Source organism: Solanum dulcamara, chromosome 9, assembly GCF_947179165.1.
Source record: "Solanum dulcamara chromosome 9, daSolDulc1.2, whole genome shotgun sequence".
NCBI lineage: Eukaryota > Viridiplantae > Streptophyta > Magnoliopsida > Solanales > Solanaceae > Solanum > Solanum dulcamara.
This window is the reverse complement of record NC_077245.1, coordinates 2,003,024-2,075,112: the sequence shown is the minus strand read 5'-3', so window position 1 is coordinate 2,075,112 and position 72,089 is coordinate 2,003,024. Positions and strand designations below refer to the sequence as shown.

Here is a 72,089-nt window from a genome sequence, read left to right as displayed (position 1 = left end):
ATTATAAAAGGCAGAAAGTCAAAGTGTAATACTTGTATAACCTTCAACTACTCTCCTAGCAATTTTTGAAGAGTAGAGAAGTGATAAACTTCTCTCTAGGTCAAATTACCTAAATGAATTACGTAGAACACTTAATTCTTGAAAGTAAAACGAAATATACCTCTGAGGTTGATGTGGATTCAGCAACCAATCCATACTTCTCAGTTTCAGCAGTTATTAGAGTGCCTTCCTCATTTAAAACAGGTAAACCTCGGCCTAAAGACACAGAGAGAAAAGATTACAGCCAACAAGTGAAAAAGATTGACCTACGATAGACCGAAAGAAAGAAAACACAGAGAGACCAAAATGTTAATCTACTAGTGCATAGTTACAGACCATGAAAAGATGCATGACTGCAAAGATACAAAAGCAACCTTGAAGACCAAAACCAAATTTTGTAACTTCGTGAAGCATAATTACTCTTTCTGCCATGATCACATCTTCTAAATCAAAGAAAACTGCATTTTGCAATTAAGCTCCTTCTCTCCTCTATTGGTGTCGAAGTACAACTATTCTTTTTCTTCAAACAATCTATTATTTTGTATTTTGGGGTGACAAACATAAATAAACATTTAGCACATGATACTCAGAATGTCCTGAGCATGAGTATATGCAAAAAGTTTCACCTGCAGAAGTTTGATAGGTTCCAAAGGGTGCTTGTTGAGCAGAAGTTGAAACGGATGACAAATTACTACGTCTCAGACCTTCAGCAGCAAGAATACATAATTGAATTAGAAGGAAGACCCCTAGTATTTGATATCTGCACGACAAGAACATTTTGAGCAGCCAATAAAGTCCAACGGGGATCTTTATGAAGACAAGGAGCCAATAAATGACTATTTTAGAAATGACTATGTGCCAGACATAGAATCATCCACTACTGTGACGTTTGATACAGAAAATGTTTTAAATGGTACATGAAAATATCTGACTGCCCACATCCCAAGGCACATAAAGTGGCGGACATGTCCAATGCCCAACATTTTGGCAAAGCTAAAGAGTCTTTCCTTTTGAAGATCAGTACTCCCAATATTTCCTTTAAAATATCAGAGAAATAGCATAAAAAAATATTTTAAAAAAACAGAAGCAGCTGGCAGAAAACTAATAAGCACTTTAAAAAAATATTGCCCCAAGGTATACAAGGAGGAATGTCATCTTGGTCAAATAAAAAGACCATTTTTGTGCAACTTTTTCCTTCACAAGGAAACAAACACAAAAAAGATTATATAGCCAGCAATGTACCAAATTTAGTCAGAGGGACAAGAAGTCATTTTTCAAAGACCAGATGTCTGATGCAAAGAGTTACAGACCATACAACTATTTCTGCAACAGAAGCTTGAAGCAATTTACCTAGGTCGTTGGTTCATGGGTTTTCCAATGAACACATAGTGAATGCCCGCAGCACGTTTTGATATATGATAATAAAGTCCTGACGCAGAGAGAATTTACTGACTTTAGCATGTGTTTCAGAAACTAAGCACTTCATTGGTTTATTGAGTGGCAAATAAAGTCACCTTCAAAATAGAAGAACATGAGATTGGTCCGGATAACCAATTGCAAGATCTCACGAGCAAGAGGAAGCACCTGCAAGAATCAGCAAGAATGTATGTTGTTTTACGAAAATTGGAAGTGAAAGATGATGGAGAGTTCACCAAATGTGCACTACCTACTTTTTTGAAATTGTTAATATCCAAATGTGCGCTATGTCTTAGCTACTTTGGCAAGCTACAACAAAATAAAGGAGTTGAAGATGACAGTCAGCAGTTCTGGCAGCTCCAAAGTTGTAAATAGGGTTTTGCCGAGCCACAAGGCATTCTATTAGGGTGGAAGTAATTCTAAACCTTTGTCCTAGGTATATGGAATATCACAAATATTCATTTGCAGTAATGCTCCACGAGGAACTCTGGACTTAACAATTGGTGAGTGCACAAGATCCAGAGAGTTTAACACCAGCCAAAAGTCTAAAAAGTGTTGCAGGAATTCCAGGGAGTCGTAGATGCTTCATAAGGTTCAAGAGATTGTCCAAATTGCAGTATAATTTTAAAAAAAAAACAGATCATCCAACTCAGAAGAAATCCAGCTTAAGATTTAACTGAGGCAACGTTATCCATTGAGTTTCGTGGATAACATCTATGACAAAGAGTTATATATACAAGTGAGAGAGAAACACACAATTTAATGCCCTGGTTTCAGCAATCTGAGATAACAAAAGCTTAGGAAGAAAGGGGTGTACCGAAGGCCACCTTCGAACTGCATACAACCAGAAATCCCTTATCTTGGCTTTCAATCTTGAAAGAGCTGAAATTGATGGAGTGGATGCTGAAGATGAGTGTATCTCAAAAGTAGGTGACGCCTCAGCTTCGTTGCTTGAAGTAGGATCATCCCCAAATGGATAGTCCGTTATTGAATCAGTCAGGGTGATGCCATGGTAAGCTGCTCTAGAACTGAAAAACAATAAATCATTCATTCATATTAAAAGGCAATAAATATTGGTGGTCTGCAAAACCATACAATAATAAATAATTGTTACAAGAAGAAGTAAGAGGTGTGGATGTCTTTATATGAAGTCTCCGAGAAATGTAGATGAACCTGACTCTTTCTGCAATATATGGAACAGCTGACTGATAGAAAATAAAAAGAGCACGTCTTGCAGGTGTTGGGGCAAGTCCATATGGTCCTGCAACCTGTAATACCAAATTGTAATTCGAACATAGATATTTTTGCACAGAAAAACAACAAAATTTGCTGATGCAGTAAATCCAATGGTAATAATCATATAATTTAGAAATGTAGACCTGTTTTGAATTCTTTGTATAAAATATTTTAGACTAAGACTTCTTACTTATCAGAAAGAAAGAATGTTCTAGTCTAGCACTCCATAAAATTTCTAAGTATTTATAGCCTAACAAGGGGGTTAGAGAGTACTAATCACTTCGATTAACATGACAATGGGACGCACAGGTGAGGATACTTAGTGGGAAGGCATAAGAATAGATGCGCAAACATTAATTAAATGTTAGCTGGAACACTTGGACAATAATTAAACGCATGCTTGCAAACATCACAATTATGCCAGGTAATATATCCATGAACACATTAATCAAGAGAGTATTATTTTTTGCTCTCTATCAAAACAATACTCCATTTGTTCCATTTTATATTGCGTTATTTCCTTATTAAATCTTTTCAAAAAGAAAGATACGTTTTTGTATTTGAAAAAATTTAAGTTGAAATTTTGCATTTTACCCATAATGACATGCTTTTATAGATATTGATGTGGCAAGTTTAGAACCACAACTTTTAAAAGTCTTTCTTTCTCTCTTAACTTACATATTGAGTTAAATTCAGTAACATAAACTAGAAGGGGGAGAGTAGTGAACATGAGTAAAGACACAATCCAAGACAAGAGAAAAGCCAAACAGCTCAAAACACTTAGACACGAGGTAGAAACGGCAAAACATAAATTCATTCAACCTGAGTGATGTCGCAGTATTCTTCTCCTAATGTTTGCTTCCCTGCACCCGTTGTCAACATATAATAGAGCATCTGCCCTAAGAGTTTTGCCTGAAATGAAAAATACACCAACTCTAGTATTAGGAAGTAATGACTATCCTTGCGGTATAGATTCTAGGTTAACAACTTATAAAATTAAAACCGTTAGGCTTCACAAGTAAGACCCACAGGCTATCTCATGTCATTTTGGCTCCACAAAAGAAAAGGAAAGGGTAAAAGAGGAGAGAACTAATACAATTAGTTTTGGTATTAGGCATGGGTGGAAGAGAAAAACATAATTCTTTCATTCCCATCCAATTCTACAGCAAAGAGTAGAATTATGAATAACCACTAATTGATAACATTCTCGGTCATCTTCATGATAAGCCGTCAAGATAAGCAAGTTGCTCTGGCACTAAAATCACACTGTTCTCGTGATGCCAGGTCATTCTAATCATTTTCACTTCTTTTAATTGAAACTCCTACCCAACATAAAAGAAGTACACAAAGTTCTCATCTACTAATACTTAGAGTCATTTTCAGATTGTCACTTGGAGATTTTATTTATTTCTTTGATATCTTAGCTCATACAGAACTCCAAACTCTAACCACCAGGTCTTACCCAGCCAACAGAGGATCAGAAGAAAGAAGCATTCTACGAAAGCTCACAGTAAGAGGTGAGGGTGATTCTTGCTGAAAAACTCCCCGTGGCAGTTTTCTCAAGGATTCAGAACTTTCAATGCCTCAATTGGAGTCAAGTCCATTTTGATTAGTAATCCATTTCCGATACATCACTTGCCAAATGGATTTTGCCATGAAGTTCATTATTCTATTAAACAGAGTAATCAATCACACAAACAAATCTCAAGGTACATACAAGATCCCTTATCCACTATCAACAATAACAAAAATTGAAAATAAAAAGAAGTTGGTTTTTCCAACTCTTAAGCAACAAAACTCAAATAAAAACTAAATATTTTTTTCATTCTTTACTTCAGACTGCACATAATGTGATGAAGTTAACAATTCATACAGAAGCAAGTAAGCATTCTTTTTTGGAGCATTCCTTTCCCAATTAGTGTATTCATTTTCCTTTAGCTTGTAGTGCCTTGACTATTTTTTATTGAGAAATTGCACTCTCCCACCAGTACCAATATGGCAATATCTGAGTAGCTGCATTCTCCCACAGGATTATTCCCCACCAAGGTTAAGGCAAATGGGAAAAAATCTTAACTAGTCAAAAATTGAGATTTAATTTTTATTGGAAAGGCTAAGATAACAAAAAGAATTACCTCATTCTGGTAAGCTCCAGCGACTCTTGTACCTGAAAAACAAAACAACAACTTTCAGTTAGTTTTCAGAAAGATATATGGTTAGGTAGTGAAGCTAACCACAGAAAGGAAAGGGTAGTAAAAGAGACCGAAGAGTTGACGAAAAGCATCGCGGCAAGCTTCATAGACAAAGGAGGCGTACTGGTCATCTTTCTCGGCGGCCCTCATAATCTCCGGCTGCGCCGCCAGCGGAAACCTCTTGATGGTGCCGGAAGTGGAGGCGCCACCGCCGTCACTGTTTCCGGCATTGGTTGAAGTTCTTGAAGGTTCTCCCAATCCCATTCAGAATTCACGGCTCAACTGCTTTAGACCAAAATAAATTACAAATCCCCCGAAAGAAGCAAAAATCCCCAAATTCAGTTCGAAAAGGCAGCTCAAATGCGAGACTCTAACGGAATTGTTTTGCTTTCTATGGATTCCCCAGAGGGGGAGAGACCACTCCAGTCGTTGCTTTTCTTTCTATTACTTCGAAAGATCCCATTCTGATTCTTGAAAAACTTATAGAAGATAGGACTCGTGAAAGCTAAAAACAGTCTACTAGATAAGCCAAGTAAAGCAGTGCCAGATACAGATGAAGTCGAAGTCCACACGAAATATGTTACTACATCATATTTACTTTAGCAACAATAAAAGATGGGAAGATTTCATTTAAAAGCATGAGAAAAATTGTAATGTATCAACTTTTAGCTACTGTAATATTCACATTAGCAACAATAATTATTCTATTCTGGAGAAGAGGGGCTTGCCATATAATATAGTCCCACTCTGACAACAGTATTTATTATCATTTCTTCAGCAATAGCAACCTATATAATTTTATTGTTGTGTCGGTAGTGTGAGATTCCCTGCAATCTCTAATTTTATAATCCAGGCAGAAAACAAGCACTCAACTCTCACACTTGTCTTGAAATATCAATCAATTTATCAAATTTCAAGAATATATACCGACATATTACATTTGATAAAGAAAGGGGAACCAAGGTAGTGGAGCGGAAGGAAGAGTTTATATAGACAAACAACTTTTAGCAGAGATCACTGTATCAGCTCTTGGTTCAGAAAATGTCAATACAACAAATATGTGAGTCTTGGTTCAGAACACACAAGTCAGTGTGGTATTTTGCTGAGTGAGAAGCAATTCGTATATGGGTTCAGATTTCAGAACACACAAGTCAGAAATCGTGGTGTATAGATATATTTGTCCACTTTTTTCAACTAAACTCAAAAAAGGACAAAAACTTCATAATCTATTTGAAATGGAATTTAGGGTACGCGTATTATTTGGGGGAAAAATAGAGACAGAATGTGAAGGAAGACTGGAAGAGGAAGAGGAAGAGAAGAAGCAAAGAGAACTTACCTTCAAGTGAAGCGGATGGCGGCGTGAAGCGGATGGCGGCGTGAAGCGGTGAAGGTGAAAGCGGAGTGAAGCAGTGAAGCTGATTGCGGCGTGAAGCGGTGAAGGCGTGAAGCTGAAGGGCTGAGTTGGAAAGTCACTGTGCTGTTACTCTCCACCTGCAATGGAAGCAACTTGAAGAACACTTTCATGGGCTTCAGAAGTCCTTGAAGAGGCGTTTCACTGAACTGGAAGACCAAGAGAAGGAGTTTGAGACAAAAATTGTTCAATCTACAGAAATGTTGGAGAAGCCTCAAGCAGCTGTTATTGCTAAGGAGCAAGCTTCACTTCAGAGGCTCCAGGAGAAAAGAGATGCCGCAGTTTCTGCCATTTCTATTGCTCTAGAGAAGCTTAGGAACCCTTGTTCAATTGGGCTTTACTGAAATTGGATGTAGTGAATGAAAAAGCAAAAATTCATTGATTGAGTGATTTTTAAAATTTAATTATTTATTTTAGTGATATTTTTTATTTATTATCATTTATAGTAATATATAAAAATATTATGATAAATCTACATTTATATTAAAGTGATTTATGCATACAATATAAATGTATTATAAGTGTTTTAAAATATATATTATGTTTGTGTAGTAAGAAACTAATATAATGTATTATAAGTCTATTAAAATATGTGATAAATGTATTATCTATTTATAAAACTTGTATTATATATGTTTTATAAATAGTTCTCTGCAATATGTATTAAAACTGTATTATAAGTGTTTAGTGAAATTATTTTTTTATTGTTATAAATAGTAAATATTTTTTTAATATAGTATATTTACGTAAGTTTCCCAATGAAAAACATAGTTAATTGGGCTGTTAAGGACTGGGCTGGACTTCAAGTTAAATTATAGGAATGGGCCTATAGCCCTTTATGTTTAAAAGTCATCCTTTAGGAGGCCCAACAGAAATAATTTCGCTATTCGGTAAATACCGAATATCGAATGGGAAAATTATAAATACCAAAATCGAAACCGAAATACCAAAATGTTAAATTTCGATATCGAATACCGAACCAAAATATCGAAATAACAAAATAGACATTTCGGTTCGGTAATTCGATTTGTTAATTCGATTTTCGGTATTTTATGCCCACCCCTACGAATTCCCCATACAAATAGAGGCACCTATCAAAACAAACAATTAATTATAACAAATATCTAAATTCTAAATAAAAAAATAAAATCTTGTTTTTAAAATATTTTCCCATCAAAAATATTAAATATGTTAATACAGTTAAAAGTCGTATAATAGTCATATAATAACATTTCATTATAATAATTTCATTTTCTCCAATTTTTTGTTATATTTTATTTTCTATAACATTCCACACAACGATGAAATTCACTGTAGCATTTCATTTTTTGTAAAATTAACTTACTATAATAGTTATACTCAAATATTGTATAATAAATTTTTTAAAAAAATATATTATATGAAAATTAAAATATTAAAATATTTATTGTAATAATCATTAATGTCATGCATAGAATAGTAAACTTCAAGAATATTTAAAAAGAAAAAATATTATATTGAAATGGTAAGGTTAGTGATGTTTGCTTTTGTACATTCATTTGTTTATTCGGCTTTTTTAAAAAAAAAATCTATTTTAAAAAGAATGTGTCCTTTTTTTGGTAATTTATAAATTTCAAATTATCAGATAATATGTTATTACAAGATAAAAAAATATTTTGATATATTTTTAATTTAAAATCATAAATTTTTCAAGCTTTTCATTTTTCTTAAATTTTATGTGAAGTTAAAATAGAATAAAGGGCAGCCCGGTGCACTTAAGCTCCCGCTATGCGCAGGTTCCGGGGAAGGGCCCGACCACAAGGGTCTGTTGTACGCAGCCTTACCTTGCATTTCTGCCAGAGGCTGTTTCCAAGGCTTGAACCCGTGACCTCCTGATCACATGGCAGCAACTTTACCAGTTACTCCAAGGCTCCCCTTCAAAGTTAAAATAGAATAAATAAATTAAATTAAAATGGAGAGAATATTAATTTGGTTGAAAAAATTTGATTCTTTTTATTTTGCACAATAAAATGGAATAAATAGTTGTATTGGAAATAGAGGTTGGATGCAATGAAATATGTGGCACATGCATGTTGACCAAGTGCTTCCTGCTTCCTAGCCCTCTTTTTTAAGTACTTCTTCTATTTTATATTAATTGAATTTTTGAGGAGTTTTTCATTATTCAAAATAATTGAATTGTTCAAAGTTATGAATGTTTGAAGTTTTTTTCATATTTGTCTTTTCATTTATTGAAGTTTTATATTTTTTAGAAGATAAATCACATTACTTGCAAAGTTATATTTATGATTTTACAAAGGGCAATAGTGGAAAGTATGATTCAAATTATGTCCTTGAATATTTTTTCTTAATATGTGTGCATTGTTTTACAAATTCAATTAATATGGAATAGAGGGGGTAGTAATTAATGGCGCTCTTCTATATGTAGTGATTCTTTGGAGGTGAGTTAGATTTAATGGATTTTCATAATTGGATGGGTCAGGTTTTAATATTTGAGTCGGGGAGAATATTAAAGAGAAAATTAGTATAACATACTACAATTTCATACACTTGGAGGCTACTTACATCTTATTCCGAAAGTTTTTTCAATTACAAATCTTCAATTTTTTCATTGCTCTCGGATACATTCATTGGTTATCCGTTACATTGCAAATAATAGATTACTTAATAGGAGGAATGTATCTGAAAGGGGATATGGATGTATCCGAGAGGGATAAGAATGTATTCGAGAGAGGATTTTTGTAAAAAAAAATTAATGGTAGAGAATATTAGAGATTATGATATCTTAAATTGTGTATTTATGTAATTTGTCCAGAAAATTAGCCCATTTGCTTTACGTAAAGATTGGCCCAATTTTTAAAATTATTAAAATTGGTCAAATATTGTTCTTCTTTGTCACGCCCAAAGTCTACTCCAAGGCGTGGCCGACACTCAGAAATCATTGTTGGTTTCCAAGTGAACCCTTGGCCTGCTGGCTGACTTACTATGTGAAAGACTTACTCATAATAGTACAACTCAGATGGACACAACAAATATAATAAACTCAGCTTCTCAAAATAATATATAATACTTTAATCATATAAGTAATGAAATGTAACTCAAAATCTAATCATAACTCAATGAATGAAATCAAATAACTCAAAGTCTGTCTAACTAGTCTATGAATCTTGTAACTCTGACTTTGAAATAGGTACTAGGACATGCCAATGGTTACCTCAAAATGTAATGCTAAAACTGAAATGAAAGACGAAAATAAAGATTCCAGAGCACATCTGAATGCAAAGAGGTCCCACCATAAGCCGGACGGGAAATGATCTCAGCAATACGCATGTTGATGATCTCTAAGATGTGTGTTTGCATCATTAAACGATGCAGGTCCAATGACGTCAGTACATTGAATATATGAGTATGTAATATAGCCGAAGCAAAATAACTGAAAGGAAAAATTGCAACAAATAAAATGTACTCAACTGGATGTAGATAGATAAAGAAATAAAATCAGTTACCTTTATCAAATACTTACTCATCTATGAACTCAATAATATAAAGTAATATAGTAAAAATAGTTTTTAATCTCTTTGGGAAATACTCTAACTGACAACAATCACTATGATCTATGTGATGATATAACGTCTCGCCCATGCTGCCAGAATCGTCCTATACCTTGCTAGGGTATAAGATCTCTCAACTAAGTGGATCCACTAAGTACTATAAGGAAGTCATCTAAAAAGTATGAATCCTTTACCTATGTTGGATGCATGGTTTATGAGGACTATGAATTGTTTGAACTCGTTTCCATATCGCTGCTCGATACTACTCCCAATAATTATATACTCATAATCTATAAATACATTCTCTTTCTCAGTTGAAGCAATTACTCAAAAGATCCTCTTAAAAGAGGTATAACTTTGAAATATCTCTAAACTTATAAACTATTTAGAAATCAAAGTTTATCTTTTTTCAATGTAAAAAGTGACACATTTGGGAATACTTAGTTCCCTTATGCTCTTTGCCCAATTCATATTTAAAAACTCTTTCTCAAAACTCATTTTTTTTCTCCTCAAAAATCAATTTAAAGACAAAATTTACTTTTAAATAGACTTCTCAATAATAACTCAATGAATACTCAAATAACAGGGTTTATACTAAAAAATAAACATGAACAATCAACTCAAGAATATCAAATGCACAATATATAGCAACTCAATAATTGAGGATAAAATGATACTAGTCATCCCAAGAATACTCAATACTAAGGACAAAACCCTAGATTACTCTTTTACAGAATTTAGATAGATGTATGGTGTGAGGATGAACTCAATTCATCACTATGATTATCTTTACATATCTAGAATGACGATTAACTGAGCAAAAATCAAAGTCTTGGCTTGAAATTCTTGAGCCCTAGATCCTCTTCTCCCTAATCCCTTCTCTCAAAAGTTCTAAGTGTTAATGAGAGGGGAAAACTCTATTGGGTATGATAAGGGACTGATTTTTTATCCCAAAATATATTGGGTTTAGTTTGGAAAAAATAAAAAAAGACCAAACTAACCCTCATTAGAATACTAGACCTGTGAAGCTCACCACGACCCTTGGTAATGATTGTGATGAAGAGGGTCGACTGGGCTAGGAGGGATTGATTCCCACGAAGGCCACCACAGTCCGTGAAGTACTCTACGGTCTGTGGAGCTTGTCGTGGTTTTCTCCCATATAAGGGGTCTTGGGGGTCAAGGTCCACTGAACACTTCCACAGCCTTGGAGACTTTCACGGCTCATAGAGGATTTCATGAAGATGGGGAAAAACTTGGCTCTTGAAGGCTGCCTTCCACGGGGCACTATACAGACCGTATAGCCCTCAACGGACTGTATAGGTGCCCATGAAGGTGGGGTCTCTAAGTTTTAAAGAGGGAGAAGTTCACGGATCATCTCTACGACTTTTGGAAGCCACCACGTCCTTGAAGGTGTTTGTGGAACTTCCCTTGGAAAATTTCCACTTGGCCTCAACTCCACGGGCTCCCTTTACGACTCGTGGTGATCACCACGATCCGTGGACAGGGCTCGTAAAACCCTTTGACTGCAACTTCATTCCTTCAGGTCTTTTCAAAGTTAATTTAGGCTAGGAACTTCAGGGTGTTACATTCTTTCTTTCAATTTCACCATTGATGGTTGCTCTGATTCTTTTCTTTGTCCTTTCAATTTCGCCATTAATGCTTGTTCCTTCTTCTTCTTCTTCTTCTTCATCGTCGTTATTCTCTTTTAAAAAAATTCAACGTACCAAAAATATGAATTATTTCAAGCAAATTACATATGAAAAGACTCGAAGCATTGAGAGGATTTCATATCTAAATTTTGGGACTATTTAGAGGTGATTTTGAGTTGATCTAGATTGAATTCGTCAGTGTATACTGCATGTATAGTTAATCTATATTTAGTTTTTTGAGTGTATCATAATGTATGGTTAATATATAGTTCATGTATAGGTACGCTATATTGTATAGTCAATATATACTTTCTATGACTTTTGGCAACCTATAGTGTATAATCAATGTATACTTCCAATGACTTTTTTTATTGTACGTTATATATAAAAACATTCATTTTTTATTGTACAACATTGATGCATACACTATATGTCATATATACACGTTTATACACAACTATACAATATTGATACATTATATAATCTATTTTGTATAATGTATATGTATTGTATAAACAATGCATATATATATATATATATACATTTTTAATATATAGATATACATCATATACACACACACACACATTACATGTACAACAACTATTTTTGTTGAAATTTTTTTTGTCACAAGAATGGAAGAGGTAGAAATTTGCTTCATCACGTTGTTTTCATTTTTTATATGAGAAATACCTTGGGAGGCATGTATATAGTAGCGATACTCACTACAGAAAATGCAGCTTTACCCATGGGTTTTCTCCCATTTAGCCATGGTTCTCGCGTGGCTAAACCTCATATTTTTAGCTATTTTTATGTAAAAAATATGATTATATTTATTGTAAACTAATTATTTTGTTGTGCATATATATATATATATATATATATATATATATATGAAATTGTCCCTATATTAAATAGGAAGTAGAATTTTAATTTTAAATAGATATATACATGTACGTGCCACGTAAAATAATAGTAGAAACATAATACTTAACTGTCCAAGGTAAATATGTGCCCAAAATTGAATATATCAAAAAAGTATAATAAGGAGTAAATATAACTTTTTTCCGAGGGTATAGGAGCAAATATGACCCTGGGACTTGTAAATTAATAAATAAAAAATACCTAAAATAATTAATAACATGAAAAAAAAAATAGATTCGAGAAAATTCCACTAAAATAAAGTCCTAGAATATATATCCCTTGATATTTGAAATCCATAGGTGCTATACTTCCAATCCCTTTTTTTCTGAAGAATTAACATAAATAATTATTCACCTAACTTATTGAATTAAACATAGTTGATGAACATATATATATATATACGTGAAGATTCCTTTTTTTTATTATTATTGGTTCAAAGTCGAGCGGGATCATAAATAGGTCAAAGACACATCTGACTTGATTAGACATGTACGTTTTATTTTTGCTCCTTTAGTTTAATTTGTTCTCACTTTTGACATAACCTAGACAAAAGCGAGAGGGCAATAGTATTTGTATAGAATAAGCACCTGTAGTAGATTTGCCCTATAATTTTGTGGTCTGAGTAAAGAAAAAAAAAGTACTATACCACACACACACACATATATATAGTATTCTCTTTTTATTCCTTTCTTTCTTTTGTATTTCAAAAATAATTTTTCAATATTGATCGATATAAATTGAGAAATCGTAAAAAAAGTATAGATGCAAAGGGTAGATTTATGTAGACCATTAATGCGGGTGTACTGGTACCCGGACTGTTGGCTAAAACTTCTTGTATATATGTCTACGTAAGTTTTTTCAAAAAATAGATATACTAATAAAGGATGGCATCCGAAGTCACAAAAAGATTATGGGTAATTTGGTAAAATGCATGGATTTGATGCAAAATATGGAATCGGGCAAATCTATATATAATATTAATGAGAAACGTAAACAAGGTGATGCGACATTTTTTTATGACCTTCATTTGTATTTATTTTTTTTCTCTTTTTTTGGCTTTTTTTCTTATTTAAATTAATTATTGTATTGTAAAAGTAAATTACTTAATTTATTACAAATAAATATTTTATTAATGGAGAAACATTTACAACAAAGACTCTTCACATGCCAATTTACAAGAAGTAATTATTCATAACTCATATATCTTTAATTTCTCTCTTAATAAATTCATTTTTCTTTTTTCTCTTTTTTCTTTCTTTCTTCTAATCATAAAATGATAATATTTTAAGAATTTATATTTTTATTATTTAATTTATTTACAAGGAGTAATTATCCATGATTTACACCTCCTTAGTTTTTAATTTTAATAATATTCATAACCTCCAAACTTTAATTTGTAAGTTTATGTTGTCTTATGATATTCCTCTATTTGCCTATATAAATTCATATTTAGTTTTATAAACATTCACATTCAAGATTATTCTTTATTTTCTTCATCATATTGATTCGTGAATGAAGTAACATGTAACAAAAAATATATATATGAAGGTAAGAAATGTTTTATTTTCAAGTTTTTCTTTTGATTTTCTCTATTTTACTCATACAAATTCATATTTAGTTTCATGGAGATTCACATTCAAGATTATCTTTTTTCTTATTCAATTTATTGGTTTGTGATTTAATTCACATATAACAAAAAAGAAGTACATGAAGATAAGAAATATTTCATTCTCAAGTCTTTCTTTTTATCTTTATGTACTTTTATGCTTTCTTAATAATTTATTAATTTATGTATTATCATCCTCCAAGCAAGTATCATAGTGATTGTTTTCTCTAACAATCAGTTTGCGGTTGACACTCCAGCCCATAGGCTTGGCATGTATATATGTGTGTATGAATGTATGTCTTCAGTTGAGGCCTCGTTGGCTAGCTAGTTCTTTATCATTTTGGCTTATCTACCTTTGTTTATATGACTTATTGTTATTTAGGTCACGACCTTAACGGTCCACACTTAGTTCTTAAGATGTTGTGCTGTCCGATCTTTTGGGCCCCCAGATTAGTTAGCTAGTATGTTCTGTGGCTAACTCGATCGAATACGGTATCGAGGGCCAGTCGCACCTCTCATATTTTGGGGTGTGACATCTTCACGTGCAACTTCTTTTCCTCAACTTCTGGACTTAAAATCTCTTCAAACAATAGAGTCTCTTTCACACCAACGTTGTCCAATGGCACAATAGACGTAGAATCACCAACACACTTCCTCAACAAAGAGACATGAAACTCCGGATTCACCGATGCCAATAAATATTTTGATTTACTATACACATATGAATAGTTTGCACTTAAAAAGATGCAAAAAAAAATTCTATTTGTATATTGAAAAAAAATGAAAAATATATCATGTCGCAAATGAACAGAAATATCAATATTATTTTATATATCCGACAGTAATCTGAATATAAAAATTATATACTATTTTATTAAAATAAAAAATTTATTCATTTAAGAATTATTTTATTTATATAATAATATAGCTACGCGAAACGCGAATAATTTCACTAGTTACCTATAACCATGCATTTTATTGTTGTTAGCCGTTATTAGGCTTAATTTGCATTAGATATAGTTATATTCGAGCCTTTTAAATCTTGTGTCTCTAAATTAGAACTTGTAGTGGGATTGAATCCGCAATCACAAATATATTGAATTGATTTTCTAGTGCCACTTTTGATCACTGTTTCCCCCCTTTAATAGTGGTCACTACTTTCTCTTTCACTCTCTTTTTACTTCATTAAATTAATCAAAATAAATAATCAAACGTGACATATTCACTTATCAAGTTGTCAAGCCTTTTCCTTAAAGGGCGTTGAGATCATGTTTAATTAACTGAATTTTCCAATACAAAAATCTTTTTCACTGATCCTAGAGTATTTCCCGTAGTGGGAAAATGTCTTTTAAAAAAACATATTAAAAATTAAGAACTCAGCTTTGTAAAATGAAAGGCACAATGTGATCATGCTTAGCATGTTTCTTTATCATCAAGTAGGGTATCCACTAACTAAAATAGGGCCTATGTGTTAAAATAAGCATTGCAATATGCTTTTGCTTTACTAGTTAGTCGTTTTCAATTTGTTGAACATAGGGGAGGACCAAACCTATTAGGAGCACCTATTAATTTCAAAAAAAATATGTATATATCTCGAAAAACTATCATACATTTTAAAAGAATCTCTAAAACATATATATTTGACTGTTGGGATGGGCATCTGATCGTCCTGCCCATTAGGCTTTGAGCGCAAATGTACGAGTTCGAGTCTTTAATATATATATATATATTTTTATAATGTTTAACTTATTCTTTAAGATAATAATATCTTCGTCATGTTCAAATCCTGAGCCGCCTTTAAATTTAAGCATGTGTAGTACTTTTTGATTTGGTTAAAGTATTCCTATGAGGGGGGAAAGTGTGTTCTGAGACTAAGTAAATTAATACCAGTGTAATAAAATGGGAGACACAATAATGAAATCAAAGAAATTAGATTAATGTAAAGCACAGGAAAATGTCACTGGATGCCATTCAAATCATTAATAAAGAGAAAAGCATGCAATTTGATAAACTCTACTATATACTTTTGAAAAATGCACTACTACTACATCAATTATGATTGACACTCTTTAATCATTTCAACATATTGGGATCTGCTAGTTAATTTACTTTTTCTTCCTAGCTATAGTGTTTGCACGTGTCCGGACCCTTAGGCCTTGAGCGTTAGTGTGCGAGTTCGAGTCTTGATTTTGTATTTTTTTAAACGCTTAATTTATTTTTTATTTTAACTGACATATTAAAGATAATAATATCTTAGTCATTTTTAAATCTTTTGAGTCCGCCTCTAAACTTGGACATGTAGTACTTTTTGATACTTAAATTGTGTACTATCCTTTATTTAATTTCCAAGAAGATAGTTTCCAAAAAAAATAATTCAACATTTAATTACAATGTCTTTTTTGTCACATAGTCTATGGAATTTACATAATTTATTCCATTTCATAGTGCCCCTAATTGATGTAACAAAAAGATCTACTTCATTTTGGTTCGTTACAAAATATTCCATGCCACTCACATTATAACAAAAGTATTTGGTGATGATTGTTATGTAAAAAAACAACTTGCTTGTTTAGACATATGTAATTATCATTTTGCAAAATAAAAAAAGGGGTCCACCAATTGCAATGATATATAAAAAGCAAAAGCATACTCTTTTCATCATTTTTCTTTTTCATTCATAGATTAGAACATAAAAATTAATTAAACATACAAAAACCAACTTGGGATTTGCATGCTTAGACCCAACTTCAAAAATAGTACTTCATCACATCCCTTTTTAAGTACTACTAAAAAAAAAAGGGAACAAATCCTACACTAGACCAACAAAATTCAAAAATTCAAAAATGCACACACACCAAGCTTTTTTTTCTTCTTAATAATATGAAGGATAGCAGATTTTTTTTTCTTCTGATTTCCAGCAAACCCTTTTTTTTTCCTTAAGCATTTTCATTTGAAGAAGCAAGAAGTGGCTGGGCCAAAGAGGACTTGATGTGGCTTGTTGGCCTGTTGTTACAATTATCCACTGGGGATTGAATTGCAGCTGCTGCTGCCTTAGCAAATTTGGATTCTTCATTTTTGCCCCAAAGAACAAAGTACAATCCTGTTATGATCAACACCGCTCCGATGATCCTGCAAAATTAAATTAAATTTATATACACTGACAATATAAGTATTATCAATATATTTCAACATGTTATGTTAAGTAGTACGTATTGATTAGATATGCAATTATTTGATAGCGGTGCACTTGGAAATATTAGTGTCAAGAGAATTTGATGGACCTACATAGATTTGTTTGGAAGTTCTTGGGTGATTCTTGAGAAACAAAAAAAAAGGTTGACACATGTATATATATATGTTCATGATCAATGTACCTAACTACAAGTACTGGCATGGGGGTGAAGGAATGTGCATTGTGGGGTCTTTTCACAAATGCATAATTGAGGAAAATGTAACCTTGGTCCAACAAAGAAGATTCAAAAGTAACAAACTCACTCTTCTTCTTTATTTTTATACCTCATCACTGACAGAGACAGAAATTTTTTATAAAAATTTCACAAATATAGCTAGCAATTTTTAATCGTGTTTGTTGCACTATACTAGATTTCAACAACTTATATATAATTAAACTAATTTGTTTTTGCCTTTTTCCAACTATTATTAGAAATTCGCCTATTTCCAGACTATCAACGGATAAAAAAAACACGTAACATATAAAAAAAAATATAACAATTTAAGTTATATAGACTGACAATATAACACAGATGAGACTAGTAATATACCCGCCCAAATAGAACTGCTCGCCTAACGCGAAGGAAGCCATAAGAGCAACAACAAGAGTCTGAACAGGTTGATAAACGGCAACAAAAACTGGACCCCCTCTGTCAATGCACCATATCTGTACAGCGAATGCTATCCCAGATGCCACCACTCCCTGCATAATTATTATAAATTACAATTAATTCGACTTTTCATTTTCTGTAATATAAATAAAATAAATAAATTAAAAGGGGAAAAAATGTACACAATTTTTTTTTTGCTGTCATTTCACTATCTATAACTAACCATATGTCCATCTGGTTATTATTTTGTTGTCGTATTGCATAACTACAAGAGAATAATTGTGTAGGGAAAATACTGCAAAAGATCCATTTGGTTACGTTGACTAATCACCTTATCATGTCACATTATTTTTTCAATTGGAATTTATGATCGGTATTCTGGTCTGCTGTTGCTTTACACACATTAATGTCGCACAAATAGCTTTCAATTAAATTACTACTTTTTTCCAACCAAATAATCATTTCAACTTCAAATTTAGAGCCCGTTTGGATGGGTTAAAAAAAGTAACTTTTATGTATGAAGTGCTTTTAAAATTTTGAAGTGCTGAAAGTTATTTTTATAAATAAGCAGTTGAGTGTTTGGATAAAAGTGCTTGAATGAGAAAAATGATGTGAATTTTAGGGTTAAAAGAATAAAAAGGATAGTTTGGAAATTTAGTTAAAATATAAGAGATATAAAAGTAATTTCCATTGTCAAAGAAAATAACTTTAAGCACTTAGAAAAAAAAGTTAGGAATCCTAACTTTTCATTTTTTACTTGACTTTAAGAACTTCATGGCTTAAAGTTAGCATTAGACAAACACGTCCAAAAGCTAAAAAAGAGATTTAAGTTGGTTTTGACCAATTAAAGGTATCATTTTAATTTATTCTTAAAAGAACAATATCTTCTCACAGTTAATCAATTTAACCCTTAATCAGATGATTTATAAACATACATATATATACGATTTGTTGAAAATATAAATTTCAAAAGTCTTTCTTTTTTAAATTTTGTGATAAGTAAAAAAAGATAATCAAATAAATGGGACGGAGCTAGGAAGTATATTTTATATGAAAGTCTTTTCCCTTTTTTGTTTCTTCAAAAAAGATTAGTCACTTTTAGACCATTTAAATCTAGTCAATCTTAAATTTTTCTACTTATAGTAGATATTTTATATATATATTTTATAAGAAAAAACAATATTCTGACATGAAAAGAATGAAAAATACTCACAGCATAGAAGACGCTGAATAGTTCAGCTCCAGAGTGAACTAGCCAAGCTTGAGGGTCCCTCTCACAGAAAGCCGCGATAATGAGGAACTGTATGACTCCAAAGAAACACTGCCACGATGTGACGGAGAGCCTAGCAGGGTACTTCTTGAGTACCGGGGCTTGCAACACGAGCCACCCGGCCCATGACAAACAATGCCCGATCAAGTAAATGCAACCCAATGTCCAATTTTTACCATTAGCATCTCCTAAAGCCAGTAACATGGGTGAAGTCCTTTGTAATGGTGGATTTGGGCTGTAAATTGTTGGGCCTTTGTATAATGTAATTACTGATGCTCCAGCTACACATAATAATGTTCCACACACTTTTGATATACCATCTTTTCTGTTTAGTCTCACTACTTCAATCCTGATATTATTTGATTTAAAGAATCAATAATATATACTGACAGTATAAATAGTTTTGTTAATTTCAAGATATAATATATGTTGTAGTACGTAGTAGGTAGCATCCTTCAATTTATCGAGGAGATGACTTGATAGTGTAATTATATTTTTTACACTGATAGTGTGTATATATAGAGAGAGAACTTGCCTGAGTAGTGCTGCCATGATAAATGTAATGGCAGGGACAGAATTTTGTATGGCAGAAGCAAAAGTAGGGGAAGTGTTGTCCAACCCCAACAAGTAGAATCCTTGGTTAGCAGTAATTCTACAAAAAACAAAAGGAAAATAAAATGTTAATTTTTTTTCGTATTTAATTAGAGTTTTATTTTTTCATATATTGTAATTTATTTATGTTTTTTTAATGAGATCATGGTAGTATATCCTACCCAACAACTGCTAGGAAAAAGAACTGAAGGATAAAATTCCAAGTAAGTTGTGGCCTGTCTTTCCTGATCAAGAAAAAAAAAACAAGTTGTTAATTCTCAAGCCATGAGCTTAATAATTAATTAAATCAGAAATTCTAAGTGTGACACGTACTTTTCAAGAAAGTAGGCAAATGGAAGAAGTAGAAGCAAAGCAAGAATGTTTCTATAAACTGGGAAAACAATCTTGCTAATCCCCATATTAAGGGCAGCTCTAGAGACAACATGGAAACCAGCATAACCAAATTGCAAGGCCAACATGGCCAAGTGAAGTTGCATTTTTTCAGGCATAGCAAAACCCATTATTCTCTTAGTAGTGGCTGAACCACTAGTATCTGCCATTGGAGGAAAAAAAAACTAAAAAAAGGAATGTAGTAATTTTAGGGATGATTAGTTAAAGAGAGAAATGGGATGGAAAATTGAGTTGTGATCGATGTTTAAGTTCTTAGAGTTAGGGAGGTATAAATATAACTAAAAAGAAGAGTGATTTTATTTTTATTTTTTTGAAATGACCCCACACTATGGGGTCTTTAAAATATGTTATGTCAACAGTTTTTAACCTTCTTATGTTTTGGGTTGTCTCCCACATTCTCCCTACCCTCTCTCAAAATCTAAAAGAAAGGTAATAAAGAAAAGAAAAGAAAAGTTTTTTTTTAATCACTATGATATTTGAGGCCATTTGCACTAGCATATTTACTAAGTTGAGGCGATGATGGAGTTGATTGGAAAAGAAAAGGGGGAGCTATTGTGAAGCCTAGAAAGGCGGAAGTGGAAAATTTCTGAGACGGTGGTCACTTAATTAATAATTTTTATTTCAAAAAAAAGTTATTTTTATGAGAAAAGTTGAAATTAAGAAAAAAAGTAATTTTCTAAAATAATAATAATATTAGTAATTAAGTAACCATTTGAAAAATCAATTTGATAATGATGGGTTACGAATTCATTGCATTTTATAATTATGACTTCAGAACATAATATCTATTAAAATTTTTGTGACTTCACACATACTTGTCATTAAATAATATTGGATTCAATTGGATCTATTAAGTCTACGTAACATTTATATTGATATCAAGTAACTCTACTACTAAAACTTTATCATATAAAAAAAATAGTCTAACGGGTTTTTGTCTTTGTTAGAACTTAAACTCTAATCATCTCTACTCTTTACATATTTAATTTATTGATGGGGAAAAGGAATAAAAAGAAAAAGAATAATTGTTTAGTTTAAATAAAAGTAAAAAGCCCAAGCCTTCTATGGGGATGACAAGACAACCCAATCCATGAGACTCCCACTAGTGAAAGGAAATGAGAAAAAAGGAGATCACAAATAGAGTGTTGTGTCAAAGAGGTTCTGTTTTGGAAGCATGCCATTAATGATGATGATAATTGATGCGTTGGGGGTGGGGTCATGAGGCAGAGTCGGTGTGTTGATTACTTGTTCGATCGTCAAACTCAGTAATTTTAGTTTAAACTCAAAATTTGAAGTAAAAAATTTATTTAATAAGTACAAATTATTAATTTAAAATTCAGTAACATGAAAAAATTAGAATTTCGAACTCATAATTTTAAAATTTTGACTCCGCTTCTGACTGAGTGAGGTGGGGGAGTGTGTAGGGGAGGTGGTGAGCAGCCATCAATGGATAGAGCGCACGAGGGGTGGTGGGTACACACACCCCATGCATGCTTTAGCTCATAAAACCCCACCATAAACCCCTCCACACAACAAATCCTGCTAAGCTCTACGTTGGGTTTCATTTGTTGCCTATTGTTTGTCTGCTGTGTGCTCTAGCCTCACGCGGCGTGATCGAGAGGCGTTAAATGAGCTGATTGGATCAAATATGAACGAGTTAAAACCAATCGAATATGCATAAATAGATATACATATATGTACTAACCTCATGTCGTGATTAGAGCTGATAAACATTGTGGTTGGTTCAAATATATGAACGAGTTAAAAAGACATAAATCAATAAACGGATCATGATTTAACTCTCTTACAATCAGCTCAAACATACCCAACTTCTCGTTTGTTAGCTTACTTTTTGGAAAGAAATTAATTAAATTATTAATTTAAATTCTTTTAAATTTACATAATTTTCAATCTCAAAATTTAATTTTATATATTTTTATTCTGATTGCATTTTGATTCGCCAGTTCAAGAGTTAATGTACATATCATAACTTAAACCGTTTAAATTTTGATGAGATTACGTCAAATGACTACTAAAGGCTAAGCTAATTTTTCCACTTCTCTAATCAAGATTTCAAATCATAAAAACAACCTATTGCATAAATATAAAGTATAAGATATCATACAATTAACTTAGTGTTATCTAACCTTTCACTCAATCTGAAGTTAATTGGGAGGTTAATGCATAGAGCTTCCTTTTTAGTCCAATGATTCAATTTTAATGTTTTAAAATGTCTAGCCTAGTCTACTCTATAATTTTTATTGTATTAAAAAAACAAATACAGACTATACTAGTTCTGTTTCTCATTAGTTCAAGAATTTCATGAAAATCAAGTCACAAATAATTCTAATCTTTATATATACATTATACACCCTGTCCGTACAAAGAACCACCACCACACAAACTTGTAAACCATAAATTATTCAATATATATCTTAATCACTTTCATGTGACTGCTCGTGAGTCCAATCGTGTGACCAAACATTTGACCAAATCAAATTTTATAACAATTTTTTTTATGTATATAATAATTATAAATAGAAAAACTTAACTAACCATACTCGTGAAACTTTATTAAAAATCATCGTTTGGTAAGCTCACGAAAATTAAAACCGAATAATTGGCTACTGAATCTACAAAAAAACATTACTCCTGCAGGAACGATTTAATTACTGATATTTCAAGATTCAATTGGTCATGAAGATTGTAATCTACTGTTTTTCGCAAATCCGAGCCTACGAAATCGAAACCTGTTAGTGTGTGAACATTTTAACATTTTATTAAATTGCAATTTTAGCAATTGTCCATTGATGACATTTAATGTCATCTTTATTATTCTTTCTTTAGTGCATAAAAATGTCTTTCATTATCATCTTTATTTAGTGCAAGACTAAATCATTCCATTATGTATTTTTAATCTAATTATCACTAATAAGTGGTGCACTAAATCATATTATTATGTATTTTTAATCTAATTATCACTAATAAGTGGTGCACTAAATCATAATGGTGCACTAAATCATAATGGTGCACTAAATCATAATAGTACACTAAATGATGATAATGATGGCATTCTATTATTTTTTCATCTTTGAATGATTTTCTCTCCTATAAATAGAGAGGTCTTCTTTGTTTTGAAAGGGTAGAAAAGGATAAGAAAAAATTGAGAGAGTTAAGTTTATATAAAAAAGAGAGTTCTTATTAGTTGAAGGGAGGTATTCTTTGTGAAGAGCTTTAAACTCAACTCTTGTCCAGAGTTTGTTGAGTTACATTTTTGTGATAAGGCTGTTGTATCCTGGAGGGGACAAGTCAAGAGGACTACTGCTGGACCAGTGAAAAGATTTACTGCAGTGGGCTTGAATCTCCTTAAAGAGAGCGAGATATCCGCGCCTCAGCCAAGAAGTGAAGTTAATTTCTTCATTTTATTTTTCAATTGTAATTTGTAATCTTATAATTTCACCAACAATTTTAAGGAGATTCAATATGGCTACAATTGAAAAATCCGCGGATATCAAGATGGGAGATCTAAACAAACCATTTCGGTTTAATGGTAATCATTTCAAGAGATGGAAGGGTAAAGTATTTTTCTACTTAAGTCTTCTCAATGTTTCATATGTGTTAACTCAAAAAAATCCTAATAAAGTTGACATCCTCTCCATGGATAATGATGAACTTATTTCTCATCAAGAGAAAGTGGAAAAGTACAATAATGATTCCTACAAGTGTCGGTATTATATTCTGAATTGTCTATCTGATAATTTTTATGATTATTATGATAGAACTTACTCTAGTGCAAAGAAAATATGGAAAGCATTGCAGAGTAAATATGATACCGAAGAAGCTGGAGCGAAAAAATATGCTGCTAGTCGATTTTTTCGTTTCCAAATGGTGGATGATAAATCAGTGATAGACCAAGCTCAAGATTTTATAATGATCGTTGGAGAGCTCAGGTCCGAGGAAGTCAAAATTGGAGACAACCTTATTGTTTGTGGCATAATAGACAAACTTTCACCTTCATGGAAGGAGTTTCAAAAAACTATGCGCCACAAACAAAAGGAAACCTCTCTTGAGACTTTGATCATGAAAATCCGCATGGAAGAGGAGGCAAGGGGCCAAGATGCACTTTTACAAAATGAAGAGAGCAACATCACAACGAAGGTAAATTTAGTTACTTCAAAATATATTACTCCTGAATCAACAAAAATACCTCTTTGAAGCCTAAGAAGAAAAAGTTCAGGAAAAATAATGGTAGACTTCCCAAGAAAAATAATGGTGAAAATAGCCAAGCACAAAATCAACAAGTTTATGATAAAGGACCGTGTTTTGTCTGTGGCAAGAGTGGGCATATTGCTCGATTTTGCAGATACCGGAAACGTGGTCCTATACCTCAGGCAAACATTACCGAAGAACCTTTTGTGGCAATGATTACAGACATAAACATGGTTGAGAATGTTGATGGATGGTGGGCTGATTCTGGTGCAAACCGTCATGTCTGTTATGACAAAGATTGGTTTAAAAAATATACTCCTTTTGGAGAGCCCAAAACCATCATGCTCGGTGATTCTCATACTACTCAAGTGCTTGGAACGGGAAATGTCGAATTGTGTTTTACCTCTGGAAGGATATTAACTTTGAAAGATGTACTTTATTCTCCTTCCATGAGAAAAAACTTGATGTCTAGTTTTCTTCTTAATAAAGCAGGCTTTAAACAAATTATTGAATCTGATCAATATGTAATTGTGAAAAAAGGTATTTTTGTGGGAAAGGGGTATGCTTGTGATGGGATGTTTAAACTGAATGTTGAAATGAATAAAATTTCTACTTCTGTTTACATGCTTTCTTCTACTAATTTTTGGCATGCTCGTTTGTGTCATATTAATGATCGTTATGTTGGAATCATGAGTAATTTAGAATTAATCCCAGTGATTAAAAAGAATTTTGAAAAGTGTGAAGCTTGTAGTAAAGCAAAAATCACTAAAAGGCCTCATTTTAAAGTTGAAAGAAAAACTGATTTATTAGAATTAGTTCACACTGATATTTGTGAACTTGGAGGAATTTTAACTCGTGGAGGAAATAGATATTTTATCACTTTCATTGATGATTTTTCTAAGTTTACGTATGTTTACTTAATGAAAAATAAAAGTGATGCTTTTGAAAATTTTAAATTTTTTCTCCATGAGGTTGAAAATCAGTGTAATGACCCATTAGGTCATTTTGAGAATGAGTCCTCCTCCTTTCATACGAGACCCTTCCCGCAAAATTTTAATGGGTTATTTGAACTATTCGGTAATTTTGGTTAATTAGTTGAGGGATAATTTTAGAGAATTAATTTAATTAATGGGCTAAAGTGTTAATTTATTTAATACCATATACCACTTTTCTTATATTTATTAAAATAGGTTAGTAGGGTTTGTAAATTTTAATACATAATTAGTTTGAAAAAGGAAAAAAAAAAGAAAAGAGAAAAATAAATAAATTATATACATATAATCTGATGGCTTAATGCCATCAGATATAACAATCAAGAAAGAACAGCGACGAGCGACGAACACCGGAGAAAAAAAAATAATACGGAGGAAGAAAGAAAAGAAAGGGAAAAAGAAAAATAAAGGAGAAGAGAAAAATAGGAATTTTCATTCGAAAGCGTCAAGGTAATTATTCTCATCCTTTCCATTAAATTTTCATGTGATTATGAACATATTTTTAGGGTATATTGGTGGAGAAATAATGTTGAAATAAGAAAATATGATCCTAGGGTTCTTCACATAAAATTTTGATTTGGGGGTCGAATAACGATCCGTTTTAGCTGAAATTTGACATGTGAGTTTATTTTATCATGAGTGAACATAATCAAAAAGAAAATTTCATAGTTGACTTCAATGACATAGAATGAGTTAGTTTCCGAATTTTGATATATTGAGATAGATAATTAAATATTAGGTATATTATATTTTATGAATTCCATTAAATTTATTATATTGGGCAAATTAGAACCTAACCCTAGGCTTGAAATTCAAAAAATATGGGAGTTGACATCTTAAGTGGCATCAAGATTAGGAACGTGATTATAGATTTGTGTGAGTTTTTGGGTCTAGGCTAGACATATGATAATAAGGGTGTTGTTAGTTTCGAAAATCTTATTGTGATTATTCATTTGACTAGATTACGTTGATTTGGAGGCCCAACGAAAAGGGAAGGCTCAAGTCCCAGAGTGACTGCTTGATTAATTAAGGCAAGTGAATTTCTAAACCTCAGATTAAGCTTATAGATGCTTGTATTTCTGTGTTATGTGTATTAGGAAGTAATGAGAATTAGACTGGATTATTGACTATATGATTGACCTTAAAAAAATGGAGATGAGGGATAAAAAAATTGTGATCTAATGACATGTATTGGTGGAATTGATATGTTATGATTGTGGATTTATTTTAGACATGTGAAATGACTATGTTGATGTGAGATAGGAAAAATTTATTGTTGTTGTCATGTTTTTATCGTGAATTATATGAACATGAATTGATTGCATTGGTTCTGACATATTGTGTTGAGATTGAAAATGATATGAAACAAAAGGGGTCGGGCCACACGCTCCGTGGCAGGTATTATGAAACAAAGGGGTCGGGCCACACGCTCCGTGGCAGGTATTATGAAATAAAGGGGTCGGGCCACACGCTCCGTGGCAAGATATATGTATTGAGGGGACGGGCCACACGCTCCGTGGCAGGTTACATGGACAGAAATGTCCCCCATGGGTTCCGGACTGTGATTCAGCGGATGTGTACCGATAGGACAGACATGCATCATTTCATTGCACTACATTGCACCTTTCTGATATTTGTGACTTTGTGTTTACCCCCATATTGCTCTGTATGCTGAACTTGACTTGGTATGATTCATTGACGAGACTATTGATGAGTATTTGTGGACTGTATTACTGTTGTTATTGTACAAGTGTAGAGTTGAACTGATTTTATGCAGGTTGTAGTTAAGGAGGTTCGGTTGAGAGGAAAGGAGTACTTGTATCTATTAAGCTTTGCTTAGTTTTAGCTATCCACTTGCTGAGTACCGTGTTGTTTGGTACTCACCCCTTGCTTCCACACTTGTGTAGGTTGTGAGCCCGGACCTGCTTGATCTTATACTGTTTTCCACTACAACCGAGGTTATCAATTTCGAGTGTTGAGGTAGCTGTTACATCCATCTAGCGGACACCTCTTACTCTTTTATTATGTTTTAGTCCTACTCTAGAGACAAAGACATTGTGACTGTATTTTCTTTCGTACTTCGGTAATATATTAGTGGCTTATATACGTGACAACCAGTCTTGGGGGATTTTGGAGATTATTTATTTGTTTTTGACTAAGTTAAACCTTGTTTTATCTCAATTACTTCTGCATTTACTTTCCGTTGAGTTTTAGGCTGACTTGTCTCGGTGGGTTGAGATGAGTACCATCACACTCATATTTGGGTCGTGACAAAATGGTATCAGAGCCCAGGTTCATAGGTCTCACGTGTATACAAGCCGACTCTAAATAGAGTCTTGAGGATCGGTACGGAGACGTCTGTACTTATCTTCAAGAGGCTATGAAGACTTTTAGGAAATATCTTCACCTTTAGATTCTTTATCGTGCGTCCTTGATCCGATCTATTTTCTATTGCCTCACTCCGTTCTCTCACATATACTGGTGACTCTTGCCTAATTCTATATGCGTGTAGTTGAAATATCATCACGTGGTCTAGATTTAATTTGGAGGTGGAAGTAATAAACTTATGAAAAGGGTGTATGGTGAGACTTATAATGCACGATGATTTTAAAAGAGTGAGTAAGGTTATAGTTCAATAATGTACTTTGAGGATATGGTGTAGGAAGAGAAACAATGGTTTGGAGGATTATATGAACGTCTTATATTTCTGGATAGTGGTTAAGCATCGAGAATGATGCTTGTTTGGCCTATCCGATGTTTGAAGTGGTTCTACAATTGAGAATGGTATAATTAGGGGAATGACTATGTTGTGAGCACTGTGCCCTCGGAGACTACAGACTGTGAAGTTTGTCGTGAAAGAATGAGTTATATAGTGTGCGATGAGGATGATTTTGTGCTAATCGAGATCAGAATTTCTACGGTGGTTTGATAGGGTGGATGTATATCAGCAAGCATTATTATAAGTCTACTACTGCGGTACTTGTAATTATTTGGTAAGGGTTACGGGTTATGTTGCTTCTGCTATTGACCTTACCTACTGAAGGGTGATATCGATTTTGACTGGAGACTGAAATGCGTTGGTAATGTATGATAGTTACCTAATGGATAGAAAGGTGTAGACTATCTAGGTATGAACTTTACGATGGGTATGATGTATTCTAGTGGTGAATCTATCAAGCTTTCACGGTGTGGTACTATTGGTATACAAAAACAAATACATCGATTATCAAGTGTGATTACTAACTACTTAAGGAGTTATCAGTTGTATCGTCTTCTCATATGATGAGATTTGATGTTGCATTCACATTTGAAAAACAACCCAACTAGTTTGTTACTAGGGACGCTTGGGGTAAGCATTGTTTATAAGAAAGATCTTAGTGGTGGATTTTGGGTATGATTAATACGTTTAGGTTGTGAAGTATATCCCTAGAATTCTAACTAAGGACTTGTAACTTAACCGTAAACTCCAAGGGAGTGGATCGATATCAGAATGATAAGCTTATGGATAAAGAAAGTAGCAGTGAGTATACTTGTGTGAATGCAATTAAGAATTTTAGTAAGAGTGCGCATAAAATTGGGTTATTCCATTGGATTTGGTTGGTATAACTAGGTTTAAGGTATTTTTTTCGATTGAGAAGGTTGACTTCGAGATGATGGTAATAGTTATTGAGCATACCGTTAATAAGAATTTGTGATGGATTATGATCATGACACAACCATACGTTAAGAATTTTTGGTTAAATAGATTCGATATGATAATAATGACTTGCAAGTATCTAAATTACGATTTTCTACTATTTGGTGAGTGATGTGGTTGTATGAAAAGTCATAGAATTTGTTGAGACACCGCTCGAATAGAATTGAAAGAATCTAGATTCATAAATAAAAATAATTAGTGAAATATAGTTTAGCCTTCGAAATAAGGCGAGAACAAATATATTTACTCTGGTTGTAAGGGCTGAATGTATCTTCAGAGAGAGTGGAAAATTAAATTTAGTGACACGTGGTTCTATTTATTTTGCTCTGTTTATGGTGGCAATGTTATGTGTTATTCATATGGGTTAACGATTATTGGATAAGATTTGAGAAATAACTCTATAGGCATTTGACTCAAGTGTGGTAATAAGTTTTTTTTTTGTGGTTTTGAGTTTGTTAACTGGTATAATTAAATTTTAACGAAGGATACGATAAGATCAATAGAGAGGAGATCAATGATAGCTAAGATACGTGAATTCATAAAGGTCTTCAATGTATGAGCTAATGTTGATAGATAATGGAATTGGGTTACTTGGTTAGAATTCAAATTCAATTTGTTCATTGTAAGTCTACATTATGGCAGTAGATTTCATCAAGGTATAGATTAATAAGCTGAGAAATGATCGATCACATCAGATATTGAGCAATTGAAAATACTTGTGTAGGGTTTGGGTCTTACAAGTTGTTACTTTTGATTGTTAAGGGGCCTAAGGAAGTGCTCCACTTAAATTTTTAAGTTAGAACATGAGGTAAAATGTCATGAGTTATTGGTCAAAGAATAAGGTTGGTAAACGAGTCAGCAAAAGGAACAAGAGTCTGGTGTATTGAATAGTTCAAGGTATTTGAAATTTGCGTCATGGGAAGCATCTAAGAAATGAGAAGAAATAAGACATCACGTGTAGATCCTTAGTTCAAAGTTGAAGATTTCATGAATTTTTGCCCTTGTTTTCAGATATGACTATACAATGTCGATTGGTTCGACACAGACTTATGAGGGATGTAACAACGACTTTTCTTAAGGTTTGGTTTTGATTTGAATGACAAATAGTGAGGTGTCGAAGATTATGTGTTTTATGTAAGGTTAGACTCTCAAATTATGGTAGGTGACTTATGGATGCACTACGAGATGAGATATAGTTCTTCGTGGTTATTAATGATATCGAATTGGATTGATACTACTCTGTTGATGGGTTATACGAACTATTGTGATGCGTTACATAGGCACTAGAGGGTAAATAGAGGCTATGTGCTCATAGTATGTAGAATTATTCAGGTGACCAAGAATTTATCTAAGTTTTGGTATGGGGAACAAACTGGTTGATTGTGGGTAGCAAAAAAAAATATCAAAGTGATGGAGTCAGATGAATGAAAATGTTTGATATAAGTACTATGGGAGAAGTATCTTGTGTTATTCGATCTTGATTTCGTACATTCTTATATAACTACCTATTTTGTTTCGGACATGATTTGAGGTATGATTCGCTCCCTATGCCCACAAGTGTTTCTACTTCGGTGGATGGATCTCTAGTGGTTGATCGGTGTACCGATTCTGCGAATTCTTTTGATAGGGTAGGATGCTTTTGCAAACTTGGCTATTTCAATTGTGATATATTTGATGTTGTTAGGGATTGTTGAAGTATAATAGTGATTTTACATGCATAATTCTTTTTATAAGAATTTGTAGAAGAGCTACCATGAATACTTATAGTTGTCCGACAGTCTTAAGGTTCAACTCTCGTCGGGGTCTCGTTCTGGCTATGTATGGTAGAATGTGGGGGGCCAATGGGTCTAGTGTTACAGATCTTAAGGGTTGTTTACAATCACAACTACTGATATACCATTTTCAATAGTGTTATTAGAAGTTTTGTATGCTTGGATGTATCGCTCGCTAGGAGGGTATTCAATTATTTCATTCTTTGGGTTAGATAAATCATATTCTCCAGTAATAAGTACCTAATGCCTAAAGATCAGATTTATATAGCTTAAGCTTGTGGGAAGCTTTGGTAGTGAGAATGGAATCTTAACAAGATCTGTGATAGTCTGTGCATTATGAGTGTGGTGATTGATTCAGGTTCACTTCTGGTTATAGCCGGTATTAGTCTAGAATTTTCTCGTGGTTATGTGATGAAAGATTGTCATGATGGTTATGATGGGGTTTAGAGGATTTCGATTAAGGTTTTATTCATGGGTTAATATGTGACGTCTAAATTATCCCTAATTTATAGATTTGCCAATGTTTGATTCGAAAGTTCAGTTCGTAGAAGTTGATCTTGATGGAATAGTCTTGATGAGGAGCTCACTTGAAGGAATGAAAACTGACTTTTGAAGATTATAACTCAGGCTTTTGGTACCGTTGGTTATTCTCCTTTCTCCTTCTTTATGTTCGAGGACGAACATAATTTTTAGTGGTGGATAATGTAATGACCCATTAGGTCATTTTGAGAATGAGTCCTCCTCCTTTCATACGAGACCCTTCCCGCAAAATTTTAATGGGTTATTTGAACTATTCGATAATTTTGGTTAATTAGTTGAAGGATAATTTTAGAGAATTAATTTAATTAATGGGCTAAAGTGTTAATTTATTTAATACCATATACCACTTTTCTTATATTCATTAAAATAGGTTAGTAGGGTTTGTAAATTTTAATACATAATTAGTTTGAAAAAGGAAAAAAAAAGAAAAGAGAAAAATAAATAAATTATATACATATAATCTGATGGCTTAATGCCATCAGATATAACAATCAAGAAAGAACAGCGACGAGCGACGAACACCGGAGAAAAAAAAATAATACGGAGGAAGAAAGAAAAGAAAGGGAAAAAGAAAAATAAAGGAGAAGAGAAAAATAGGAATTTTCATTCGAAAGCGTCAAGGTAATTATTCTCATCCTTTCCATTAAATTTTCATGTGATTATGAACATATTTTTAGGGTATATTGGTGGAGAAATAATGTTGAAATAAGAAAATATGATCCTAGGGTTCTTCACATAAAATTTTGATTTGGGGGTCGAATAACGATCCGTTTTAGCTGAAATTTGACATGTGAGTTTATTTTATCATGAGTGAACATAATCAAAAAGAAAATTTCATAGTTGACTTCAATGACATAGAATGAGTTAGTTTCCGAATTTTGATATATTGAGATAGATAATTAAATATTAGGTATATTATATTTTATGAATTCCATTAAATTTATTATATTGGGCAAATTAGAACCTAACCCTAGGCTTGAAATTCAAAAAATATGGGAGTTGACATCTTAAGTGGCATCAAGATTAGGAACGTGATTATAGATTTGTGTGAGTTTTTGGGTCTAGGCTAGACATATGATAATAAGGGTGTTGTTAGTTTCGAAAATCTTATTGTGATTATTCATTTGACTAGATTACGTTGATTTGGAGGCCCAACGAAAAGGGAAGGCTCAAGTCCCAGAGTGACTGCTTGATTAATTAAGGCAAGTGAATTTCTAAACCTCAGATTAAGCTTATAGATGCTTGTATTTCTGTGTTATGTGTATTAGGAAGTAATGAGAATTAGACTGGATTATTGACTATATGATTGACCTTAAAAAAATGGAGATGAGGGATAAAAAAATGGTGATCTAATGACATGTATTGGTGGAATTGATATGTTATGATTGTGGATTTATTTTAGACATGTGAAATGACTATGTTGATGTGAGATAGGAAAAATTTATTGTTGTTGTCATGTTTTTATCGTGAATTATATGAACATGAATTGATTGCATTGGTTCTGACATATTGTGTTGAGATTGAAAATGATATGAAACAAAAGGGGTCGGGCCACACGCTCCGTGGCAGGTATTATGAAACAAAGGGGTCGGGCCACACGCTCCGTGGCAGGTATTATGAAATAAAGGGGTCGGGCCACACGCTCCGTGGCAAGATATATGTATTGAGGGGACGGGCCACACGCTCCGTGGCAGGTTACATGGACAGAAATGTCCCCCATGGGTTCCGAACTGTGATTCAGCGGATGTGTACCGATAGGACAGACATGCATCATTTCATTGCACTGCATTGCACCTTTCTGATATTTGTGACTTTGTGTTTACCCCCATATTGCTCTGTATGCTGAACTTGACTTGGTATGATTCATTGACGAGACTATTGATGAGTATTTGTGGACTGTATTACTGTTGTTATTGTACAAGTGTAGAGTTGAACTGATTTTATGCAGGTTGTAGTTAAGGAGGTTCGGTTGAGAGGAAAGGAGTACTTGTATCTATTAAGCTTTGCTTAGTTTTAGCTATCCACTTGCTGAGTACCGTGTTGTTTGGTACTCACCCCTTGCTTCCACACTTGTGTAGGTTGTGAGCCCGGACCTGCTTGATCTTATACTGTTTTCCACTACAACCGAGGTTATCAATTTCGAGTGTTGAGGTAGCTGTTACATCCATCTAGCGGACACCTCTTACTCTTTTATTATGTTTTAGTCCTACTCTAGAGACAAAGACATTGTGACTGTATTTTCTTTCGTACTTCGGTAATATATTAGTGGCTTATATACGTGACAACCAGTCTTGGGGGATTTTGGAGATTATTTATTTGTTTTTGACTAAGTTAAACCTTGTTTTATCTCAATTACTTCTGCATTTACTTTCCGTTGAGTTTTAGGCTGACTTGTCTCGGTGGGTTGAGATGAGTACCATCACACTCAAATTTGGGTCGTGACAATCAGTTTGGGAAGAAAATAAAAAGAATTAGAAGTGATAGAGGTCGTGAATATGAGTGAAATGAGTTTAATTCTTTTGGTAAATCATTGGGAATAATTCATGAAACTACTCCTCCTTATTCACCTTCATCTAATGGTGTAGCGGAAAGGAAAAATAAAACTTTGGTTGAATTGACTAATGCCATGCTTATTGAGTCAAATGCACCTTTGAATTTTTGGGGTGAAGCTATTTTGACTGCGTGTTATGTGTTAAATCGAGTGCCTCATAAAAAGACTAAACTAACACCTTTTGAGTTGTGGAAAGGTCATAAGCCAAAATTGGGATATCTAAGAGTTTGGGGTTGTCTAGCCTTTGTGAGGCTAATGGATCCCAAAGTTACAAAATTGGGTAAGAAAGTTACTACTTGTGCTTTTCTTGGTTATGCTTCAAATAGTACAGCCTATAGATTTTTTAATCTTGAAGATAATATTGTAATAGAATCAGGTGATGCTATTTTTCATGAAAATAAATTTCCTTTTGATTCTAAAAATAGTGGGGGTCAAAGAATTGAACAAAATATTTTATTACTACCTAGTTCTTCTTCTTCCATTTTAAAAAATAAAGAAATTGATGATTTTGAGTTAAGAAGAAGTAAAAGAGCTAGAGTAGAAAAAGATTTTGGGCCTGATTTTTATGTTTTTAATGTTGGAGATGACCCTTTCACTTTACAAGAACCTTTATCTTCGTATGATTCTATTTTTTGGAAAGAGGCTGTAAATGATGAAATGGAATCACTAATTTCTAATAAAACTTGGAAGTTAGTTGATTTACCACCAGGTTGTAAAACAATTGGTTGCAAATGGGTCTTACGAAAAAAGTTAAAACCAGATGGATCAATCGATAAATATAAGGCTAGACTAGTTGTTAAAGGGTTTAAGCAACTAGAAGGCCTAGAGTTTTTTGATACTTTTTCTCCGGTTACAAGAATTACATCCATTAGACTTTTAATTGCTATGGCTGCAATTTTTGATTTGCATATTCATCAAATGGATGTAAAAACTACTTTTTTAAATGGAGAACTTAATGAAGAAATTTATATGGAACAACCTGAAGGTTTTGTTGAAGCAGGCCAAGAAAGCAAAGTATGTAAACTTACTAAATCCCTATATGGCTTGAAACAGGCACCAAAGCAATGGCATGAAAAGTTTGATTCCTGCATGATTGAAAATGATTTTAAAACAAATGAGTGTGATAAGTGCATATATCATAAGTCTTGGAATAATACACATGTTATTATTTGCCTATATGTTGATGATTTATTGATCTTTGGCTCGAATATGAATGTTATTGATAATACTAAGAACATTCTTAGAAGCCATTTTGATATGAAAGATCTTGGTGAGGCAAATTTTATTCTGGGAATAAAAATTACTAGAACATGTGATGGAATTTTCCTTGACCAGTCACATTATGTTGAGAAAATTTTAAAAAAATATAACTTTCTTGATTGCAAGCATGTTTTAACTCCTTTTGATTCAAGTGTACACTTGTTTCCTGTTCAAAGTGAAATTGATGTGATAAATCAAAAGGAATATGCTAGCGTAATTGGAAGTTTGAGATATGTGACTGATTGCACTAGGCCTGATATTGCATATGCAGTAGGAGTACTTAGCAGGTTTACTAGCAAGCCAGGTAATGAACATTGGCATGCTATAACAAGAGTTATGAGATATTTAATTGGAACAAAAACTTGTGGTTTGTTCTATAAAAAATATCCTGCTGTACTTGAAGGCTTTTCTGATGCAGATTGGAACACTCTAGCAGGTGATTCCTGTTCTACCACTGGTTACATTTTTACATTAGGTGGTGGTGCTGTTTGTTGGAAATCAAAAAAACAAACTATAATTGCTAACTCTACCATGGAGGCTGAACTAATTGCTTTAGCTTCAGCTAGTGAGGAAGCGAATTGGTTAAGAGATTTATTATTTCAAATACCTTATTTTGAAAAACCAATTCCTCCAATTTTAATTCATTGTGATAGCACTGCAGCAATTGGTAGAGTTCAAAATCGTTATTACAACGGTAAATCCAGACCTATAAGGAGGAAACACAGTAATGTAAGATCATATTTGACAAGTGGTACCATTAATGTTGATTATGTCAAATCTTGTGAAAATCTTGCAGATCCTCTTACTAAGGCCTTAACAAGAGAAAAGGTCTGGAACACATCGAGGGGGATGGGATTGAAGCCTATAAATACATGAGTCATATATGAGGAAACCCAACTTGGAGACTAGAGATCCTATAACCAGGTTCAATGGGAAAAACGAATCATATGATGACTTGTTGTGAAAAAATGCACTATTTTTATTCCCTCCATATGATGTGAGTGCATTGTTTCCTGTAGTAAATTGTGGAGGTTGAGTTTTAAAAAAAAAACTCTTAATGAAAATCTGTAGCCCGTATGGGTGGAGTGTTAAATTTACAGGAGTACTCTCGACAGATTTCACCTATGTGAGTATGGAAGTAGGCCGCTTCCTATGAGAATTAGGCTTATTCTCAAAAGCACTCATAACACCGGGATAGCACAAGGCCGTAATGTGCTGGCTTATAAAGCTCGTGATAATACCTTGATTATTATGTGTGAGCAGTAATATTTTATGTCCCTTAAGCAGTCATAGTTCAAGTCTGAGACCACTACGACTCTGGAGTAAAAGTTATTGTTTCACTAAGTGGAGGTTCAATGCAGAGCACACCTTCATTATGTATAGTAATCTTCCTTCAGCTGATAAACTCTCTTATACAATATTAAAATGAGTGGGGGATTGTTAGTGTGTGAACATTTTAACATTTTATTAAATTGCAATTTTAGCAATTGTCCATTGATGACATTTAATGTCATCTTTATTATTCTTTCTTTAGTGCATAAAAATGTCTTTCATTATCATCTTTATTTAGTGCAAGACTAAATCATTCCATTATGTATTTTTAATCTAATTATCACTAATAAGTGGTGCACTAAATCATATTATTATGTATTTTTAATCTAATTATCACTAATAAGTGGTGCACTAAATCATAATGGTGCACTAAATCATAATGGTGCACTAAATCATAATAGTACACTAAATGATGATAATGATGGCATTCTATTATTTTTTCATCTTTGAATGATTTTCTCTCCTATAAATAGAGAGGTCTTCTTTGTTTTGAAAGGGTAGAAAAGGATAAGAAAAAATTGAGAGAGTTAAGTTTATATAAAAAAGAGAGTTCTTATTAGTTGAAGGGAGGTATTCTTTGTGAAGAGCTTTAAACTCAACTCTTGTCCAGAGTTTGTTGAGTTACATTTTTGTGATAAGGCTGTTGTATCCTGGAGGGGACAAGTCAAGAGGACTACTGCTGGACCAGTGAAAAGATTTACTGCAGTGGGCTTGAATCTCCTTAAAGAGAGCGAGATATCCGCGCCTCAGCCAAGAAGTGAAGTTAATTTCTTCATTTTATTTTTCAATTGTAATTTGTAATCTTATAATTTCACCAACAAAACCTCATAATATTACATCATTTTAGAAAGAAAAAAAATCTCATTGGAAAATCACAATATCAATATCCACTGACACAAAATTTTGTTCAAACAATGTATCTGTGTTAAAAGATTTATTCATAAGTGCATATTAAATTTAAAATTTAGTTCTTAATACTTGAAATCACCGTTCTAAAATCTAAAACTACTTATAAAATTAAAATTCTAATTCCACACCTCTGAATACGTATATGATGTCTGGCTCATCGAGAAATAAATTATTGTGTGAATAAATAAATATCTTGTCAAATTCTGTAGTCCTTTTAACCAATTATAATTAAAAGGGTTTACATATAGAGCACTCTCTTTTTAAAACTTTCCGTCCTTTAATCTATTGTCAAGAAACTAAGTGAACTATTTGGTCCACAATCCATCAAAAGGAAAACGGAAAGAAAAGAAAAATAAAATGTTCATCACTTATATCTGTTGAGAAATAGATATTAGTGTCAAAAGTAGCAGCCAACAAGGAAATCCTTTTTTTTTCCTTTTGTTCACCTTTTCCCCCAAAAAATTGACATAAAAATTTCTTATAGTAACTAATAGTACGAAAAAGTCAATTATAATGTCTCTTAAGACAATTTTATAGTTTAGAGTTTAAGTCATGTGCTGTTAGGGTAAGAAATTTTACACTATCAGGTAACATATCCTATTTTTAAAATTACAAAATTTCAAAAGCTAATTATATATATATATATATATATATATATATATATATATATATATATATATAGTGTGTGTGAAAAATTCTTTATAATTATAACAACAATAATGGAATTAGAAGCCCGGTTATTAATACTTGAAGTTTTCATTCTAAAATTTGAAATCAATTAAGTTGAAATTTTACCTTTGTTTCTGACTAACTATGATGTATAACTTAATATGTTTAATTTAATTAAATTAGCCTATATTGATTAATGCAACTAATTAATGAAGTGTTTCCAGTGAGGTTTCCACTCTCAAAGGCTAGCTCAAGGGCTTTGCTATCATATTCTTTGCTTTAAGAGACATTATGTCCCCCATCAATTGAGACTATCATCATTCTTGAAATTCTTCAATGTATTATTTTTTTTCAAAGAGAAAACAAAAAAGATTGAGAATATTTAAAAAATCTATTCTTAGCCTTTTTAATCCTTGAAAGATGGATCCTTTCTGACAGTCATTCATGTCATGTAAAAAGGGCCACAGGCCTATAGCCAGATTCTCTCTAGATCCATGGCCTTGTTATAATTGATGTATATATAGGTAGTTTTTTAGAAAAAAATTTAAAAAAATTGAAAATTAATGTTTGACAAATATACTTAACAAATATTCCAAGTTCCCAAATTCTAAAAAAAATTAGAACTTGGAAACTTGAGAAGTTTTAAAAAATTAAAAATTACTTCAAACTTTTATATTTTATAAAAATATCTATTATTTATTAATTCCAACTAATATTTATCTACCAATTTACTCCATTAAAGTGGTGAACCAACACCATTAAACAACTTTTGTATCTATAAATAAATAACCAGACTAATTCTTTCTACAATTTATTTTTAATGCGATTAATGTATTTCTCTTGTCCATGTTGTTATCTTGTTATTGTTGATTGTCATCAATTATGTTATAAGTAAGGTTTTTTAACGTAACATGTTCATTATAAATTGCTAATACAAACTTATGAATAGTTTAAATAATTTTTAGAACTCAAGGGTACAAAATAATATTTTTTGAAACAGTCAAATATTTTTAGGAAATTTTATGGTCAAACGCGTGGTGAAACTTCACCCAAAAATAACTTGTCAAGAATATTTAAAAATTTGGGGCCAAACATTAGTATAATCTTGAGGGTTGGAAAATGATTTGAAAAATAAGTACTCTAATTAATATTGAGGGTAAACTAGTAAAAAAATAATACATTAAAAGTAGTAATAAGTAAAGTTGAAAATATATTTTTGAAATAGTGGACAAGTAAAAGTGAACGGAAGTAGTATATATTTTTTAACAATAATGTTATTATGTCTTTTTCATTCAGTGATTAAACTAGCTCACACTTTCATAATTAGTCTTACTTTCTTTAGTATATTAGTATAATTAGACTAGTAATTAAGGCGAGAATACGATGGTATATATGCGTTTAGAAGATGAGCACAACCTTGTCTAGTACTATTAATAGTATGTTTGATTTGACTTTTTAAAAATTGATTCAACCAAAATCTTTTATCAATTATTATAGTAATTAGCCAGTCAAGTGAAATTCAATCAGAACAATATGGTAATGTAAAGGTCGTAATGTCAAAGAAATTTAATTAACTTTTGGATGATGTGTAACAAGAAACATTTCTTAAGCAAATATTCTCATGCTAAAATATGTAGCGAGATAAAAATGATACGTAACAAAGCTATTATCGCATATAAAATTACATTGATAATATAAATAAGTTAAATCTATTTTTTCTGAACCTAATTTATGGATAAATTTGAATGGGAAGAAGAGGGAAATTAAGGAGAAAAAAAGGATTTTAGGAAAAATAAGGAGGGAACTGAGGCGGACTGCAGTAATAAACCGGTCGGACACCATCCAGACCAAGCCAAGTTGTAACAATATGAATGGTCTTTATTAGTTATTACAATATGCATACTTTGATCCTCTTTTAGGGTTACAAATTTCTAACCATACATACGGATGAATGGAATACCATATGGGTGGCAAACGAGAATTATGGGCTTCATATAAGGTTTGGATATGTGACCAGGAGGTCACGGGTTCAAGCCTTGAAAACAGCCTCTGGCAGAAATGCAAGGTAAGGCTGCGTACAATAGACCCTAGTGGTCAGGCCCTTCCTCGGACCCTGCTCATAGCGGAAGCCTTAGTGCACCAGGCTGCCTTTTTTTTTTATATATAAGGTTTGGACAATATATTATTTTTTTTGCGTTAATTTTTTTAGTATGAGTTAAATTTAAGATCTATGTTCTAGTCAGCCTGATTAGATGTGGGCCCCCCAGATTCTCGGACAATTGCAGATGAGGGAAATACCTTTGGTCCATGAATGTGCACTCACCAAATTAATCCTATAGTGAAATATTTAATAAAAAGAAGTCTGAATCTGGGCGTGAGGGGGGTAATGAAGGAATGGAATACTACATTAGTGACAAACGAGAATCCTGAATTCTTTATAAGGTTTGAACAATTTTTCTTTGTTTCTGTCTGCACGAGAAGAGCATCACACCTTATAAGGAGTCCTGACATCAGTGACGAACAAAAATTCTGAATCATTTGAATAATTTCTTTTTTCTTTGAATTAATTTTTAAGACGTGAGTTAGACCCAAATATTAATGACACATACAAATAGTACAATGGCTGACAGCTACCTTTTGTTTTCAGATTTTGTTCGCACGAGAGAATCTTCTTGCTGCCTTCTAACTGCTTTCCCTGTGGCTTGTAAGTCTCATCGGTGTTGCTGGTAGTTGCTTTAATTACGAATGTTGTTTCATGTTTAAGTTGTTTGGATAAATTACACGTGGCATGCATTTAATGTCTTGATGTAGTAGCAAAAACATTAGGGAACAAGTTATCACAAAATAATTAATATCGGAATAAGTTATTACGAAATAAGTTATTTTACAATACATATGGGATAACTTATCTCATTGTTATGACAAAAATGATGGGATAAATAATCCAAAAACTATCTAATGCCTCCAACCAAACAAGAGATAAAATAAACCTACATTATATCCTGAAATTCTAATATCTCACACTAAACGCTCCTAATAGCATAAACCACCTAACTTTATTTCTTAATTAAATCCATAATGCAAGTGCTACGTAATCGCTTAGTCATTATCATAAACAGGATATTGACGTTACCAACATGTTTCTAGTAAAAAAAAAAAAAAAAGAAGTTCAATTACATATATCGGTGAGTGTAAAATCTTTTTTCCTTGATTGTTTTAATTAGAGTAAGAAAAAGAAGTGCTAATTGCTAATCTTATTTGAATTTTTGTTGTTGCCAAATTGCGTATTTTTCTGCGTGAGAAGGCGGTACGTAATTAAGTGTATTATTTTTTCTTTGAATAGTGTAAAAAATAAGAGTCAAATATAATTATGAATGATGAATTGACTCATTAGACTCTAACCGAAAGATCAACATCATGATCATGGAATTCACAAGAGTAAAAAGCTGTTTGTTAAGTAGACAGCCATTAATTATGTAGTTAAATCCAGTGATAGATATCAAGATTAAGATTTAACGCAGGCTTGTCTACTTAATTATTCCTATATATATAATATAAATCCTCATTCGTGCAATTAAAGGTAATAAAGGGGCACAAGAAAAAGAGAAAAATCATGATGCAGTTTGAAGAAAATATTTAATTTTAAAGATGCCAAAGCTCACTAACATGAGTCATACACTTTCACTCTTAATGAGGAATCTCAGATTGAAATCGTTGAAAATGAACAAAATTCAGTTGAAAGTGCTTCATCCGAAAATGAATCTATAATGCGTGAGTCTAAATTAATACGAATACCAAATATCGAGCAAGAAAAAAGAGTTGCCAAAGCTCTGTAGAAAATATTTAATATTAAAATGAATAAAAAGGAGAAAGAATATACCTTGTGAATGAATGAGAGGGATAAGAGAAATGCTCTTCTTTTCCATCTTTTTCTCTCTTCATAATTTTGAAAGATTAAAAGGGAAAGAATATTCCTAGTAGATATAAATGTTTGAATTAAATAAAGCTGATCGCTGATCGAAAGGATTTCTATGGAATATTTACTCATTCATCAAGGAAAAAGAATAATAAAATAACTTCATTCCAAAAAAAATACAAATTAAATTTCACTCTTGAAATTTAAGAAAGGTTTGGACTTTGGACTATATATAACTATAACGGAACAAATTAAATAAAAAAAACACATCTAAATACCATTAAAAAATAAATAGATAGGTTCAAAACATATAAAATATGGTTAATATATCCCGTAAACTTTAGTCATCTCACCTTTTAATTACATAATTTGAGGTAATTTAAAATTTTAACATTAAATAAGTCCTATGTACATAAGATCAGTAGATTTACTTGAATCCTTTTCTAAGTTCTTAAGACTATATAGAAATCTTCTCGTTTTGCAATTTTATTATTTCTACTCTAAAAGTTTAGGTGGCATGGTTCGAATTTCGATAGTCAAATTTTTTAATTTTGACCGTGAGTTTTGGACATGAAATTCTTTAGTTTTTTGAATAAAATTAACATAAGTCACAACAATTAATAATCTAAAAAAATTAAAAAACATAAAAAAATTATGATACAAAATGTAAATTTACTTAAATCTAAAAATCTAAAAGATGCCTCGTAAATTTAGACGAAAAGAGTAATATATAAGTAAAATGACTAATATTATATTTATAGTCTTCTTGATCTCATCAAATTAAAGTCCTATTTGACCAACTGATCGATCGTTTTGATAATTAAATATCCCACAGTACACAGATTTTTATTTTTGTTTTTTATCTGTTATTTAGAGTTTATATTGGAGTTTCAATTAAATTTGATTTGCTATTATAAGATCCATTCAAAAATGACATTCAAAACATAATTTTCTCCGTATTCAAAATTCGAATCCGCACAGTATACATATTACACATGAATAAAAAGATATCATTATTCCTCTTCCCTCATGTTTTCCCTAATAATCCAATTTCTCCTTTTTCTCTTAGCACATGATGGCTGGAAAAAGTTAATTTGGTAATTATGACCACTTATGGGAGATGGATTTATATTGTGGGTTGGTGGGTGAAAAAGTTTTTTGAAACTCTAAGATTTAGATTTCGAGAGTGGGAAATATCTTTTCTCCGTTCTTTAGTATTTTAATTGAATCGTGATAAATTTGAATTAAGGTCACATAAAATTCATTAAAATGAAATATGTTTTTGGTCAGAATATTTTTCATTTTCAAGATATTAATTTTTTTATCAAAGATAGAGATTCTATCTATCCTACAACATTGGATGATAAGATCTTTTTATTTATTTATTTCCCCTTGAATAATTAATTATACTAAGAAAGAATCAACATTGGGCAACTTTCTGCATTGTTAAATTATAAATGGTCAGTTCTGAAACTAACTGAAGAACATGAAAGATATTTAGTAAGATCATTACATCCACTAAATTAAATGGTTTGTTTTGTTGCTAAAGTTGATATATAACTGGGAGAATATAGAGTATAGTCAATAGTTGACCTCAAGGTTTTTTTTTTAAAAAGATTTACCTTCCAGTCTAGCTAAATTATAATACGTAATGAATATTAGAATTAATTATTAATTTTAGATGTAGTAAAGAAAAAACAAAGTAATTTTCAACTTAGTAATCGAATTCTTTTCAGATCAGGGACTACACTAAATATGTTATTGTCATATTAATTGAATTCTCTCGACAAGGCAAAAACTTGAAAATGGTAAAAATGAAGAAATAGTTTCATGTCCAACTTTTTTCAATTTATTTTTCTTGTTCTTTTTATCTAATTTTTGGGGATCATCTATGTTTACAAAATACGTCAATACTCCTATTTAGCGATATGCTATTAAAAAATTCTCTTAATTATGAAGAATTCAGCGATAAATTAACGATAAAATTCGTGACTAATTACAGTTTTTCTTTAGCTAGTGACTTATACAGTAATATATGGAGTAACATGATGTGGTCTTTACGTGAATAATCAAGGCTCTTATAACTCCCAATCATAAAAAGGATTTTGAGTGTTTGACTTCACGCCAAAAAAGAATCAAAAAACATATAGATTTTACATGTCTGCATGGATGTTTCCATTTACACACAATGGCCAGCAAGTAGACCTAGACAGATTAAAAATCTACTTGGAAACTTAACTATCACTAAAGATGCTTATGAACCTAGACGGATTCAGAATTTTAAATTAATAAATGCAAAATATCTACCGATTAATTATTCTATGAGATATAATAGATGCAAATAGGAGCAAAATTACAATGTTAGGTGCAGAGGCAGAGGCGAAACTATGATTTGGGTTAGGAATTTTAGTTCATTTTAATTACTTAGTTTTAAATCAATAATTTATTCATATTCAATAGATTTTTTGAGATAAATATAGAATTTTGACCAAAGTTATTGAGTTCGGCCGAATTAGATACAGATTCAGACATTAACTTTTACTTAAACTATATATTTTATATTAAAAAATTCATTAAATATATATAAATATTTAATTATACATTCAATAATTAAGATGAGCTATGCAATTGATTGATTCAAAATCCATAAACTTCAAATTCTAACTTAGTTTCTAAATGCAAAAATATCTGTTATTAAAATCTCATAAAAGATGAAACGTGTATTTATTTATTTCCATATGTGGGTGCACTCGACTAGTCACCTTCACTAATTAACCAAGATGATTAATTGTCACCTTTGAATAAACCCTGTCCTTGCACTCTTATGCCCATGGGAAACATATATGTTTGGGATCTACCTAGACGTTGTACTTTGACCTCATACAACGTAACGTTAGAAAAGAGTTATACATCTAGTTTTCTCTGGCTTTTATTTTTTGTACGTTTGTTAATTAATTAGTACAAGTTCATTATTGTATTAGAATTGATAAGATAAAGTCTAGTCCTCTTTGTTTGTATTAGAACTAATATGGATGTTATAATAAAATATTTGTTACTTAGCAAGGCTATTTCGACTATATTTGTTTTACATAACTTCAGTCGACGGTCTATTAGAAACAAAGCTCTCTACATTCACAAGGTAGGGGTTAGGTAACGTACATCCACCTTCCCTAAATTCTACTATACCGAGTATGTTGTTATTGATGCTATGATAAAATATGCACATTATTTATTATTTTTTATAAAATCTATTATGGACAAGTAAAAATGAATGGAGGGAGTAGTTAATAAAATGAGGACGAAGGATGTAAATTGTTCTAACAAATGTGTGACTATGTGACCCCATGGCACAATGTGATCAGCTGAAGTCGGACCTATTTGCCTCAGTCAACAGTAGATAGTGGAGAAAAATAAATTGAAGCTATAATAACTAAATGAATTATTATTATTTTTTAATTAAAAAAGTTGTGGCTTTCATGGCTCACAAAGTGACTGTAACGTTACACACATTGACTTAAATACCCCATGTCCCATTTCTTGCGTGAACGACTTCTCGAATTGTTGTTCCCTCCCCCACGACCAGATATATATCCCACAATTATATCTATGGTAAACAAGTCAATAGTGTCCCTTCTTAATTATTCTGATATTTTTTTGAAAATTGGTTTTGTCTGTATGTACGTAACTACGTATGTATAGTAATTTTTATTCGAATGTATCGAAAGGGAATAATATGCCAAATTCTGGGAATGGTTATGCAGGGCAGATTCAATGTACTAGTGATCTAATCATACATACTCGAACCTATTGAAAGGATGGAAGCATGGGAACGAATTTATAAAGCTATATCATCTTCTTTTGTTAAATCTATGAGCTTTTTTTACAAGTATAATTTATTGTATCACTTTTTTCAATCTTTTCATAATTACAGTTCACTATCGCCACTCTTCTAAAGGACAACGGACCTCCAGAGGGTTGTTATCGAAGCTGAGACCTTTTTAATACATTAAGAAAAAATGTTCACATGATGTATAAGATAGTTTCGACACTAGAGTATATGACCATAACTTTCCGTTACCTTAAAGTTCATATTAAAGAATACAACAACTAGAATTGAGAAGGAAAGTAACAAGATCAAGAAAGTTGGGCCAAATCCTCATCACTTACTAGGTTTGAAGTGTCTTTATTCCTTTTGATTTTATCTCTTCACCTACTTTCACGAATCCAATGATTATATGAAGATTTTCGAAACATTCACATGATTCACTTGTTCTTTGCTTTGGGAAAGTGTTTCAATATAATTCCCAATCCTAAAACTTTTTGTCCCTTTTTTTCCAATTTCTATCCCCATAGATGCTAGTGGATTTATTTGCACTCACACTACTTTACTGCTCTCTTTAAGCTTCTTTAGGTAGAAAATAGACAACCACTAGCAGCAAAGTCTCCTGAATAGCTGCGAAAGGCAGCGGATATTTTGCATACATAAATAGTATAGTAACGGTTCAAGTCAGGGAAGCAGTCATACTTGCATTAGCGTAGACTGTATACATCACACCCGAAATGTTTTGTGCACCGAACTGCTCTGTCCTGCCATAGTATAGTATATTAAACACACAAACTTGATAAGTTCATACAATTCAAAAGCAAAGCAATGGAAGAATACAGATAACTACCATCATCAATTGTTGAACCAATCCATCGTTTTCATGAAGATAAACATTCTTAGTTAATCATGGCATAACCAGCTGCCAAAATTGACCAACACGCACTACATCACATAAAATTGTCCTCACGTTTAAAAACTGCAAATTTAATTTTTGTAAAACCTACACGTAATTTTATAGACTATTTCAATAGCAGTGTCACATTACAGAGGAAGAAAGCGGAAACAATATGTCGCTGTAAACAAACAAGATACTCCTTTTTCTTGTAGTCATTAACAAACAACATGATTTTTCTCAACATAGGCATCCTAGTCTAAAGAACCTACAGGATTAAAATAAGTTTATATCAAGTCTCTAAACACTAATCAACTGCATGTATTTCAAAAGCATCTTCATAGAGCACCATATATTCTAATTATAGAGACTTCAATAAGCAATCGAATTGCACAGAAAAAGCAACTCCAACCAAAGGATTAATTGTTATTGGCATTCAGGTGCACATTAGGTGTAAACATACAACAACATACCCAGTGTAGTCCCACAGAGTGAGGTCTGGAGAGGAGAGTAGAGCATACGCAGACCTTACTCCTACCTAAGAGGCACAGAGTTTGTTTATGATAGACCCTCCGCTCAAAAAATTAAGTGCAAATATGTGATACCAAAACACATGGCATGCTGCAGACACTAAATAATAGATGGGACTCCAAAAGCATTGGTCTTCAAAGTGAAGGAGTAGATATTGGAAATAGTACAGATTTAATTCAAGAGTAGGACCATTGCTAAGTTCATCAAAACAAATCTTGAAAACGCCCTCTCTTGTGGTTAGCCACTTCTGACTGTGCACATTCATGGAGGTGACAAGGTCTCCATTAACAGCATACTAGATGCATGATATTAGGTAAAGGGTCCCAATACTAGGCCACCACTACATGCAAAGTCTAATAAAGTTGATCTCTAGTCGCAATTACAAAAAATGAGAAATTGGGCTTTTTTGTCAAAAGATGCAGTAGCGATCTTCCAAATGTGACAAAGAAGATTCCTCGTTGGCCATTTTCATAATACCTACTCTGACTCACATGTGTCTAAGAAGTTAAATTAGTGGGACGAATTGGTTGGCAATTCGTTATTATCAGCAAGAGCGCATTAAACACAATTTTGGCTATGATTTTGACATTCTCATAGGCATCTCAGATACAGATCTTATTCTCTCAGCAAATACATGCAGTGTATAACAAAACTCATCAGGATATATTTATCTGCATATGGAAAGCCATGTAATAGAAAGAAAAGATATGAAAGACAAACTCATTAACTTTCACTTGTTGACATCAGGTAACAACCATACTAAATAACAAATACGCACCTTTAAAAATACCATAAACATCATATTAAGGTCCGGAAAATTTTTCTACTACCTGATGTAACACAACTGAACTTCTAAACATTCAAAAACACATTGAATTTGTTATTACTAGTCCAACTCTAAAGAAACAATAGCCTCAGAAACTGTCTGACAAAGCTCTCAAAATATCATTCCTAGAAGCATCACTCATACTATAACTTCATAAGAAACTGAATTTTTCCTTCAAACCTGTTGGATAAAATTAACCATCTAAACCTAATAACAACACATAAACTATTTCGGTTCTTTTTATCTTCTTTCTTTTTTTCTTCTCTTTTTTAGGCAAAGGGGACCCAAGCTCCTACGATGACCTAAATGCCGCACTATCATGGGAATCTGCATGTTGATCATATTCAATAAAAGGAATACCACTACATAATTACTTTTAGAGCACCAAGCGCCATTTCAATTTTTCACTGGAATGCTGATCAAATAATTCAAATCCATGTCTGGGCTATACATACAAGTACAGAAAGAATGTCCCTGGCTCACACATTTATGGGATAATAAGGGAGTTCTTAACACCACTCATAACATCTTTTAAATGTAAAAGTTGCATAGAAGGGCATCAAAGGTGGGTGAAACCTATAAAGAAAAGCTGAATGCAAGAAACCTCTAGGATCCCAACTTACACAAAGACTTGTCTCTATAAGCAGTATCATCACTCCCTTGGTACACAATTAAAACCTAGACCTGAAGTTTCAAGTTTCTATGGCTAACAATTCTATTAGCAATATTTTATCCCACATTCCGGTCACTTCAATCCCTTAGTTTATGATATGTTTTTCGAGTCCAACTAGGTCCCTTTGTCACTTTCTCCAAGATATACCCAATATTTTCGAGAACTGCCCCAGCTGAATAAACCAGGTGTGGCTCAAGGGTAAGGCTAGTAAAGTGTTTGCTTCAGGCCCCAAAATTTTGAGACCCAAAAAAATTTAATAGTGAATTTTATGAATTTAATTTAACTTGAAACAATATTGACGATTATAAAAAAAAAATACAAAATTTAAATTAAAGGCAACGTGGACAAAACAATTATCTAAATACATGAGTACCAGGAAGATGCCATATCATTTGAAGCATTTTGAATATTCAAGTTGTTTTGGTGGATTATGGTGGAGGAGTAAAGAAGCTATAACCAACAACAAGCAGCTTTCCACTTATACATTCCCCATATTTTAATCGTTTAAGCACCAATTCAGACAACAACCACAATAGCAACGTACCCAGTGAAATCCCACAAGTGGGGTATGGGAAGGGTAAGATGTACGCAGACCTTACCACTACCTCATGGAGATAGAGAGGTTGTTTCCGAAAGACCCTCGGCTCAAAAGTCACAGTCCCAAATAAGAAAGAAACGGAAAAATATAAATAGCCACGTAAGGTCTAAACCACCATTTCAGTCTCTAAAATATAATAATAAGAAAGTCACAGAAGCTATTAGTTGTTCATCATATCAATTCAAATCTACCACAAACCCAAGAGATTGATAGAAGGAAGAAGAATTATAGATTTAGGGCAATTCTACATATATTAGATACTTCGTGACATGTATAAGAGAAGCCAATGGAGCTGCACTACAGGTAAAACTGAAGTCCACAAACTTGAAGCCACATGTTAAATTCTCCAAGGAAGCAGGGGTTACTTGTAGTTGTTTATATTATTGTCAAATGAAAGGTAGCTTTCTACCTAATATGGATCTGTGTTCATCACTTGACAAAAAAAATCTGGCATCTTTCCACTCAAAAAGAGTGTATAATAGTTGGTCATTTATTCCAATTCTCAGTCAGTTGTAGACAAACTGAGAAGCATGACCGTTATACCCATGGGGTAGCTGTTCTGCTAGCATCTAAGCAGAAAGGACAGGATAAGATTCAATGTAGACTCGAATGAGATCGAAAATGCAGCACAAATGCAGGTACATCTGTCCAGTATAACGTGGACATCACTAAGTGGAAAAAGTACTTGTCAGATGCTCATGATCCCCTGAACCTGTTGTTGAACCCCACAAAAAAAAACCCTACACTTTGGCACCTTAATTATAAGGTCTAACATTTCTTTTTGCACCCACAAATACCGAAAAATCCATAGAACAAGCACAAAACCCTAGGCAAGGATTCCAAAGGAAGCGTCCTCAATCAAGTAAAAACCTATAGCATAAATGTTGAAAACACATCATTCTTATCCTAAGCAATAGCCATCACACTCCCTCCTTAGGTAACGAAAACTACACATTTATGATGTGGACCTCCAAGCCATCATAAGCTACTCCAAAAATGTATCATCTCCTCACTCCCATAGAAAGATATCCTTTCAACAACCTGGCCTGTTCAAGGATGGTAGAAGGCACATAGATGAATTGAATAAGAAAATAGATCTTGGGTCTAACTCAAAGCCAATTCATGAGGTGAAGATTGTCCAAAACAATATAAGGAGACTACAACCCATTCCTTCAACTAATGTGAAACGATTAACGCCCCTTTCATGTCCAAAATTGGCCATCTAGAGCCTGAACTAACATAGGCCTCAACATTGGGAAACACAACAATAAGGATGGTTTTGGCTTTGGTAACATATACCATGTAATAGAAAAGGACCTTAAGTCTAACTCAACCTCAATAGCTAGCTTATGTGTTGAGGATTCCCATTCCTAATTACATAATTACAGGGATTTTGAACCTTTTCATATTTGCAAGGAATAGATTCTAGTCATATTCACTATTTCTTAATCATTACATTGTTTAATAAAACTATTCATATATTTACGAATAAAATAACCCCCATGCTAAACACTCATTATCACAAATGCCCTATTACTTAAGCAACCGATCGTTCCTTCTTTCCACATAAATGAACTAATTACTGCACTCAAGACTTAGCAATCTTTTTTAACCCACTACACATACGTTGTACGATAAAAACTATTACACCTTAATTCCAAACTAGTTAGGGCCTGCTATGGAAATCATTAACGTCCATTTAGCTCCATTTGGACTCGCTATATTCGAAAACTCAATCATTTGTCTAAAAAGACGAAGTAGTTTTTTTAAACACTAGAACTACAACTCCTCTATGTCTTCTACTAACATACAATTCTCTAAACAACTTAAAAACTTCTGACAGACATCAAACTTAATGTAAGTGCATCAATATGACAAACCATAATTCAAACTTACTGGAAACTCCTATCTAGAGTTTTTTGTTTCATTTTGTTCTATTCTTTGCTAAGCCTACATGAATTCCTATAGATAAAAGATTTTTTTGGACAATTTAGCTCTAACTCATCCTTTTTAACACCTTCAATCATCATAGTGTAAGTAACATCAACGGACTAATACATTTGGAGGTCCACGAGCACATATAAACCATCTCAAGGACCTTTTCTTGCTTTATCCTCCATCTATGGAAGTACCTTTTGTCAAATCTAATTATTTATAATCTTGTCTAATTTTGTATAAGACATCTTTACATAAACATTTCTGCAACACTGATTCTATGGAAATGATGGGTCGTAGAGGCCCAATGCTCACTTTTTAAATTTTATTTCTATTCTCCCTACGTGTTATGGAACTTGTCTTTCACTTTGAAAGACATATTCCTACCAAACACCACTCCAACAGTATTCATCCATTTTAGGTATCTAGCCCTATTCGTCCACTTTGAAGGCACTTCTTCCCCAAGCTACATTGTTAAGTCTAGAGTTTTAACAACTCTCTGTAGCTGGAACAATTTTTTACAAGTCAATTCCACTTTAGCTTTCGTGGACTTTGTAAGCTCCTTAACTTTAGATTAAACTTTTTTAATAGAGCTAACAATGTCTTGTACTTTTCTATGCTCTGTAATTTATGCATCTTCTTGATGCCTTATCTGAAATCTGTTATCTTATAAGAAAAAAGGTATCTAGTTGGAACTTTCAATTCTTGATGTTTCTTTGATTCTTGATGAACCATTATGCCCTATGCCCTACATCATCATTTATCATACAATTCTCTTGACTCATGAAGCATATATATATGAATTATCTACTCTCACCAAGTTAAAAACAAAATAAATATGCGTAGACATTACTAGGGAAAATGTGTCAAAAGAACTACTGAAATCTAAGGGAGGAGAGGGAGAATAAATAGTGGGAATTTACAACAAGTTTATTGCAACAATTGGGAATCCTGAAAATTGAACAAATTATTAGTTCTTAAACTACAAAGAACAAGCTTCCAACTTTTTTGGTTGAGAAGACCCTAGGTCAGAACCTAATGACGACTCCAAGGATTACAGAAGAGCAACAATGCAGACAATCAAAATATGTCTTAGCATTTTCACGATTCAATTATGCAATTACAACCATCCTTGGTGCCAAAGATACCGCAGGTTATACCCTACCATTTTTTTCTATAGGGAAAGACCAGAAAGCAAGTGCGTAAGAGTATTCCGTTCATGCACTATGCGTCAGAAGATATTTCTGAATTCTTATCCTATCATACAACCAATTAGCTATATAAACGAACTACTCAAAATGGCTACAACTCAAGCACATAAATCACATGCATAAGAATTGATATATTGTCACACTACCATCATGGAAAATAGGCACTATACAAATATTCAGAGCTACCAGTGATTGATATTAACATAATATGATTATGATTGCTATAAACCACCGAATTCTATCAGACTATAATACACCTTAGGGAAAAACGCAAAGCTTGAAGACCCATTTCTTTCTTTTCAAATAAACATAAACTGTGCAAAACCCTGAAAAGTTTAAGTAATACCAGTTAAGCATACCCTCCGAGGTGGCCTAGTGGTTTGGGCTTGGGACTTCCATGTTGGAGGTCTCAAGTTCGAAACCCCTTGCCAGCGAAAGCAAGGGGTTTGCCTTCTAGGTCGAGCTCGTCACACCGGGCTTGCCTAGTGCGGGTTATCTCTCTTGTGTGGTTTGCGAGCCATTGCATAAGAGCAGGGGTTCTACCCTGTGCGCACCCAAAGTGTAGCGGTTGCGGGTTTCCCTTGTCATAAAAAAAAATACCAGTACAAGCATAGACATGTTCAATATTGTGAAGCAAGCTTCAAAATAGCAAACAACAATGCCACCGGTAGTCCACTAGGTCATTTATCTGTCATTTACTTGACTTTTTCACTGAGTCATTCTATAATAAACAGATATCAAGTTGGATTTTCTGCCAACTACGTAGATCTTATAGGATGCAAGCTTAATCACAGTAGAAGACATCAAGTGCAAGACGCAGCAGTAGTTACTTCCTCCCCACTCCTGAAAAAAATCATTAGGATGTCACGACCTCTTCCCTTTTCCCCTTCCCTTGGATAGGAAGGGGAAGGTGTGATCTTTATAAAAAGAATCCTATATTCCAGTTTCAATAACTCGGTAAAAGATGCAGAAGAAGAAAAGGAAGAAAAAGCAAACTGAACAGCTAGACAGAGATGGAGAACTTTTGATGGCATTAACAGCTTACAAGTTGGGGGAAATCTATTAGGAGATACAGCTAGTAAGCAAAAAAATTAAAAGGCAAAGTAATAAAAAGAAAATAGGTTAAGTTAGCTCATTCCAGTAAGTATCTCATCCACATAACTCTATGAAGTCTCATGATTGACAACAACATCATATCAACACACCTATCGATAAACATTGATGAATGAGAATTCTGACAAAATCTATCACTCTATGTTGCAAATCTAAACACAATTGATTCGGCACCTGTATCCTCCGCAGATTTCTTCTACTCTGGCTTCAGCTAAAATGTTCTCTTGGTTTGCTCCCCTTTTGTTGCACATGCAGAGCTTATTCACCATCTCTTTCAAAAACTGCTGCAAAACAAGCAAGATAATCAGGGTACAGCATCTGGAATGGGATAGTTGAAATTGCACAGCATAGCTGAAGGAGGACATGCAACATCTTCCAAATCATTTATGTCTTCTCCCCTCTGTTTTTTGGTTTGGCAACCTGAAAATAGTCAAACTACACATTTGGAGAGAGTGAAGGACTGGGTAATAGATATAAGCAAATATTAAGCAAAACTATGTAATTGAACTTGATTTTATAAGAGCTATACCATGCATCTCGGACTTTCCCTTAAGACAAAATAACAGGGTTCAACCTACAGAACCATATAACATGTGACTAATGTTACCTAATATATATGCAACAAGAACTAACTCGCTTTTTGTTATAACCTAAAATGTATACGTCCAATGCTTCGAATTGACTTCTAATTCATTTATTTACATCTTCTCTCATGCTAACCTGGTGCAAACACACTTTAGAAACGTTAGGTTTCTTTAGAGTATCCATCACTATAAAATGCAACCCAATGCACTAATCTCCCACAGTGCTGCTTTAAGAAATTGTGATTTTCAAATAAAAGTTTATAATTTCTAAAGTTAAAGAGAATTCAGTAGTACGTTAGTAACATTATTGGAACCGTATCTTTCTTCAGTACAGTTGAAACCTGGACTCTGGACTAATATTGCTAATAGATAGTAAAACATTGTATCATCAAATCTAGTGTCCACATTGCTACTGAGTCATTTTAGGAGGAGTTCACAAAGGACTAACAAATCACACTTTCTCTCTATCTGGCACCAAAACAAAAAAAAAATTAACTGATGATGGAATAGACGTCGCGATTGCACGACATAATACAGGTTGATCAGTATTCTTGCACTAACTGATTCAAACCCAATTTGATTGTGTTTCAAAGAGCTTAAACATGATACCTCCAGTTCGCCATGGTCCCTCATAGTTCTTTTAACTTCTGGCCCTCTAATAGAAGCTGCTTTCTTCTTTTCCTACACAGAGATGATGGATATACAAAGGCTACCAGTTATCCTAATAGTGTTCCTCCAAGATTAGAGAACATGGAGAACAGTTCCCACGGTTTTAACTTTCATGGAGAACAGATCTGTTACTTCTAAGAACATATTCCATGCAGCAAAAGAGGAGTGCATTTGCTCTAAGAAGAATAAAAAGGAATTCTATTATCAGGTGGGTGAACCCTCCTAGGCATCATGTGCCCATACATATTGACAAGTTGGTCAATCACAGCAAGACGAAGTGTGTACTTAACGTGTTAACTATATTGCCAGGAGGCCAAAAGCATAATTTTCAGGCCACGCCCACCATATGGTCTTGCAAATTCTGAAGGGAATCAGGGAAAGGTTTCTATGCTTGCAAGCTGGTATGACACACGGTCACAAACTTGGAAATTGACATCATGTGGAATCAGATACATTACATAAGCAGAAAGAGGCCTAGGATACACCTCATAGACATAAGTACTAAAGCTTTCAAGCAATGACAACAAAACAAAAGTGTGAGCTGATTCAAGAACTGAAAAGATAGAATTTCATACTAGTTAGTAAAGCTATGATAGTTCAAAATCATACGGTTATACATGCTAACAACTTTTGAAAGGAAGGATATAGAGGATCACCAAACAACAATACAAACCTACCAAACTAAGCTATTCTATGCAAATCTATGCTTTTTCGATGCAATTTAATTCACATTGCTTAAACACGAGGAAGCCATACAGGCTTCAAAGGAACCATAATCATATAAGCCTCTAATGTGTTGCCTTTAAATAAATAAAGATTACAGAATTGGTCTTAAAAGTTGGAAGTAAACCTCTTCATTCACTTTTTGATTGGTTTTGTGGCTGTGAGAAAAATTCTTTGGCATTCTTTGCCACATCTGCCTCAAGTATTGCTTCTAAGACAATGTCAGACCCTTTTGCTCCATCTTTACATTTTGGCAACAATCCTGCACTTTCAGCAGAGACAGGAAGTACAACAAAACTGCCAGATTCATCGATCAGTTCACTCAGACCTTCTCTGTCTACAGACACAGGTTTCAAAGGAGCCATCTCTGCCAATCTCGCATAAGCAGCTGCTTGGCTGTGCATATCAGACAAAGCTGAGTTCCTTGAATTATGCTCCTTAGGTGTGACAGTTACTGTTTTGCTCTCTTTTTCAGATTGATGAGGTCTATTTTCAACTATTGTAATCTCTTCATCAGAGTTTTTTGGTCCATTTTCAACGATTGTGCTCTCTTCATCAGATTTTTGAGGTCCATTTGCAGTTGTGCTATCCCCAGCTGTAATGTTGATGTTGTCCACTAGTCTTGATGTCAGTGGACCAGGATTCATAAAAGAGATTGTTCGAATTTCGTGACGTATGGATTCTAGTTGAGCCATGGTATCTTGCAGTTCCTTATGCACCTGGCGAGCTTGGGACTGCTGCATGACACTTTCTAACTGGCCACGGGCCAATTGAACATAACCAATGGCACTCCCAGAAAATCTGCCTACTGTTCTTGCTATGATTGGCAGATCTTTAGGTCCAATAAGAGCAGCAGTAGCACCAAGCAACAGAAATACCTCTCCATATGAAAATCCCAGCATCTCCTTTTTTTCAACTTTGTTTCTCTCTTATGTTTATAGAGAACCCCAAAGAAGATTGTTATCAAGGACTCTTTTCAGAAATTTGCTCAGGGAAGTCGTCTATGAGACTTGCTGGTGGGTCGTTAGCCATGCCAGACACATGCTGTTGACTCTTCTGCCATCATTCTCTATAGAATCCTACCTAGTTATGATGGAGAAGGTTACACACAAAACAAACAGAACACAGTACTTATCAAGAAGCAAAACAAAAAACAGACAAGTGAATCACTTACAAAATACATCAAACCACATACAATGACTAAAGTTTAGGAACTCAAGCAAGAAGCCCAACTAGGTTTGTTCCCAAATCGATTACTTAAGACCAACTAGAACTCCTCTTGTGGGTGGAAAGAATTTTACTCTTAGAAATGATATACCAGTCCAGTGACGAGCAACAAACAAAACTAGAAAAAGTGCTAGGACAAGTTCTATAAAGTGAGCATTTGCCGTGCAAAGCACTCAATTCTGAGGAAACCACTTAATTTTCTGTGGCTAATCAATGCACGATATATCCCTCTTGAATCATTGCAAGGATGCTCCAACATAGAATTCAATACTCAACTACACCAAAACCAGCTGCTAGAAAATTGATGACTGAAATTCCAATGGCATATGATAGTCCAGAATGGAGTAATTGCCTAATTATAAGCAGTAAGATATCATTTTGAAACCAAAACGACAGAGATTACTCATTCTATCCATTGGTTCACGTACATAAATTTATCAAAACGTGAAAAAGGAATAACTAGAACTAGTCCAAAATCTCTTCTTTATTACGAGAACCGGACTAGTTAAGAGCAATCAGAAACGTCATCAAACCTTTGTATAATCTTTTAACATATCGGTATAAGCCAAGATCCTTACTTTGAGCTGTCACCCAGAACACACATTGTGGACAAAGTCTTTGTACATACTCAGCCAGTAGCTCTTAGGCATACTCTCCATCAAAAATTTTATAGCACAAAAATGTCATTGATAACATAGACTATCGGAAAGACGGAAACTCCGACAAAACACACAAATAAACGGTAATATGCTTGGAGAAAAGATCAATGGTAATTAATTACCTTGAAGACAGGACGAGTCCTCGGAGAGGAGTGGATCAACAGAAACACCGATTTTAGCTACTGATTGAGAATAAACTACGATTCGGACATTACGCATTTACGCTATTTGGATTATCGTTACTGTTTCTGCCATTGCCATCGTCTTCTTCCTCTAATCTTCTACACCAATCGGCTCTGTTTCGACGGGGCAATAAGCAATCTCTTCAGGTGCAACTACAAAGTTGTGAAAACTGAAGCCGGGCCTATTGGAGTCGGATCCGGGTCGAATTTGATGCCGTGGAGTTCACGCGCGAGCTGACGTGGTGTTAATCTTCTGATGTGGTCCCTAAAGGCCCGAATAGAACTCGGACCAGGCCCATTATTTGCCCACTAGCTTGAACAAGTATTGGGCCAGACTCCTAAATATTGACACTGTAATTTCAATCATATGCAAAACATAAAAGAGGATTGAACTTTTTTCATTCAAATGAATTAGTCTTTAATTTTTAATTTTTAATAATTAAATTTATGCATAGTGAGGCATATTTTCTTTAGAAATTGAAGTCATGCTTAAACATAACTTGTAAGATATAATGATATGCAAATATAAAGTTATGCTCCACGAAAAAAATATTATTTATTACGAGGGGCATAAATTAAAGTCCATCATAAAATAGGAGGAAAATGCAAATGACCCTATGCAAAATGACTCAAAAGCACTGTCTTTAATGATCCAAGAAAATGAAAAATCGTTTGTTTTAACACATGTTGAGGAAATATTATCTCAATCAATCTCTTGGCCACACATAACTATACAGGGTGTAAATTTCAAACAAGGTAGTTATGTAACTAGTTCGATGACATAACCTCTTGAGATTTTGTGCAATATAAACATAGCCTCAAAGATCATACAAAGTCATAAACACAAGTATAACCGTTATTTGCGAAGAGAAAAAATAACAAATGGTCTTGAAAAAGCATATATGCGAGAGTTTGGTTTGGTGTATAAAGAGTTTGATGAATTTATATTGGTAATTCTACAATGAAGTTCTCTTTTTATTTTTTGCGAGAAAAATATATAATATGAATATTGAAAGTTTGATATTATTTAATTTACTTAAACTTTAAAAGAAGTAAATTCTAATTTGTACATGAAAGACTTTCTTCCAAGAAAGGAGAACAAGAATATCTATGGCTTGTAAGAAACATCTTACGTTGCATGTCTTGTACCTCTCAGCTTATGTCGTCTTCTTTTGATTTCATTTTGTTGGATTGGCTGTTGGCTAATGGATGACGCACAAGTGGCTGATGAGTAATGAATTGGACATAGATATTTAGCTGCCTAGCAAACAATCCTTTTTCCACTTAGAAGAACTACTCCCTCCGTTTAAAATAGTTTTTTAAAAAATAATTATTTTAAAATTAAGATAAAATTAACTTTTTTTCTCATAATTATATTTTAAGATATAAATAAAAATAAAATAGTCAAAAGAAAATCTCTCTTAATTTGAAAAATGCGATAAATAATTTTACTTTTTATATTCTCTCATTGGTATACGTCATGGGTGATGTGTCCTTTTTTTTTTCTCCTCTAGTTTTCTTGTGGGTTATCAGAGAGTCTTCGTCATATTAGACTTTTACACTAACTTTAATCGACCAATACTCTTATCAGTTTAGATTTTAAATTCGGTTGAAAAAGATACCTCCGTTAAAGTTAAATTTTTATTTGATAAATCGTCTAATTTGACAAAGAGATTTTTTTTAGTAGCCAAAGTCATTCATTTTTAACATATATAATATGTGGTTGTTAATTAATATACTCTATCTTCATTCTATGATAAAATTTGTTACAAAATCGGAGAAAAAAATAATATTCCTATTGACATAATAATTACAGTTATTGTGGTATTTTTTTTCGTTTTTGAAGAATTTTATTATAAGCTTGTTAACTAAATTCCTATTATGTTACGATTCTCATTTTAAAGCATAAATAAAATTGTAACACCTAAGGGTGTATTTCACGTAGGAAAATGATTTCCTATTTTTTCACTTGCCATGAAAAAGTTTCTTCCTGTATTTTATTTTGTTTTTTCATCCATGAAAAACTCTAGTGTCTGGACCTAATTTAAATGTATATACAATTAACGTATATATTTATTATAATCTTAATCCTATATAATTAACGTACACTTTCCATATGGATATCTTTCTTATTAAGAAGCAGCTAAGTATGAATATAAGGAAGGAAGTTGTAGTGCAGTTAGTAGTGCAGTCAGCAGGATCACATGGTTAGCTATAGTTAGTTAGGAATTTGTTATGTAACTAACTACTTATAGTTGTTATTTAGTTAGTGAGAAATGATCACATGGTTCACACCACATAGTCTATAAAAGGAGATGATTTTCCTCAATTGTATTCAAGTTTTCAATGAAATAATATCTTCTCCCTTTTCTCTATCTCGAGTTCTTCACATACTCTCCCATGGAGGCTTAACTTCCATGGATTCTGTTCTTAATGTGTAAGTTTACATGGTATCGGAGCGCCAAGACTAGAATCACTAGCTGTGTGCAAAGTTTTTAGTTCATTTCCCTGATTAAAGTTCTTTCATGGGAGACGTAACAGAAGCAAAATTAACAGTAGCAACTTTAGGACATAATCATCCACTTCATCTTCAATCTTCAGATACACCAAATGCATCTCTAATTGCGACAAAACTTACAGGTCCTGAGAACTATGGACTATGGAGTAGATCGTTTCGACTTGCATTATTGGCAAAGAACAAGCTTGGATTTGTTGATGGATCTTGTCTGAAAAATTCATACAAAGGAGAGTTAGCAGCTCAATGGGAAAGATGTAATGCTGTGGTTTTTTCATGGATCAGTAGCACAGTGGCTACAGAACTAGTTGCCACAATTGTCTATGCATCGAATGCAAAATGAGTGTGGGATGATTTCAAGAAGAGGTTTGATAAATCTAATCTTACTAGAGTTTATCAACTTTGGTCTGATGTATCTACTTTAAGGCAATGTATTGATTCTGTGACTTCTTACTATTCCAAATTAAAAGATTTATGGGATGAATTAGATGTGTTAGTGCCAGCACCATTGTGTAATTGTGATGAGACAAAACCTTACATTGAACACCTTAGTCAACAGAGATTATTGATGTTCTTAATGGGCCTAAATGAGTTTTATAGCCATGTTAGAAGTGATATACTACTTAAAACTGTTGTGCCTAGTGTAAATCAGGCATATGTTATAGTGATTCAAGAGGAAAGTCAGAGATTACTGAGAGTTATAGAAATTCACAAGGAACCACTTACCATGTTAATAAATAGAAAGCAGAACATTAAAGGTAAAAAGCTACTGGATGTTGCCTGTGAGCACTGTGGTTATAAGAATCACTTGAGCAAGGATTGTTATAGATTGATAGGATATCCTGCAGATTTTAAGAGTAAAAAGAAGCAAGGTATGGGAGTCTCTGAAAGTGTCACCAGTCGATACAAATCAACTAACAATAGCTAACCTGGAGGTTTCAAGCCTCATGCCAATTATGTCAATAATGAGGAACAAGGCAATGGACTCACACTTACTGAAGAGGAGTACAACCATGTGCAAAATCTCAGGCATAATGCAGGAGGAAATGTTGGTGAATGCAAAGCAAATTTAATAAGTAATGTATCACTAACACCTAGCACTTCTACACATGACTGGATCATTGATTCTGGTGCTACTCACCATATTACATCCTACAAGGATTTGTTAGCTGAATTGAGTTGCCTAGGTGGTCAAGGTTCAAGCACAGTTCAGTTCCCAACAGAAAATAGAGCTAAAATAGCAGGAACAGGTCATTTTACTATTTTGGGAAGTTACACAGTTAAAAATGTGTTGCATGTACCTAGCTTCAAGTTTTACTTGTTGTTAGTTGCCAAGCTAACTAAAGATCTATTGTGTGGTGTTAGATTCTGTCACGACCCAAAAACTAAGATCATGATGGCACACATCTCAAAATCTAATCTGATGTGTAACCCTAAAAATAAAACTCATACAAGACTCCCAAAGGGGAAAGTGATGCCACGATTTAAATAAAAAGAAAAAAAAACAATGAAGAAATTATCTCAAAACCTGGTGTCATAAGTATAAAGAGCATCTAATAGAAGGTTCGAATCTGGAGATACAACATAAGTCTCTGAATGATACAAAAGACTGAAAAATAAAGATAGACTAGTGACGATCCGAATTCTGGGACCTCACCACTAATCTGAGAATACACAATCTGCTAGAATATTAACTGCCACGTGGGGTACCCCAACTAGTATCTGCATCAAAAAGGGACACAAAAGTAGGGGTGAGTACAATTCACATGTACTCAGTAGGTTTTAGCTGACTGAGTATAAGGAATTAATCAAATCTATGAAATAAACTAAGGAACGCATCCACCTGCATACAGAAAAGTCCCACTTCGGCATCGGTGCCGCCAGTTTATATATATATTGACGCGAGTAAAGTAAACCCATAATAACAGCTCATAATCACAATTAACCAGATAATTCAAGCAGTACAAATATCAATGCAATGCAATGCAATATGATGATGCAATGATGTGGTGGTACGGTGGAATCAAGACTGTCGCACAGCCTGTCGTATACACCTGCCGAGCTGTGCTACCAAGCAGGACCTATGGGGGTCTCGCAGACTATATACCTCAATCACAATATCTCATTATCCTTGCCACCTCCTCGTGGTCAAGGGATCACAATGCATCCACTATCCTGCCGGAAAACCGCCTCGGTCAGGGACTCAAGATACAAAGGTTGAGATCACAATGCATCCACTACCCTGCCGGAAAACTGTCTCGGTAAGGGACTCAATATACAAAGGTTTAAAGGTGTTTCATTTTCTTTCTCAAAAAGAATTTCCATATTTCTCAACTTTCCATGTTTCATGATATGATGAATGAGGATGAATGCATCAAAACACATATGACATGGAGGTAATATTCAACTCACATGTGGTATAAGGTTTAAAGTTCTCAAAACTTAACCTACACATGATATTCACCCTCAATAAATAGTAACGGGAAGGAAACACTTTCTTTTAAATATTCACCCCTTTCTCAACAATATTTCAATACTCAAGTATGCTAAAAAAAAACCAACTCAATCTCTCAGGCGGCATCACAAGTCAAATAATATACTCAAGCCTCTCTCTTAGGCAAATCACAAATCACATGCTCTCAAAGCAAATAAGATAACAAATAAGACCCCCACACGGGCTATGTAATACGAATAAACCCCCACACGGCAACACATTAATAAATAAGCCCCCACACGGGCATCACAATATATATAACATTCTCAACTCATACTACAACCCCATCCCAAAGTCTATAACATATGAATGACTAATTACCCCATCTCAATCTCAAAGAAAGATAGCCAAACCTACCTCAATTGCCGAAACCGCACTCGAATACCTCTACCGGATAAGCAACTCTCGAATTCAGCGCTCGGAATGACAACCCACTATCAACAATGAAACATACATGTCACAAGGAGTCCAATGACACCCATATTAATAGGTTTCGGAATCGGGGATAAAATGGTCCAAAAATTAACTATTTTTGAAAAGGGTCAAATCTGGAAATTTATTGAACAATCCCATTCTATTGGTAATAAGGAACTCATGGTTGAAAAAACCATAAAAATAGAGCTCAAAACGAGTTGGAAATCACAATTTTTCTTAAATTTGGATTAGGGAAGAAACAAAGATTTTTGGGGTTTGAAACTAAAATTTAAGAGTTAAAATCGTCAAAATCTTAATGAAAAAGGAAGGTTTTAGGTCAAAAATCACTTACCCAACACTTTGCCTCGAAAATCTCTTCTCAAATCACCTCAAGGAGTTCAAGAACTCAAACAAATAATGAAAAATATTGAAATGGGAAGAAAGGGGCATTTTCTGCCCAAAAAGTTACTGTTCACGCGTGTTACTGTTCACGCATGTTACTGTTCACGCGTGTTTTGTACAAATTTTCGAAAATCACCCTCAAGGTCATTACAGATTCTTTCCTAATTTTTATGTACTGCAGGCCCTCTACAGTGGCAAGGTGATTAGGATTGGTAGAGAATCTGAAGGTCTTTACTTGTTGAAGGATTCAATAAAAGCAGTAGCAAGTGCTGCAATAAAAAATGACAGTTTAACTACTCTATGGCACTTGAGACTTAGACATCCATCATATACAACTATGCAACATATATCATCTCTGAGTCTTAGTTTGTCTAAACACATGTGCTGTCATATATGTCCTTAGGCAAAACAAAGTAGGCCTAGTTTTCCTGATAGTTCTCACAAGTCTAGTGGTATATTTCAGCTCATTCATGTATGGGGTCCTTATAGAACTCCAACTTATGATAGAAAGCAGTATTTTGTTACTATAGTAGATGATTACAGCAGATATTCATGGGCATGTTTGATTCAGTCCAAAATTGAAGTTTATTCTGTATTAAAAGACTACTTGTTAATGGTGAATACTCAATTCGGTATCAAGATGAAAGTATTGAAATCTAACAATGGAACAGAGTTTATGAATTCAAGATGCAAAAATTTATTTGCCTCTCTTGGCATTGTTCATCAGACTTCTTATCTATACACACCTTAATAAAATGGGGTGGTCGAAAGAAAATATACACATATATTAAATACTGCTAGAGCCATAAGATTTTAAGCTTTTATTCTAATTATCTATTGGGGCCATTGTATAAAAGCAACAGTCTATCTCATTAATATGATCCCCACAACAGTCTTGCAAGGGAAATCTCCTCATGAAGTCCTCTATGGTATGACACCATCACTAGATTATTTAAGGGTGTTTGGTTGTGTATGTTTTACCTCTATATTGTCCAGGTCTGATAAATTTGCTCCTAGAGCAAAAAAGGGAGTGTTTATGGGATATGCTGAAACTCAAAAGGGATACAAAATTTTTGATTTGGAATCTCACTCTTTTCATGTTAGTAGAGATGTGAGGTTCTTAGAATATGAATTTTCTATCAAACTTGGTTCTTCCTCCACCATTTCAAATGGTCTATTCATTCTACATATGTGCCAGTTCTAATAGTGGTAGATGATGGTACCACACAAGGAATTAAGGATACATCATCAGAACATGATGCAGACCTTAATATTCCTGATACAACAGCTGCAGGTACATTATCAGAACATGATGTAGACCTTGGTATTCCTGATACAACAGCTGCAAATACTACTATTATTCCACCTACATCTAAGTTCACTACTGTAAGGCCAAGTAAATCTAGTAGACCTCCTATTTGGCATAAGGAGTACATTGTCCCTCATCCTTCAAAGCAAGCTCATGCCTGTCTTTATCCCATAAGAAATTATGTTGATTATTCCAAGACAAGTAGTTCTTATGTCTTTTTTGACAGCTCTTTCAAGTATTATTGAATCTTCCGGTTTCAAAGAAGCATCTAAGTGTAAGGAGTGGGTGGCAGCTATGCAGGAAAAAATAGAGGCTCTAGAACTCAATAAGACCTGGACAGTAGTTGATCTTCCATCTGACAAGAAGCCTATTGGTTCCAAATGGGTGTACAAAGTTAAACTTCAAGTTAAGGGTGCAGTTAAAAGATACAAAGCTAGGTTAGTTGCCAAGGGATATAGTCAACATGAGGGTCTAGACTATCATTAGACCTTTTCTCCTGTGGTTAAAATAGTTACAGTCGAGATTGTTATCAGTATAGCAGTCTCATACAACTGGCCTCTTCACCAAATGGATGTCCATAATGCTTTCTTACAAGGTGATCTCACTAAAAAAGTCCATATGGACATGCCTCGGGGTTCTCAGAGGCAGGGAGAGCACAAGGTGTGTAAGATGATAAAATCTCTTTATGGTCTAAAATAGGCCTCTAGGCAATGGAATCTAAAGTTGACTGAGGTGTTATTAGCTACTGGTTACTCACAAAGTCCATATGATCATTCTCTATTCACAAAAAAGGATGGTGAAGCCATAGTTGTAATACTTATCTATGTGGATAATTTACTCCTGACAAACAACAGTAACAAATTGATACAAGAATTAAAAGACTCTTTGCATAGTAAGTTCAAAATTGAGGATCTTGGTGACCTCAAATACTTCCTAGGCATTGAGATTATGAGGTCCAAGACTGGTATACTACTCAACTAGAGAAAATATGCTCTAGAGTTGATCTCAAACACTGATTTGAGTGGTGCAAAGCCAGTGAACACACCTTTAGAAGCAAATATTAAGCTCACCATAGTAAAACATGATGAGCTAACAGGAGTTACTAATGATCCTATACCCAAATATATTACAACTACCAAAGATTGATTCGAAGATTGCTATATCTAACTATAACTAGACCTGATATAAGTTTTATTGTCCAAGTAATTTCACAGTTCATGCAACAACCCAAATTATCACACTGGGAAGCAACCTTGAGGCTAGTTAGATACATCAATAGTTGTCTTGGACAAGGTCTGCTGTTAAGTAGCACAATGAGCCTAAAACTTAAAGCATTCTGTGACTCGAATTGGGCATCATGTCTTAATACTAGAGGGTCTGTAACTGGATACTTGATCAAATTTGGAGATTCTCTTGTATTTTAGAAATTCAAGAAGCAACATATAGTGAGTAGAAGCACTACAGAAGCTGAATACAGGAGCGTGGTTGCTGCTGTTGCTGAGGTAATTTAGATACTTAGAGTATTGAAGGAGCTAAATGTGTTGATCAAAACACCTATGAAGCTGCATTGTGACACTAAAGCAGCAATACAAATTGCCAATAATCCTATATTTCATAAGAGAACTAAACATATAGAAATTGACTACTATTTTATGAGGAAAAGGATCAAAAGTGGGCTGATATTGTCTACTTATGTGAACACTAAACAACAACATGCTGATCCACTAACAAAGGGCCTAGGTGCAGCACCTTATCATATGTTATTAGCCAAGCTTGGAGTCTTCAACATATACTCAGCTTAAAGCTTGAGGGAGAGTATTAAGAAGTAGCTAAGTATGAGTATAAAGAAGGAAGTTGTAGTGCAGTTAGTAATGCAGTCAGCGGGATCACATGGTTAGCTATAGTTAGTTAGAAATTTATTATGTAACTAACTACTTATAGCTGTCATTCCGTTAGTGAGAAATAATTACATGGTTCACACCACATAGTCTATAAAAGGAGATGATTTTCCTCAATTGTATTCAAGTTTTCAATGAAATAATATCTTCTCCCTCTCTTCTCTATATGGAGTTGTTCACATACTCTTCCATGGAGGTTTAACTTCCATGGATTCTGTTCTTAATGTGTAAGTTTACATTTCTTCGTTTGGGTGATATTAAATTCACATGACACGAAATTAGAAGGGTAAATAAATGTCCGTAAAGTTAAAGTACTAAAATAAATTTTGTTGCCAAGTTTAAAGAGGATTTGATGTATTTACTCTTTCTTTTTTGTTATGTTTTCTTGAATGTTAAGAGAATATGTCTTTTTTTAGGTGCTTTTGAGTTTATCTTGTTATATTTAACACCCTTAATCGTTCATATCCCAGTAACGTACATTCAAATTAATTCATTTAATATGTAGAACATAAGTGAATTAGAATCAACCGGCCTTTTTTTTGTTTATATCCATCCTAAAGTATATATATTTCTACAATACTATCTCATGAAGGATATGGCCGGCCAAAAATTAAAGGTTTAACATTTGTGTTTATATAACATTACTGGCTTCGTAGCAATTCACTTATACTTTGATTTCACATGTAACAATAGAATGTTGGCATTGCCCTATAATCTTCCTTCCAATACTTGCTTCATGCAACACGAGGCTTGTGGAAATCGAATTCATGATCTTGATTTTAATATCACTTGATAAGATTAAACGATCAAACACTGATAGCAAGGACACAAACTTTATATCTTAACTAAATCCACCAAATAAGTGTCATATTCCATATTGGGACACTTAGGCTTGTCATATGCAAGATGTTATATTATTCCATCATATCAGTTATATCTTTATAATTTCATGTCAATGGATTATGAACTTCTGAATTTAGCCATCACAATTTTACATCAATTTTATTCTCCCTATGCTTGCTAAACTATAATCCAATATATTCAGTGTTATTTTAATTTGTCCTAAATTTATCATTGTCTCAAATGTTTCTTCATTATATAATTCAAGTTATTAGTTCTATTATGATAAATTAAAATCAAGATACTTTGTCTTCCTCTCTTACTAACAGAAAAGGGCTGTTATAACATATTTTGACATAATTAACAATAAATACATTTTAATATCAGAATTTATATAAAAAGGAACTAAATGGTAATAATTTAATTGGATCCCATTCGTTAGAGATCCTATTTACATTTGTTGACCCGCAAAAATCGATTTTTATATTGACAATTTCTCGTACCTAAACCAGAAGGAAAAGATTTGTAACCTGTTTGAATTGACTTATTTTTAACTTATTTATAAGTTGAAAACTGCTTATAAGTTTTTTTAAAAAATAAATCGGTGCTGATTAATTTTATTTTTTTTGAATTATAAGCTATTTTCAACATATAAATTACTTAAAATAAGTTCATCCAAATAAACCCAATTATTTATTGGAGCTTATTTTAAACACAAAATAATTTTAAATTGGTCAGCCAAACACTCAAAAAAAAATTAAAAATAGCTTATAAATAGCTTATAAGTCAATTCAAATTGAACGTGATTTTTTAATTTTTTTCAAAAAAGCATTCATCAAGTTTCAAGATTAGGCGAGAATACTTTATTAAAATCAAATGTGGGTCCCATACCTGACCCAATGAAAAGGATGTTAAGTGATATTTTAAGGACACCCCTTAACTTATTAGTGACCAACGGAAGCAACCTCTCTTTTGTTGTTATCTGCAAAATAGTCCTACCATCAACTTGTAGAAACAAATAAGATAGTAGTAATTTATAAGAAATATGACGAAGTGGTAAATATTTTTTTTATTTTTAATTAGAGAACTCAAATTTTGAATTTTTCAAAATATAAAATTATCCTTGTTAAAGAGCTTTCACACTCTAATGCAGATTTTTCTGTAATAAATTTAAATTTAATCGAGTCTCAAAATGAATATCAAACACAATAAGAAAAAATAAGGTAGTACCAGTGACCCGTGAGCACACGTATCATGAGGTGAAATTTACACGTGTGATAATCACAACGGCTAATTTACATACCTACCAGGTTCTCGGAGCCAATATAAACTCGAGTAGCGGTAGAAGAATGAGAAAATATCTCCTTTTTTCTTCTTCACTCTTCTTATTATTTCTCCAATGGATCGTCTTTTTCTCTTATCTCTTCTCGCTTTCGCACTTTTCTCGTCGGCAATTGCTTTCTCCGACGACGATCCGTTGATCCGGCAAGTAGTATCGGAAACCGATGACAACCATATGTTAAACGCCGAGCATCACTTTTCACTTTTTAAATCTAAGTTTGGAAAGATCTATGCTTCTCAGGAGGAACATGACCATAGATTGAAGGTATTCAAGGCTAATCTCCGCCGTGCGAAGCGCAACCAGCTCCTTGACCCTACCGCTGAGCACGGTATTACGCAATTCTCCGATCTAACTCCATCGGAGTTTCGTCGGACTTACCTTGGACTTCACAAGCCCCGACCTAAGCTTAACTCTGAGAAAGCTCCGATCCTCCCGACCAAGGATCTTCCAGCTGATTTTGACTGGCGTGAGAAGGGCGCCGTCACCGGTGTTAAAAATCAGGTCATTTAATATGGATATATTTGTATTATGTGATTAATTGATATTCCTTTTTGTTTTTTTTTCCGATTATTTTGTATTTATCGGTGGATGGCTTTGACTATATTAGGGCTCATGTGGATCATGCTGGTCCTTCAGTACGACAGGAGCGGTGGAAGGAGCTCACTTTTTGGCAACTGGAGAGCTGGTGAGCCTTAGTGAACAGCAGCTTGTGGATTGTGACCATGAGGTCAGTATTGTTCTTGCCGTTGACTTTTTAAATTTGATCAATTCAATATTGATTAGTATCTATATCTATGTTTAAGTGCAATTGATGATGTTTTGCTGGTGTTTCTTTTCATATTATCATGTTGCTTTGAATATATGCTCAGCTCTGTATAATATGCTTAGATTAGAAAGGGTTTATGGTTTAGCTATCATTTGAGTTACAATCTTTCTGTTGGAAATGGCTTATAAACTGGAAAAGGATTAGACTTTACTGTTTTTTTAGGTATTTATACAGTTGGGGCTGGGGAGTGTAAGTTAAAAGCATATAGGATAGTTCTATTTTCCTGATTCTTTCATCTGACAGTCGATAAACAGACTCGATCTCAAATTATTTGGGTTAGTTTTCTTGAAACAAATCATATATAATGGTAAATCGTTGTGCCAAACACCGTATCATTGAGTTTTCTTGCCAAAGCTAGTTGTCTGCGTCGAAAAGTGAACTATTTGGGTATTAATTTTGTGGGAAAGGATTAAAGATCAAAATCTTTGCTTGTCCGTACTACTAGGAGGCAAAAAGAAAATAGGATTGTCGTATGCTCTTTGTTTCTTTAAAATGGATCATCTTGCTATTTAAAATTGTTTTTGTTTCTTTGGAGCAACATAGAAAGACAAATTAACCCAATAGGGAACCGAGTTGATACTGAACAGAGACAATAATCCTTGAGGCTAACTGTGTGTATCTGATTATTGCCTTTTCTTCTACTAAATAAATACATACATATTTGTTTTACCATGTTTATCTTAAATAAATAAAAAATTCCCTTATGCAGTGTGACCCGGTGGAGAAAAATGATTGTGATGCAGGTTGCGACGGTGGTCTTATGACCACCGCCTTTGAGTACACCCTGAAATCTGGAGGTCTCCAACGGGAGAAAGACTATCCTTACACTGGCAAGAATGGCAAATGCCACTTTGACAAGAGCAAAATTGCCGCCTCTGTATCTAACTTCAGTGTTGTTGGTCTTGATGAAGATCAAATTGCTGCTAACCTGCTTAAACATGGTCCTCTTGCAGGTAATGTTGTAGCTTTCATAAACTGAAGGCTTAAGTTGGAAGATTTTTGCTAGTGTGAATGAGAGCAAACAAGAAAATTTAAGTATATTTTTTTTGTGTGGTTCTAAAATGCAGTGGGGATCAATGCTGGTTGGATGCAGACATACGTTGGAGGAGTTTCATGCCCATTAATTTGCCTCAAGCGTCAGGATCATGGTGTCCTCCTAGTGGGTTATGGTTCTGATGGTTTTGCCCCTATCCGTCTCAAGAAAAAGCCTTACTGGATTATTAAGAATTCTTGGGGAGAGACTTGGGGAGAACACGGATATTACAAGATCTGCAGAGGTCACAATATCTGTGGAGTTGATGCAATGGTCTCTACTGTGACTGCCACCCATACTACTAATCCTAATCTTTAAGAGAATTTATCCCAAGAATGTTGTCTGTGATCAAGGGTTTTACTATCATTACCCTCATCTGTGTAAATATTTCGGTCAGTAATGTATTGTGAACTCATGTCTTAGATTTCATCAGCACTTTATTATCGTGCCACAAACCACGTACTGGGATTTGTATCTGTAGTTTATACTTCAAATAATTGAAGTTTGAATTTTAAAGTTATTTGCTAATTGAATGTTCGAAATCTCTCTTTACCCTCTTATGAGCTTAAATATTCGGTCTCCTATTGAAACTTTTTCAGAGTTCTGACTTGGAAAGCATGCTGTGCAAATATGAACATAATAACTTGGTGTGTCTAAATTGAGATGCCCTATGTATATAATATAATGTTGTGACCGAAAATAATTAAGTGTTTGCGGGGAAGCTAGCAAAAGAAATTTTTGAAAAATCATGAGTAAGAAGATAAATGAAAAATATATTATAAGAGATATAATAATTTAATGTTGTTCAATTAATTGACCTACTTTCACAAGAGGAGATGAGTAATCCACTCATGAGTATAAAATATCGAGAGAGATAATCTTGTATAATTCACTTGAAATACAAAGAGGTTCACACAAGTGTTAACATAACATTTGTGTCTCACCGATTTCCCCGCCAAATATAAAAACGTTGTGTTTTCTTTTAAGAAACAAGAAAAATTCAATTATATTAGAAAAGTCAACATATAATGACCATGTTCTTTGGATTATTAGCACGGCCCAGGTTCGTTATTTGGTGGGTGTTTGTGTCTGAATGATGTGGTATCCAATAGATAGATCTATATATAGTAAGAAACATGAACAAGAGGTTAACCTTATGCAGTTTTCTGTTTCATGAATCTTCCTAAGAATTTGGTTGAATAAATGTCAAAAGGAGAATATGTTTCTAAGGATACTAAACTTCTTAATTATATGCATTTCTTCAATTCGAGAGAACCTTGAATGTGATGTGAAAATAAGCTGATGCTTCACAAATATAGAGTCTTACTATGCTTCAGTGTACTGCATCAACCTTATTTCTTGAAAAATAAAATGTGTGTTATAATAGGAAG

The 72,089-nt window shown here is 33.4% G+C and overlaps 4 protein-coding genes across 10 annotated transcripts in view; 1 reads left to right on the top strand and 3 right to left on the bottom strand.

Moving 5' to 3' along the window:
- Nucleotides 1-6,626, bottom strand: part of LOC129902779 (peroxisome biogenesis factor 10) — a 9,143-nt gene extending 2,517 nt beyond the window's left edge. Inside the window, exons 1-10 of the mRNA XM_055978178.1 lie at nt 6,217-6,626; nt 4,952-5,162; nt 4,824-4,855; nt 3,514-3,603; nt 2,629-2,723; nt 2,273-2,483; nt 1,554-1,623; nt 1,390-1,468; nt 666-799; nt 161-255 (exon numbers count right to left, since the gene is read on the bottom strand). Of these exons, the coding sequence (XP_055834153.1) occupies nt 161-255; nt 666-799; nt 1,390-1,468; nt 1,554-1,623; nt 2,273-2,483; nt 2,629-2,723; nt 3,514-3,603; nt 4,824-4,855; nt 4,952-5,144 (999 nt within the window). The 5' untranslated portion in view covers nt 5,145-5,162; nt 6,217-6,626. The remainder of the gene's footprint in view (nt 1-160; nt 256-665; nt 800-1,389; nt 1,469-1,553; nt 1,624-2,272; nt 2,484-2,628; nt 2,724-3,513; nt 3,604-4,823; nt 4,856-4,951; nt 5,163-6,216) is intronic.
- Nucleotides 6,627-16,645: 10,019 nt separating this feature from the next.
- On the bottom strand, nt 16,646-20,365 carry LOC129904261 (protein WALLS ARE THIN 1-like). Its single transcript, XM_055979802.1, has 6 exons — nt 20,052-20,365; nt 19,901-19,963; nt 19,663-19,779; nt 19,071-19,476; nt 17,798-17,949; nt 16,646-17,144 (listed from the first exon to the last, which is right to left on the bottom strand). The coding sequence occupies exons 1-6, from the start codon at nt 20,276-20,278 to the stop codon at nt 16,952-16,954; spliced, it is 1,158 nt and encodes a 385-aa protein (XP_055835777.1). The 5' UTR covers nt 20,279-20,365; the 3' UTR covers nt 16,646-16,951.
- A 25,877-nt stretch (nt 20,366-46,242) lies between these two features.
- LOC129904139 (uncharacterized) lies at nt 46,243-58,026 on the bottom strand. Of its 7 annotated transcripts, none has more exons than XR_008770384.1 (4): nt 57,566-58,022; nt 55,685-56,640; nt 53,756-53,862; nt 46,243-46,563 (listed from the first exon to the last, which is right to left on the bottom strand). XR_008770384.1 is itself a non-coding variant. In XM_055979674.1 (3 exons), the coding sequence occupies exon 2, from the start codon at nt 56,457-56,459 to the stop codon at nt 55,689-55,691; it is 771 nt and encodes a 256-aa protein (XP_055835649.1). In that variant the 5' UTR covers nt 56,460-56,640; nt 57,566-58,026; the 3' UTR covers nt 53,483-54,001; nt 55,685-55,688. The 7 variants fall into 7 exon arrangements, 4 of the variants coding, with proteins under 4 accessions (XP_055835649.1, XP_055835650.1, XP_055835648.1 ...); XR_008770387.1 differs by lacking the exon at nt 46,243-46,563 and adding an exon at nt 52,833-53,311 and having other exon boundaries at nt 53,756-53,865; nt 57,566-58,026; XR_008770385.1 differs by lacking the exon at nt 46,243-46,563 and adding an exon at nt 52,833-53,311.
- A 10,823-nt stretch (nt 58,027-68,849) lies between these two features.
- On the top strand, nt 68,850-71,218 carry LOC129903167 (probable cysteine protease RD19C). Its single transcript, XM_055978669.1, has 4 exons — nt 68,850-69,340; nt 69,447-69,566; nt 70,375-70,618; nt 70,733-71,218. Exons 1-4 carry the CDS (start codon nt 68,897-68,899, stop codon nt 71,014-71,016), a joined length of 1,092 nt encoding a protein of 363 aa, XP_055834644.1. The 5' UTR covers nt 68,850-68,896; the 3' UTR covers nt 71,017-71,218.
- Nucleotides 71,219-72,089: the final 871 nt, after the last annotated feature.

Coding starts and splice junctions, on each gene's coding strand:
- LOC129904261 (XM_055979802.1), bottom strand. CDS start 20,278: ATGGCAGATACTAGTGGTTCAGCCACTACTAAGAGAATAATGGGTTTT. Junction 17,950..19,070: donor TATTCAGCGTCTTCTATGCT/GTGAGTATTTTT, acceptor ATAATTATGCAG/GGAGTGGTGGCATCTGGGAT. Junction 17,145..17,797: donor GAGCAGTTCTATTTGGGCGG/GTATATTACTAG, acceptor TTAATTTTGCAG/GATCATCGGAGCGGTGTTGA.
- LOC129904139 (XM_055979674.1), bottom strand. CDS start 56,459: ATGCTGGGATTTTCATATGGAGAGGTATTTCTGTTGCTTGGTGCTACT.
- LOC129903167 (XM_055978669.1), top strand. CDS start 68,897: ATGGATCGTCTTTTTCTCTTATCTCTTCTCGCTTTCGCACTTTTCTCG. Junction 69,567..70,374: donor TTGTGGATTGTGACCATGAG/GTCAGTATTGTT, acceptor TCCCTTATGCAG/TGTGACCCGGTGGAGAAAAA. Junction 70,619..70,732: donor TAAACATGGTCCTCTTGCAG/GTAATGTTGTAG, acceptor TCTAAAATGCAG/TGGGGATCAATGCTGGTTGG.